Source organism: Topomyia yanbarensis, chromosome 3 (genome assembly GCF_030247195.1).
Source record: "Topomyia yanbarensis strain Yona2022 chromosome 3, ASM3024719v1, whole genome shotgun sequence".
Lineage (NCBI taxonomy): Eukaryota > Metazoa > Arthropoda > Insecta > Diptera > Culicidae > Topomyia > Topomyia yanbarensis.
The window spans coordinates 380,134,456-380,206,544 of record NC_080672.1 but is presented as its reverse complement, the minus strand read 5'-3'; the positions used below and the strand labels follow the sequence as shown (position 1 = coordinate 380,206,544).

General features: G+C 37.9%; 1 protein-coding gene across 1 annotated transcript; it reads right to left on the bottom strand.

Moving 5' to 3' along the window:
* Positions 1 to 26,416: 26,416 nt before the first annotated feature.
* On the bottom strand, positions 26,417 to 50,482 carry LOC131688268 (uncharacterized). Its single transcript, XM_058972456.1, has 3 exons — positions 50,409 to 50,482; positions 36,404 to 37,748; positions 26,417 to 26,572 (listed from the first exon to the last, which is right to left on the bottom strand). Exons 1-3 carry the CDS (start codon positions 50,480 to 50,482, stop codon positions 26,417 to 26,419), a joined length of 1,575 nt encoding a protein of 524 aa, XP_058828439.1.
* Between the last annotated feature and the right edge of the window lie 21,607 nt (positions 50,483 to 72,089).

Genomic DNA, 72,089 nt, shown 5'->3' with positions numbered 1-72,089 from the left:
AGCGGATCTGCGCCGGCTGCCTGCTTTCACTCTGATAGGCCCCATATGATATGCCGAAAGCAGGCGCACCGCATCCCGCACCAGCCCTCGCCCAGCCCCAGGCGGCCCCTGTGCAAGCGGCCCTAGGTGTTTGGTGATGAGGTTCGCGTGGATTGGATTTCTTCAAAAACCACGTGTTTCAGCTTGAGTTATACGCGATTTTCAATCAACAACAATAAGTTTTTCAACAGGCCCATTATATTTCCTATAACTTTCTCTTTGACATCAAGGCAATATTGTAACCCATTTGAAAGCTTCACGAAAACAACCAAAATATGATCGAACTATTTAGTTCAATCATGTTATGGGTCTTGTTGATGGAGAAATGCGAATAACTTCTGAAATGGTCGTAATAAAACAAAAGATTTGCGTTGTTAAAACTAAATTTATAATATCTCAAGAAATACAACATTTTAGAAAATTTTTGTTTTAAGAATTTTGATTTAAAATTGCGTTTGGAATCATATTCAAAAATAAAATTGTATTTTTGAGTGCAAATAGTATGAATTATAGAAATATGTCAAAAGTAGTTGTTAGGAAAACTTTTTCATTGAAAGCTTCTCCATGAAATTTTTTTTTGTTTTTTTTTTTTGCTACATGACTGAAACATTCTCATATTTTGTTGAACACCTATTAAGTGGTACTCAATTTGTCATTTCAACGAAAATCTCGCACGGCTTATGTGAGAGATTATATAAGGCACCTTTGCGCTAGCTTACAGGTGCCATTTTTTCTGTTTGTCATTTTGAATTTCTTAAAGCTAGGAGATCACACATTTATTTTTTTTTATAATGAAGCTTATAAAAATTTACAGCTGTAAGGGTAACCTACTCAAAAAATAAGAATGCTCAATAATTGAAAAGTGGTACACGTAATGATTTTTTTTTCTAAAGAACTTGAATCAATGAACTAATAAAAAATGTCTTTTTACAATAAATATATAAATTTGGAAATGCGGAATTTTTTCCTGTTTCCTGTAAAAAATAAAGATGTGGGTTAGCCCTTCTTGGACGCCAGCCATTTAAATGTTTTAAGCGAAATGTCTAATTTACCTCGTGAAATTAAAGACACATAGTTCATAATTTCAGAGGTAGTGTACACAATTCGTTTCTTTAGTATTTCTTTATTCAATTTTGTTTGCCGAATTCAAAATTTTTGCCGAGATATTTTATACAAATTAGCCAAAGCCGAATTTTGATTATGGTGTGTATCACGAGCAAAGGAAAGCTCTTCGAAAATTTTCAACGCAGACAAAAATGCAGTATTTCAAAGTTAGCTACTTTGAATGGCTTCTTGAAGCACTGCAGCACAAGCATCGTCCTCCAGCAAAGCTTCTTTGTATTCCAGTGGCAGAAGAAAGATTGCTGGTAGATGAACCAGAATTAAAGCCACTCATAACACGTTCATCTTGTATGATGGTTATTGAAATTTCGCTCTATCATAAGAAATTTTCCTAGCTCGCAGCATAGTGAGGAAAAAAGTTTGTTTTGCTTCCTTTCAAGTTCGCCGAGGACCCTCAAGATCCACCGAGATACGATTTGATGATACACATATATAGAGAGGTTATACGCCAGCGTCTGTGACTGGATTATGCCCAAAGCAAAGAAAATCACCATATTCGTAGTAGTTTCGTACATACTATTGTACGACCCTAGCACAAAAAAATCTTCTTTCAGTGCTTTGCCGAAGACATTTGCGGATTGAGTGATGCAACGAAAAGACAGCCAAACTTTTGACGATCTTATGTGATTTAGCAACTCCCGAGAAAGAGGAAATTGCTCCGAACTTGTTTGGGGTGGACGGATTCTATCCTACTGGACGCCGATGGAAAGTTATCACGAAAGCATGAAGCTAAAATCGGACGTCCAATGGAAGTATTTCTGAACGGAGTTTTTTTCCCCGAATCACGACACGAAAGAAAACAAACTTTTTTCGAAGACCGCTCGAATTGATTTGACTGTTTGGATGTGGTTTTCGTGGAGATTTTTTTTCGGGTTCCGTTAGAGGAAAAAGTTGTTTCCAAAGCTTGTTCCAAAACGTCAGTTTTGATGGAGATGCAAGATATTTGCTGAAAGTGGAAGACAGAACTTCGCGCTTTGCCATATTTCATGACTGTTTGAACCATTTACATCAAGTTTTTTTCGAGGATTAAATCCGTAGTGTGTGTGTCTGGAAAGGACCATATAATAAATAACAAATGAACAATCGTGTTGGCAGAATAAATTCTCAATCTCTTACGAAAAAGAACAAGTTGGCAGGGTACAATCACAGCCTGAAAGTTCTACCGAGCGAACCGATTCGTTTCATCCCATTCCAATCGGCTCGATGACTACAGTCGCAACGCCACTACGAGCCAATTACACCGAGAATAAATGGGTGCGAATAAAAAAAGGATGCTAACCGAACACCACTGAACATCATCTGTAACAGTCTGGTGATATGAAGATATCACGCATGACGTTTGAGCCATGAAATAAAACAAACATCCAACGAGATTGTTTCCACTATGTGTATAGAAGTGAAAAACAATACCATAAACTAAAACAAACGGAACGAAGCCAATCGCTCGAAGTGCGGGAGGGTGGTTGTATGAAATGTTGCCTTGCTTTGTTTGGGGAAAGCTGTTTTTTACCCACAACCTTCACTGTGGTATGTATCCACTTCAAGTGCTGCAGCAGTCAATGCCATCCGAGTGGGTGGAGTGCTCCGAACTAAGCTCCCCAGCACGCCCCCTCCTCAGAGACAATCAATGTTGAATGTTGATGGTAAACATCATCAGCCGGGAAGGGTGGGGTAAAACGCATTTTTTTTCTTTGATTCCTGGACAAATTTCAAGGACATGTTTCAACACATCACTCTGCAAATGGGGTTTCGGGTAAGTTAGGGTTTTATATTGCAAACTACTATAATTCCATAGTTCTGTGATTACAAGTATGTTAATGCCTAATACGTTAATTCTCGACAAACATATGATTACGGCCTAAAAGCCAACTGTCAAAATCCACTTTGAATGGAAATTCCAGACAAACCGTTACTAGTCGAACACAGTTCACAACAGTTTATGAAAGAGAAAACTTTTCTCTTTCGTTTACTACCAACATCTGTGACGTGTAACGGTTTGTCCGGAATTTCCATTCAAAGTGGATTGTGACAGTTGGCTTTTAGGCCGTAATCATATGTTTGTCGAGAATTCATTTCTATTAGAAAGCGTGTGCGTTTAAGCCCCTTTCCCCATAGTCGAGTGGAATATACGTATGAAAAAAAGATAAAAGAGAACAATTTTTCAGTGTTACTTTAATGGTAGCAATTGCATTTTCACAGCAGCTCAAAATTTTGCTTTCCTGATTTGAACTTGTTCGTTACATTATTCAAACTTGTCTACAAATAATTCAATACACACGTTATTGGCGCTTGTTACGTTATAATATAACAATCCTGATTTCTTTGGAGCATTTGATTTTTTGATGAGGAAAACTAACAAACGGTGCTTGAGTTTTAACCGTCGCGTCTTACTTCATTCAGTACCTCTCACTAAGTTCACTGCCATTTCTGTAGGTTGTGAGCTAAATTCTAGAGAAAATTTTCAATAGGACGTAAGTAACAATGAGAGATTCTCTTTGGGGTCTTTCTCTTCTGTTCATTACTCGGCCATTTCAACATTTACTACTCTACTCTTTGCATAATATTCTAGTAAAAACCGTCGGCTTTCGATATGTATTGGAAAATTAGTGCGAAATGTTGTAATGACGTCGTAATAAACGAAAGACAAAGTAAACAAAGAGAGGCTCTCAATGTTACTTACGTCCTATTGAAAATTTTCTCTAGAATTATTCTAGCTAGTCTATTGTCAATAATAACAGTTACCAGTCAAGCTAACTATATTCTTCCGTTTATGATTATTCTACCTTATTGCCACGGTATTTTCCATTTCCCCATTGCAATACAAGGCTGAATCCATGTTATAACAGTTTTTTTTCGTTTCACTGCATCGTACGCTACCTCAAAATCAACTGAAAGGCAATGAGTGTGCATGTTGTATTCCAAACAAATCATCATGATAAAACTGCTCCACCAAAAAATACAACTTGAGTGCGCTGTGACCGCACATTATTTTTTTTTGAAAAGAAATAGGAATATGATGAAAAATCTTGTTTGCGTTTGTTTCTACTTCGTCAGGATCGGTTTTTATGACCATTTCAACATTTTTCGAATCACCAATTATACAAATAGCCACTCTGAGAGATAAAAAATTCAGCAAAAATAAAAAAAGCGGAATTATAATTTGTGTAAAAGGTGGTGTTCTAAAGTGAAGTCAGAATATCGAAATAAATGTTTAAAGACAATTTTTCACGGTCAACATCACATAATTTCGAAACCGTCAACTTTTAAAGTTCATTCTTTTTCGAGCGCTCAGTCGAGAAGTGTTGTGCCAGTCCGTGCACTCTGTAGCGACAAAGAATAGTGCTAGTCCGCGTTCAAGGTTATTTTGCGCACTCTCCGCCTAGTCGAGGTTTCAGTATTTTTTCCCTTGTTTTCTGTTTCTGTTTCTGAGTACCGTTAGCCGGTCAGTGACCAGTGAACCAGTGTTCTTCTAGTAAACCGTCTGGATGCCGTTACCTACAAAAGTTAAGTATTAGTCTAAGTTTCCCCTTCTTGGTTCCCTCTCTAACGTGCACTGGGCAATTCGCCCGTGCAAAAATGATTTCCCCTGACGGCGGTTCATCTTAAGATGGACGTCGAAACAAAATCGGCTCCCCGGCTCAAAGTATATCATAGCGCAGCCACCGGGCCCCTTTTGTGATCTTCTTCCGGACCAAAGACAAAAAGCGTTTGAATCTGTTGCCGATTTCTCGTGTTCTGATGGATCTGTATTCGGCCGTGACAGAAATATCGAAAATTCGCCCTGATTAGCTTCGGGTGGTTATTAACAACTTGAATCAGGCAAATGATATTGCTGGCTACGGGCCCTTTGCGAAGGAGTACAGGGTGTATATTCCAACTAAAAGGGTTGAAGTCAGTGGGGTCGTTTCCGATTCGAGTCTGAATTGCGAGCACCTGCTGAAATATGGGACTGGCTGTTTCAAAGACCCCATGCTTAAGCCAGTGAAGATCCTGGAGTGCAAACGTTTGCATTCAGCATCGGTCGCAGCTGACGGGAAGAAAACATACGTCAACTCAAACTCTTATCGGTTGTCCTTCGCCGGTTCTGCTCTTCCCAACTACCTCCACTTTGACAAGGTTCGTCTACCTGTTCGCCTCTTTGTGCGTCGCGGGTCACTACTGTACAAATTGCAAACAATTGGGACACAGAATTGTAGCATTGTAGGCCCGTTGTGGGAAATGCAGTGGGAATCATGCGGATGATTCCTGTGGAAGGGATGTCGAAAAGTATCTCTATTGTGGGGGAAACCCCCATGATCTCCCGGCGTCTCCCGCGTACTAACCACGCGAGGAGAATCTTAAGCGTTCCCTTCACGGACTCTAAGCGATCTTTTGCAGCTACGCCACCTGTCTCTACGAACATCTATACCAACTTGTCTACTGACGAAGGCGACTGTAATTAACCCCAGGAGGGAACATCTTCTGCTGTGCCTAGAAGCAATAGAAAAAGGAGAAACTTTTCCACTCCCAAGCTTTGTCGTAAAGGCCAGAAGGTGTCTCTTCATGGCACCCGTAAAATAACTACTCAAGGAAGTACTGGCGCAAAACCGAAACAAGTCGCTCCCGGTCTCAGTAACCTGAGCTCAGAAAAGGAGTTCCCAGCACTTCCACGGACATTAAAAACCCCAAGTGTTACCATATCTCAGCCCGAGAAAGAAACCAGCGCTGGCAGAATAAATTTCTCCGACATTGCGGGCCGTATTGTTACAGCTCTAAATATTTCTAACCCCCTTAAAAGCAAGCTTTCTGCCCGCAGTAAAAACATTCTTGATGCAGTTCACTGCGAAATGGCTCCTCCTTCGGCAATTGTATCCTTCGATGGCTATTCATCGAACGGGGTCGCGGATTTAATCACTGTTCTACAGCGGAATAGCAGAAGCATAATCCCGAAAATCGATTCGTTTAAAATCTTACTAAATAATTTGAAATGCGATGCATTTGCCCTAGCGAGACATGGCTCACTTCAGAAATAACCCTACACTTCCACGATTTTAATATTATTCGCTTACGGAGGAGTACTTTTGGGGATCAAAAAGTGCTATTCTTTCAATTGAGTCAACCTCCCCTCGACACCAGGCATTGAAGTTGTCGCTTGCCAAACCAGAAAAAAGGCAAAGACCTTTGAATTGCTTCCACCTACATCCCCCCCAGAGCCTCAGTTAGCCACCGACAGCTTTGCGATATTGCGGAACTCCTCTCCGCACCGAGGCTAATTTTAGGTGACTTCAACTCCCACGGTACGGCGTGGGGTTGCCTTCATGACGATAATCGATTTACCTCACTCCATGAGCTTTGCGACAACTTCAATATGACCATTTTGAACACGGGTGAAATGACACGGATTCCGGCCCCTTCAGCGGATTATTCAAACCGTTGGATATTCGATTTTGCCAAGAAGATTTGTCCGTAAGATCTACGGCGCCGAACACCGTTTCGATTGCGGAGTTCTCACTTGATCTCTTGTCATGTAACAATAAAGCCCCAGGGCCAGACGGAATCAAATTTAACTTGTTAAAAAATCGGCCAGACTCTGTCAATAGACGCTTATTGATTTTATTTAATAAGTTTCTTGAGGTTAATATTGTCCCTTATGACTGGAGGCAAGTGAAGATCATCGCTATTCAAAAACCAGGAAAACCAGCCTCCGATCACAACTCGTATCTACCGATTGCGATGCTGTCCTGTATCCGAAAGTTGTTCGAGAAAATGATCTTGTTTCACCTCGACAATTGGGTCGTAGCAAATGGCTTACTGTCAAATACACAATATGGTTTCCGCAAAGGGAAAGGCACGGACGACTTGCGTTGCTCTCAACAGAAATTCAAATGGCTTATGCTAGCAAAGAGCAGATGGCATCAGTTTTCCTAGATATAAAGGGGGCTTTTGATTCAGTTTCTATCAAAATTCTTTCTGAGAAGCTGCACCAGCATGGGCTTTCACCGACTCTAAACAACTTTTTGCTAAACTGCTGTCTGGAAAACATATGCATTTTTCGCATTTTGATTTATCGACATCACGAATTAGCTACATGGGTCTACCCACTCGAAAATTACCGAGGGGGGGAATAACCCACTCGAAAGTTTTGAACAAACCAAAACCTAAGATTAACCACGTATGTGTTTTGCGCACAAAATTCTTGCGTTGGAAATCCTCGATGTAAAACAATTGCATATTTTTATTCAGATTCAAATTTCTTTGCTTTGCAATTTATTTATTTTTTTTTGAGAATGTGGGATAATAATTAGGATTTGTTTGAAATTTGGAATTATTTTTTATATTTATAATCATGGGAATACATTTTGACACATCTACATCTTAAAACAAGGAGTTCAGATCGATAGACAAATAATATTAATGCAGTTTTATTCAGACTATGAGATGCAATTAGAAATATTTTTAAGGACAATATATACAATTTGTAATGTTTTAACACGAACAAGCATTTGATTTAAAATTGGAACAAGGAGAAACAATAACTAGACAATCAGTAGACTTTTTATAAGGAAAGGAAAAGATTGTTCATTCCAACATCAGTAGCAGAGAAAGCGAGGAGAGGGCGGACAAAAAAACAGGGATAAAAAGAAATTAAACTTGTAGCTTTGTAGCAAACGGAAGATCACTATCAGGACATCATGAACCGGATCGATGACTGGCTTCCTTGGATCCGCTGGGAACTCTTGGGATCACATTTGCAGGCAAATGTTTAATAAGTCAACCAAAAGAGAAACTATAAATAAATTTGGAGGATAGCCAGCACAACTCGGACTAGAACCAGGTCGAAGGTATTCGTTTACCGGAGATCTGGCGCTACACACATAGAAAAAAATCGTGTAAATGTACGTCTCCTGACCATGACATATACGAGCATAAAAAAATTCATAGCTTTACGATTGATTTTAATTTTACATGTCGTAGAATTTCGCGAGTCATGAAATTTTACTCCACATACGACGTTTATTTAAAATGTGTAGGAGTGTAATTTTACTGCACTGCGCATGGAGAGTACATCTTTCGTGTAAAATTAAACAAAACACGGTTATATTTTGTCAATTACGGTTTGTTAAATTGTGACAAGTTTGGAATTACCTCAACGGTAAAATTCAGATTTTTTTGATGTGTAGAACACTAGGCGCACGACCCGACAACACGTTTAATGTCGCGATAGCTGTCATCGCAAGCGCAGATAACACTCTCCAACACCCCAACATGCCGGAGTTGCGCATTCAAACGTATAATGACCTTCATCCTTCCTTTTTAACCAAGGTTGGTTGATACCTTTAGGATTCCAAAACTTCCATTATCCCAGGAAATTTGCCAATTTTCGAGCGTTCTCTGACAAGAAATACTAAAACATTCGTTGAAACTGTGCGATTTTTCACAAATATTACGTTCTAATGCCTAAGTGTCCACCTTCTCATTACCATTCTAATCTAAGTGCCACTTTTCTCATTACCCGGAATAGAATAATGCGAAAGAACTCAAACTAATATTTGTATCAGACAATCAGGAACGATTTTAACATAAAGAATCTAGGAACGTCCATGTTTTCTCCAGGAAAATAAGGAGTGCTTTCCATGCTGCATCGATCGAAGCGCCTACTTGGAACTGTAACGATGTGGACGTGGCCGTATAAAACCAAAAGTTTTGTGGAGAGAATGCTTAGCGTGAGTATCTTTGCTGATAGATAAATTTGTGTATTTTGTTACCGTTGACACAGGAACCATGATTCAGACCCACATTTATTACATACATTTTTTCATTGATTTAGAGTAGGTTACGTTAATCATTTCTGTTCTGATTGTTTTAGTTAATTTTTTGCATGTAATTTTCCAAAGGCTCATCATTTTTGTATTTAGTTTTAGGTAATTTTGTAAAATTATACTAACATAATATTATATTATAAATTAAAGAATTTATGAACGTTTTCTAAAATCGTCCACCCCTGATAACAAACAAATCTACTAACATCCCATCGGCGAAGATTGTGTAAACCTAGACGAACGGGCGAAATTATTCGCACCGCAGAGCCACTGTTTCCGAATTCGGCGAAGGAAGAAGAGAGAGAAGGAAGGAGAGGTGAGATGGAGAGGAGAAGTGATTAAAACTGGGAGTCGTTGGAAGCCACTGAAAGAAGACGGACGTCAAAAAATAAGTCCCTCGAATTTGGGCAGAAAAATATAAAAAACGAAAAGGTGTCGCGGTTAGTGAGACCGGGGAAGACGTTCGACGAAAGAACGGGACGAAGGACTGTGGTGACGAGTAGTAGTGTGTAGGCGGTACGTCTCCGTTTCTTCGAATCCAGATAGCAGATGCGAAGGAGGTTATCAGGACGACGTAACACCACCACGAGGACCCGGTTACATTCGTACGTCGCATCTCGGACAGGGAAAAGTCTCCGTTACTTCGAAGCCAGAATCAGCTCCGTAGACAGCGTGGTTCGAAGGAGGTTATCAGGACTATCCTGTCCCACCACGTGGACCCAACTCTTGGACACCAAAAAGGCGCTGATGGCCGGTGAGACTTACGCTATCGCCGCCGTGTCACACGCTTTCGCTAAGTGCGGGAACGACCGTTTTGGACGTTTGGATCTATACCTAGACTGATGCGTTCCCCCGACGTCTGCGAGCACCGTGGATAGAGCAACCGTTACAATTTCCCTGTGCTTCATTCCGGCTTAGGATAGCTCTATGCACATCTACGTCCCACATCCAGTATGCAGCAACAAAATGTTCCAGCTCCTCACCCTCTCTCTATCATCGAAGCAGCAAGGGCCCCAACAGTTCCTGACGACAGTATACGCCATTTAAGAAAAATTAAATATATAAGTTAAAATGTATTGCTCTTGTTTTGTAGAACTTTTCCACTGAGCCTTATGTCTGTCTTAAATGTCGATCTGTTTCTTTCGTCGTTTCGTGCTATCAGGTAAGTCAAGGTTGTGAGTCCTCCCTTGAGCAGTGTGAAAGCCGACCCTGGGTGAAATAAAACCCGATTGAGCTAGTCGTTTGTTACAATTTGAAGAACACATATTACGTTTATTTACATTATTATATTTTGATCGCGAAACATCTATCATTTGAATGTGAATCTACGTGGAATACTATTGTCGCCGATAAAGGATTCTTAGTTCCACGTATTCAGATCCGAATCGAGTACACAGCGTAGGGCCCAGCTGCCAGACGAAATATTGTTTCTGTCGTTAATCCGTTGACGAACTGGTGCCAATAACCACGTTTTTCAATTTTCATGAAATTTTTTATTTGCGTTTCTAACATCGCGAATATTCGAAAAAAATTGGGCGATCCGACGTTCAAAAAGTTCTTATAGGACCTTTTCACATACAATTCTGAGCACTCTCTGACAATAACGGAGTCGGAAACCGTCCACGGTTGTTAGCGTCGGATATTCGTTTCGTCTGACCGCAATCGAAGTGTAGTGAAATCGCAGTAATTGCAGTGTAGTGAAACCAGACAGTCAAAACGTTGGACACTTACACCAGAGGAATATTTTATGTTGATTCGATTGTTTGGGATATAGTGGACGCGTTACTCTTTCGATAAATGAGCACACTAATGAGGTAGAGTACAACGATAAATCTAACGTGCTAGGCTGCGCTGGTAGGCATTCATTTCATTTCCACTGTATTCAAGATGGTCATATTAAAATTGTCGCGAATATTACGCAGTAAGAGAGATCGGTTACCAGAATGAAGACAACCCCATGACATAGCGTGGGAGTTGAAGTCTTCTAGAACCAGCTGACAATATCAATAAATCTTTGTATATGATTCGGATATAACAAGAGACATTTTCCACACCGCATTTTCCACACCGTGCTTTATTTCTACAATGGGCTCGTGGTTTACAACGATGGCAGTCCATGCCCCGCAGTACAAAATGACGAAAAAATAGACGAGCCCCGTTCAAAAGAACAAATTTTGGAAGAACAAATCCGGCGAGAGGCTCGAAATGAGGCTGATGGAAAATAAGTTTTCTTTTACTCCTCGATTTTTTCTGAGCGCAATTGCTTGCATATCAGAATTTTCACTAACTGAAGCACAGGGAGCACTCCCTATTTCGCAATTAAGGCCCTTCTCGGAGGCTACACCTTCAATCTCTACTTCCCGGGCGGGTACGGAGACAAAATACTTTTTCGTACTCGGTCGAGTGTTGTTTAGTTAAATCACGCGATATATCGATAATGTTAAATGGCTTGTCTTTGGTCCGGAAGTAGACCATCCATGGGCCGGTTATATTAGATATAATTAGCATCGAAAATGAGACTTATCGGCAATATTTTGCCATCGGAGAAATATTCAAAACGACCTCCACTACCTTCCGAACGGAATATTAATGCAACGAAATTTAAATGAATGGAGTAATTGGTACTTAGCTGTGGAACATTTGTAGTATCTGTATTCAACAAACACATTTTCGCTGAGCCGTCAGACATACAGCCCTGTTAACAAAGCCATCAGATATTATCAGGGAATTTTAATTTTCACTTACACACGCCATAGCTGAACTTTCGTCAGTACGGGGAGAAATCACTACGAATTTTACTACCCACTCGGGAAAAAAGTGTTCCACCGGCCCTGTTTTGTGTACTATAAGGATTGCTCTATACTTTCATTGTGTACAAAAAAACGAGCGTTCCAAGAGTAGACGTCCAACCTTTTCCAAGTCGAGGAGCGCCGCGGCGAACACTACAACTATCGATATAATTGTTTGATACGGGAAATTTAATAAGTTTTGTAAAGCTTAGACTTGTAGTTAGTCGATGAACCACAAAAAATAGTAAAAAGTTAGTTTGAGTTTCTCGAGAGTTAGTTCGAAAAATCCCATATTTTAATGTAAAATTTACTCATTTTTATTCAAAATAATAGGGAGATTTTTTTTTTGATTCAATTTTCTGTGGTTCATCGACAGGCTACATATGTTGTACATCTTCATAAAAAGTCAAGTCAATTCGTTGATTAGTTTTGGAGTTATCGTCTTCGCCAATTTGAAAAAAAATATTAAAAAGCTGTTTAGAGAAAAACGCTATTAAATTCAAGAGAAAATGACCCATTAGGCATTTTCTCTTGAAATTTTGGGTAGAAGTAGTTTAGAGTGTATTGTTTACACAGTATTTTTTATCGCTGTGAGTTTTTCGAAAATTGTTGCCAATAGGTTGAAATCTGCGTGTGTTATAGCAAATATGCGCGTGGAATGCATTCAGCGTGGTTACCGAGATTTCGGGAGACTTTTCTTAAAGTTTAAATACTAACAATGAAGCGGATAAAAAAGTCGATTACAGCGCAAATTCGTTAGTTGGGTCACGACTGCGCCCCAACTAGCGAATCGTATCCGTTAATTGGGGCAACTGACAGCTGACAAAAATTACCCAAGGGAAACGCTGATTTTTTGTTTTCTTTCATAAAAAATAAACAGAAATATTTTACAATTCACAAAAGTTTAAAGTTGTTTTTTTGTGACAAAGTATGTCATTAGTATTGTTTTTGCCATCAATTATTTTTTGATAAATTCCTTCACATAAAACAGGAAATGGATACACCATCGGGAAAAAGCCGATAAAGCACAAACATACTACGTTGTTACTAGCTAAAAAGATTGGATAATGTGATTGAATACATCAGAAATGACCTTCAAACTAATTGATGTTGAATGGAAGAAGCGAAATATTTAACACATTTATTGCACTAAAGTCATTCCGAAATATGAATTAAAAAAATAAAATTCCATTGAATTGCAAAGTATGATTTTTTCTGGATCGCCACAGAAATCAACCAATCAATGATATTCAAACGTCAATCAGTTTTTGACTTTCAATTTTGACATAAGAGTGTCTTTTAGTTGGGGCATGCCCCAACTAGCGAACACCCAACTAACGAATTTGCGCTGTATTAGTTCCCTCTACACCAGACGGCCCATTAAGCTAACGCAAACGTGCCTTATCAAATAAACGAAATTGAATAAAAGAGAATATTTGACTTATTGCGCACAAAAATTCGAAATTGCCTTTGTTACCAAACGTAATTGATTTGTTCATTGTTTTAGTGAATCAAGGAAATGCAATGTATCTTTTTACCAAAACAGCTTCTGGTCGAATAGAGTGACGGGCATGTGCCCCCTCAGCATCCCTCTCTAGGTACAAACGTCATTTGTTTCAGTCACTCCTATTAGTTGAAATTTCAGTTGAAGAAATTTACAAACGTTTAAAATCCGAGCCTAAATGTCGGTTTTCTGTGGCTAACTGAAAATTGGCAAACATTTTTACATTTCTTATAAAAGAAATGTATAGAATTCGCTCAAACTTTCAAGATTTTTTCCGAGGCCGAGTCTTATATACCAATCGACTCAGCTCGATGATTTGGGACAATGTCTGTGTGTGTGTGTGTCTGTGTGTGTGTGTGTATGTAACGGACAAATTCTCATTCGTGTTTCTCAGCAATGGCTGAACCGATCTTATCCAAACCAATTTTAAATGAAAGAACTAAAAAACAGTATGAACGCTATTAATTTGTTTTTGATTCTGATGTTTAGTTTCCAAGATATGAATGTTTGAATGCGTAAAAATGGCGTTTTTTGCAGTTTTTTTTAAATTATCTGCCGAAATTGACAACATAGATTAACAATTTATATGTTTTTAGACAGCTTTAACGAATACCTTTCGAACAAGCTATAGATTGTTGAAATCGGACTATTATCAAAAGAGATATTTAACATTAAATGCGGACGAAAGATTTTTATCATTTCCCATTGCCAGAAATATGACCAAAAACATGTAATCTATTATTAACGCCAAAACGGCTTATTTTAGGTCAATAGTATCTTCGGAGAATTTAATGGAGACAATATGCCCTTTCTTTTGGTATTATGCTTTTGCTGATTAATCCCCCTATGAGTGAGATATTTTCACAAATTTTCTTGGAAGTGATTATATCGAAAAGATGTCTTCAGCAAATTTGTAGCTCTTACTTTTGCGAATAACTTTACTAAAGACTTTAAATATCTATTTTGAATACTTTAAAAGTTATGGCTCGTTGTTTGTTGATTACTCTTTGTCGCCTATTTATTGTTCAATGTAGTAATAATCCATTGAAAGAAGCTAAACATTATTTCGATAAAACGAATTTTGCATTTCATTTTACTATCTACAACAGCTAGAAATAATCACCGAACACTTCCAAGTTGTCTGGAAGGAAATTGATAACTTATCAGTACAAAAATGTTCATTTGTACGAACCTTCTGACTGCAATTTTTCTAACTTATAACCATCGGATCGATCTGAAACATATCGGAAAATGAAAAGCGAAATAAATAACTCCAAGCAACGGCGTAGTCAAGAGAAGGTTTTGGGGTTTAACACCATACAACCCACCCCCCTCCCTCCCACCACACCCAAAGAAAAAAATTGGATTTAAGTTGAAAATTTATTGATGCAGACTGATTTAATTCAATATTACAATAACAATTATCTGATCCGTAGATTGATAACCTGTTGTTGAGGACTTTTGATAAATTGTCGGGATGGGGTCCTGATATGTAACTGATCTATTGGTCTTGATTTCACAGTTGTCTAATAGCATCAATATCAAATTCCTGCCTGAAAACATTCCAATAGAAAATTCCAGAGTTCTGTAATCAATCATAATCCTCAGATTTATTTTCAAATTGAGCTCGTTTTTGTAGAAATGTACTGTAATAAGGGTCTTTATTTAATAGGAAGCGAAGTTAAAATTGATTTAATGTCTATGAAACATAGAACTGCTCACCAAAAAAATGCATAACTTTCAACATTTGCTAAAAATGTTTTTGCCTTTCTCATTCACTCTAAAATTCGCCAATCAAATCCCGACCCGGAGAGCCGAGTGTCATATGCCAATCGACTGAGTTCCTCGAGATTGGAAAATGTCTGTGTGTGTATGTGGAAAAAAATGTGACCTCTGTTTCTCAGAGATGGCTGAACCGGTTTGCACAAAGTTAGTCTCAAATGAAAGGTACAACCTTTCCATCGGCTGCTATTGAATTTTTTTATTGATTGGACTTCCGGTTCCGGAGTTACGAGTTGAAGAGTGCAATCACACAGCAAATTTCCATATAAACTGAAATGAAAAATATTCAAAATCAAATTTGTATTTTTGATGCCAAATGACTTTAAAATGCATGAAACATTGAGATGTTTGACAAAAATTGACTTCTTTGGACTTTGGTACATTTTTGCCTTTCTCATATAGAAAGGTTATGCAATTACTCCAAAAATCGTCAATCATACCGGCCCGGAGGGAGTATGCAGTGAGGGGTTGCTACTTTAAAATTAAAACTAGTTTAAAATTTCTTAACAAGTTGAAAATTTTCGGCAGGATCTGGACCTCCCGGATATTTCTCCATGATCCGCCGCTGGTTTCAAGCGAAGTTTCAGTATCACATAGTATCTCAAGATCGTGGCTGTCGATCCGTTGTATGTATGTGCAAATCGTACTGAACATGTAATATTCATTTCCACCATTGTATTGAACATAACCAGCCATGGAATCGTAGTCTGGACAAATGAGAAAAGCACAATTGCACCACTAGGTGGATTAAAACAGGTTTTTATTTTGGGAATGCGTCGAGTTGAGACGAAAACGTAATATGATTAATAACGAGGATAACACTTTCCGAATGTAGAGAGAAATTTATGAAAAAATGACGATTTCCATTCGATTCTAGCAGGTTCTGATCAATTAAGATGAGCATTTGATGTTTTTTTTTTATTTTTATTCATTTCGTTTATTTGATAGGCACAAATGCGTTAGCTTGGCGGTGCCAAATGCTTATGTTTTTACATTTTGGATATCTTAAAACTAGGAGGTTACAATGTTGAAATATTTTTTTTACAAAGGAAAAAAAAAGTTTACAGCTATCTTAAGACTAGAAATAAGATTCAATATACAAGAGAGGGCCAAAAGATTTTTTTATAAAAAAAATTAAAACAAGGGATTCACTTTGATATACAAGAGGGGGAGTAATAGTATTTTACGAAATATTTTACGGTTATCTTAAAACTAACAATATAGTTTAGTACACAAAAAGGGGGAACAAATATTTATGAGAAACTTCACAGAAATCTTAAAACTAGGGATTCAATTCTATTTACAAGATGGAGGACAAGAGTTTCAATAAAGAGTAAAAATTATAGCTATCTTAAAACTAGGAATACAGAATACTAATTTGAATTTTTTAACTAAAACTTATGCTTGGTCAAGATATTCAGAGGGTGGCTTATTTCCGCATCAGTGTAGCAGCAGTTGTATCAAGGACAGGGGAGAGACAGGGAAAGAAGAGCAAAACTTGCAACTTTTGCTCGAACGGGGGGGGGGGGGGGGAGAAGGGGAATCAGCGAAACAAATTTGCGCCTCAGCCTAGTAAGTCGTCGAGTACCGGATTGGCGGATGGTATTCTTCGGACCCGCGGGGAATGCTTCAAAAGTCATCGGACCTCGAGTCGCTCTCGCTTCAGTTTCCTTCTATGCAGGCGTAGTGGTAAGGGCGACGGCGGTTACATAGTGGCACTCTGGAGCTGATCGGTTCCACAAGGCAGGAGGAAACTCTAAAAACGAGAAATAAAAGAGAGGGGCTAAATTGTGATATTTATCGTTTTTATGAAGGTATAAATAAGGGACATATAGGGGAAATCACGAGTTGCCAGCATATCTCGGACTGGTACATTGGGTGGTCTACCTCGGGCCCGAAGGGATTCCTTTAACTGAGACCTGGCGTCACAATACCCGGCGCATACCCAGACAACGTGTTCGATGTCGTGATAGCCCTCGTCACAAGCGCACAGACTACTCTCCGCAAGCCCAATACGCCGCAAATGTGCATCCATGGTGTAGTGATTGGACATAAGTCGGGACATTACGCGAATAAAATCCCGACCCACATCCATCCCCCCGAATCAAGGCTTCGTTGATACCTTTGGGATAATCGAATGTAGCCATCGTCCAAGTTCCCCGTTGCTCCACGAGGTTTGCCAACTGTTGAGCGTCCTCTGGCGACAAATACTAAAAAATTCGTTGAAGCAGATTGGTCTTTCGTATATGTCACCATTTAATGCGCCCGCCTTTGCTAATGAGTCGGCCTTTTCATTGCCCGGGATAGAACAATGAGAGGGGACCCAAACAAAGGTAATCTGATAAGATTTTTCAGATAACGTACACAAGGACTCCTGTATCATCCCCAGAAAATACGGGAGTTGCTTTTTAGGCTTCACCGCACGAAGAGCCTCGATAGAGCTGAGGCTGTCCGAAACGATGAAGTAGTGATCTGTGGGCAGAGTGTCGATGATCCCAAGGGTGTACTGAATTGCAGCTAACTCTGCGACGTAAACTGAAGCGGGATCATTGAGCTTGAATGAAGCGGTGATAGTATTGTTGAAGATACCGAAGCCAGTGGACCCATCGAGATTTGATCCGTCAGTGTAGAACATTTTGTCACAGTCGACTTCTCGGAATTTATTATAAAATATATTGGGGATCACTTGAGGGCGTATATGGTCCGGGATTCCACGAATCTCTTCCTTCATGGATGTGTCGAAGAATACAGTAGAATCAAAAGTATCTAGGAAACGAACACGGTTGGGAGTATACGTAGAAGAATTAATGCTCTGTGCCATGTAGTCGAAGTACAAGGACATAAATCGGGTTTGTGAATTAAGCCTCTCGAAGTTTTCAATCACCAACGGGTTCAGAATGTCGCATCGGATGAGCAATCGATATGAGAGTTCCCAAAATCGATTTTTTAGCGGAAGAACGCCCGCCAGCACTTCGAGACTCATCGTATGGGTCGAATGCATGCAACCCAAGGCAATGCGCAAGCAACGATACTGGATTCTCTCCAGTTTGATGAAGTGTATGTTCGCAGCGGAGCGGAAACAGAAACACCCGTACTCCATCACCGACAATATCGTTGTTTGGTACAACCTGATCAGGTCTCCTGGGTGAGCACCCCACCATGTTCCAGTTATTGTTCGGAGAAAATTGATTCTTTGTTGGCATTTCTGTTTCAGATACCTAATGTGACATCCCCAGGTACCTTTAGAGTCGAACCAGACCCCGAGATATTTAAATGTGAAAACCTGGTTGATCGTTGCACCCATTAATAAAAGCTGGAGTTGCGCCGGCTCACGCTTCCTAGAAAAAACAACCAACTCAGTTTTCGCCGTGGAGAACTCAATACCCAGCTGAAGAGCCCAAGCAGACAAATTGTCCAAGGTATTTTGTAATGGTCCTTGCAAGTCGGCAGCTTTGGGCCCTGTAACAGAGACCACCCCGTCGTCTGCAAGTTGCCTTAGCGTGCATGAATTGGCAAGACAATCGTCAATGTCATTCACGTAGAAATTGTAGAGCAGGGGACTTAGACATGAGCCCTGGGGAAGACCCATGTAGCTAAATCGCGATGTTGTTAAATCGCCATGCGAAAAGTGCATGTGCTTTTCAGACAACAGATTTAGCAAAAAGTTATTTAAAATTGGTGAAAGACCATGCTGGTGCAGCTTCTCTGACAGAATGTTGATAGAAACTGAGTCAAAAGCCCCCTTAATATCCAAGAAGACTGATGCCATCTGCTCTTTGTTAGCATAGGCCATTTGGATTTCTGTAGAAAGCAACGCAAGGCAATCGTTCGTCCCTTTGCCTTTGCGGAAGCCAAATTGTGTATCTGACAGTAAGCCATTTGCTTCAACCCAATTGTCGAGGCGAAACAAGATCATTTTCTCGAATAACTTCCGAATACAGGACAGCATTGCAATCGGCCGATACGAGTTGTGGTCGGAGGCTGGTTTTCCTGGTTTTTGGATGGCGATGACCTTCACTTGCCTCCAGTCATGAGGGACAATGTTACCCTCAAGAAACTTGTTAAATAAATTCAACAAGCGCCTTTTTGCAGTGTCAGGCAGATTCTTCAGCAAGTTGAATTTGATTCTGTCTAACCCTGGGGCGTTATTGTTGCACGATAAGAGAGCAAGTGAGAACTCCACCATCGAAAACGGTGTTTCGTTCGCGGTATCGTGAGGAGACGCGGCGCGGCACGTTTTCTGTACCGGGACAGAATCCGGACAGATCTTCTTGGCGAAAGCGAATATCCAACGGTTTGAATATTCCACGTTCTCGTTGGTACTATTACGGTTACGCATACGTCGAGCCGTACCCCAAAGAGTGCTCATCGCTGTTTCTCTCGTTAACCCATCGACGAACCGGCGCCAATAACTGCGTTTTTTGGCTTTCATTAGACTCTTCATTCGCCTTTCTAACGACGCGTACTGTTGATAGCTAGCGGGTAACCCGTCTTCCCGGAAGGCCTTATATGCAGTGGACTTTTCCGCGTACAGCTCTGAGCACTCTTTATCCCACCACAGGGTGGGAGACCGTCCATGGGTATTCGCGCTGGGTACTGGTTTAGTCTGAGCTTGATTCGCACTGTCGAGAATCAAGCCAGCCAAAAACCTGTACTCTTCCTCCGGAGGAAGTTCTTGAGTGGATTCGATTTTAACGGATATCGCGGTCGCGTAACTCTTCCAATCAATGTTCCGTGTGAGGTCATATGAGACATTGATTGTTTCCGATGGTCTTGAACCGTTAGCAATTGAAATCACGATAGGCAAATGATCGCTACCGTGGGGATCAGGGATCACCTTCCACATGCAATCTAACTGTAGCGATGTCGAGCATAGCGACAAATCCAACGCGCTTGCGCGTGCTGGTGGTGTAGGAATCCGCGTCATTTCTCCCGTGTTTAAGATGGTCATGTTGAAATTATCGCAAAGATCTTGGATTAATGTTGATCTATTATCATCATGAAGACAGCCCCATACCGTACCGTGCGAGTTAAAGTCTCCCAGAACTAGCCGCGGTGCCGGTAAGGATTCCGTGATATTACAAAGCGTTCGGTGCCCTACCGAGGCTCTAGGAGGAATGTAGATGGAAGCAATGCAAAGGTCTTTACCTTTGATTAAAACTTGACAAGCGACAATTTCAATGCCTGGTGTCGAAGGGAGGTTAATTCGGTTGAAAGAATAGCACTTTTTGATCCCCAAAAGTACTCCTCCATAGGGGTTTTCTCGATCCAGACGAATTATATTAAAGTCGTGGAAGTTGAGATTTATATAGGAAGTTAACCAAGTTTCACATAATGCGAAAGCATCACATTTTAAACTATTTAGTAAAAATTTAAAGGAATCGATTTTCGGGAGGATACTTCTGCTGTTCCACTGTAGAACAGTGATCGAATCGGTGACCTCGTTCGATGACTTAGCCATCGAAGGATACGATCGCTGCAAGGAGGGGCCATTTAGTAGTCAACTGCTTCAAAAATGTTTGCACTATAGGGAGAAAACGTATCAGAAGGCTTTTAAGAGGATCAGTAACATTGAAAGCTGTGAAAATTAAGTCCACTATGTCAGAAAATTTCATTAGTCCGCTACTGGACTGAGTATCTGTTTGAAAAAAGGGGACACTTGGGGTTTTGGATGTCCCTGGAAGTGGTGGGTACTCCTTGTTAGAATTAATATTTCCAAGTCCTGGAGCAAATTGCTTCGGCTTTAGTGCATCACTTCCGTTGGATTTATTGGTTGTAGATGGCGCACTCTGAGTGGACGACACCTTGGCACCCTTACGAGGCAATGTAGGGGAGGCTGGATTTCTCCTCTTCCTGGATTCCCCTGGGTTAACCAAAGATGTTCCCTCTCGTGGGTCGTCAGATTCTTGCTCAACGTTAGCCAAACCAGCATAGGGATTTTCGGACAGGACAGATGGCGAAGCATTCTTTAGCATTTCTGCATAAGAACGCCTTGAGCGTTCCTTAAGGGAGCGCTTAATTTTATCCCCGCGCTGCTTGTACGCAGGACATGATTTAAGAGCATGTGAAGGGCCCCCGCAACAAATACACTTTGTCGCAAGAGTCATCCTCATGCTCTCCTTCGCATTTGCCGCATCGTTTCTTATTTCCACAATATGTGGCTGTGTGGCCCAACTGCTTGCAATTGCTGCAGTTCATGACCCGCGGTACGAACAGGCGAACTGGTAGGCGAACCTTGTCAAGGAGGATGTAGTTGGGAAGAGAGGACCCGGCGAATGTCACCCGAATCGAGCCTGATAGAGAGTAGGTAGTCTTACCTCCCTCGGTGTTTGCGGTATACAATTGTTTGCATTCTAAGATCTTAATCTGTTCAAGAGAGGGGTCCTTAAAGCAGCCAACCCCGTGCTCCAACAGTTCTTCGCATTTCAGGCCCGGTTCGGACACTACCCCATCGATTTCACAGGCCACACAAGGCACGTACGCTTTAAATTCCCGCGTAAAGCGCTCACAGCAAGCAATCGCGTTTGCCTGGCCGAGATCACTCACTAGAACACGTATCTTGTTTGCCCGAACACGTGTTATCTGAGTTACGGCCGAGTAATTAGCAGTCAGATCTCGAGAAAGTTTTAATATATTAACCGGTTTCTCTCCGGTCCGAAAATATACCACCCATGGCCCAGAGGAACCTTCTGGGTACTGCTTTATACGGGGAGCAATGCGAGTATTAGGGGGATCAGGGACTTCCATGATTACATCAGATGGTATTTCGCCCTCGGCCATTTAAGCACGAGGGCAGAGCGTTATATAAACTGGAATGTGTCTTATTATTTGATTACAAGGTAGAGTAAAAGTAGGGAAAAGGAAAGAAAGCAAACGAGGAAAAAAAATAAAGCAAAACTTATCTGCAAACAACGTCGATTGTTCCGCACCAGCGAAAACAATGTACTGGATTTACTGCCGGCACCAGCAGAATGGTAGCTAACGAACGAACAAAGGATGACCTTCAATCACTGAAATTTACACAACGAACACCACTGTGAAATATAACGATCCGTTTCGTTCAAAGGTTGGGAGACGTATGAGCATTTGATGTTTGTTGTATGACCAATTATATGTATAGGTCAAATGTTTAAAAACAGTAATTTAAGGTCAAGATAGCATCATTTTGAAACCGCCAATTTCGGAGGTTTAGTATCTTCGATGAGTTTTACAAACGTTAAACAGCGCATCATTTGATAAAATAATTTTGACGGTATATCGTCCAAGAAGTATTTATGGTGGATTTTCTCAGGTTAATATTCATGACTACCAAAAGGTCTCAACAAATTCGCTAAAGACACGAACTCTGTTACTATTTTCTGAAAAATTAATTCTGCATAATTTTAAAACTTCAATAATTACGGTTTCGGAATTATGCCGTTTGAACAGTATGATCGATTTTCACCAAACCGAATTTCTGGCCGCTGATTTCAAGTAAGTAGAAACAAAGTCGTTCTACACTCGTTCAAAAGAAACTTCTTCGAATGCTGAATATCTATTATAACACATTGAAACCCCGATTTTATCAGCTAAAAATGAACATATGTTTGATGGGCTCTAGCAGACGAACAAGACTGAATTCGAGAAAATCTTTTCTTGAGCATGTTTTCCTTATCATGAAGATATGCGAAATATGCGAAAATAAAAAGTTCATCATAATCAGAAATAGTTATCAGACTACATCAAGGGACGAGAAGAATATTTTAACAGCTTCAGTTTATTATAAAGAAAAAAAATTGCCCGATTTAGTCAACGTCCCCATTTTGTCAGCCTAAAATACACCATGAGACTGATAAAAATGGGTCTTTATTGTATGTATTATTCGCTGTGTTTCACATTAATAGGTACATTTCATTTTTGGAGATTGTTTTATTGCATCGAACTACAACAATTTTTAGGTAGTTTTCAAGGGGTTATTTTATAGATTTGTTCCAAAATTTGGCGAACCTATTCCAATTCGTATACCAATTAATTGGTATACTTAAGGGTTTATATGTTGCAGATAGAGAAAATACTGAAATTTTCAGCTTTTTTCCTACACAATATTACGAAAGCTTTTAAACAATTTTTCCTAATAAGTTTGTGTAAATTATAAACTATTTGAAATTTTTTAATAGTTTTATTTTTTATTGAACCGTGATTTTTTAATAAATAGTGACCATCGCTTCACAACGTAGTCTATTTTTCATGGCTTGCGGTGAGCACGATCTCTCGAATTGCTGAACTGAAAATTATGGAATAGAAATTATTTTTTAGTATTCTTTACAGATTTAATTCGCCGCGCAGATAGCTCTGAATTAGACCCGCTGGTGCCCTAAGACGATTTCGCTAGATTTTCAGAGCACTGTGCACCCAGTGCATTAACGCAAGTGACGGAAGGTTATCGAAAAGTTTCGTTAAAATGAAAATTCCAGTAATGATGAAGATTTTCCCAAACCGTTCGTTTTCGTGAGGTTTTTATTTGTTGTTTGGCATTAGGATTAGCGATAACAATTCAAATCAAGGATACTACTGGGAAGTCACCTTTAGAAAAAGTCGATGTCGAAGTAAAATTTGGAACTATGCACGCATGCACTTCAGAGATAGCGTGATATCAGGAGCTGCGATTTCATTTCAACGCTTTTTTGTGAAAAGGGCGATACTTACAATTGTAAACATAAGGCTTTTTTCATACATGCGAATGGGGGCTTTGAAACGCAACAAATTAACCTAAAAATTTGGATTCTACGATATTGCTTTCTTAAACTACAGCAAAAAATACAACGGGCGAAACTGTATTTTTGTTTGTTTATTTAAAGTTTAGCCCTCCACACTCCAATCAAATAAACAGGGCGATACTTTTTTTGCTAGCAGTTTAGAGGCGAAACTGTTATTTTCGTATTTTTTTAGGATTATCAAGCTGATACCAGCTGTAAATAGTAACAATGATCGCTATTGAAAAAACACGGACGAAATCGGTGGTGCAGAACGGTAGTTATTGTAAAAAAACGTAAGGGCGATACTTCAATGCTCATAGGTGGGACCGAAAAAGTAAACAATCGCCAAAGGGCCGAAACTATCATTTTGTCAATTTCAATAGCAAAAACAAATTTTAATTTAATAATTTCAAATACTTTATGAAGTTTTGGGTTTCGATCACTGAATCATGCAATCTAGGATGTAAAAAAACACAATAGTTCTTAAATAGGAAATAAAACCAAGTCTGGAAATATTCACTGTTGATTTTCTTTGAATGGTATCACTGCTAGTATCGCCCTTTTCAAGAAAAAGCGTTGATTTCTTAGTTCTCAGTCGCGTTGGGAATGTGAGTAAAGTATAAACTTCAAATCGATTAAAAAAAAATTTCGATTTTTTTGGCTCAGTACAATATATAACCCCTTTAGGAAAATTCAGTTTTCCCACCACAATATAGATATTTTATTAACAGAGCATTAACAATAATTCGTTGGTATGTCTATTTTATGGGCCAATTTTTCGCTTTCCCATTGATTTGGTTTGAGATTTCTAGCACTGATGTTGTCCTATGCTGATTTGAGCAATTCTCTGAGTCCTGCCACTATCCCATGTAGTATGTTATCAAAAACATCGCGAAGCATCAAGTTCTAAATGTTCTCAAACGAGATAATATCCGAAGAGAGTGATAAGAGTTATAAGAAATGTCTCATCACACTGTTAGGTGGATTAAAAACGTTTTTTTTATTTTAAACCGCAGCTATGTAGGATTTAGCCTAATAGAAATTCTACCTTTAAAAGTAAATTCATTGCTGGATCCATTCCATCTTCTTTGCAATGCAAATTATCACCTGCCAAACGAACGGTACGGTGTACCAACCGAAAAAGTGAATAATTTATTAACCTTGTTTATATTACAGAAAATATTTTCCGCTCCCAAACCTTCCATCTCCCATGCAGCTTCTCTCATAGAAAAAAAAACTCACTACAAAGGATCTGCAAAACAACAAAAAAATCCATGGGCAGAAAACACACCACCGACTCAACCGAGCGTTATTGTTGCGAAATGGGTCCCAATGAAAATAATCAATTATTTATTTTACACAGAAGTTTAAAACTCGACCGAGAGCGCCCAGAGCACGAGTGCAAAAACTGTAGACGGGTTGAACAATATCCGACCAACTCAAATTGGCTACCATCGTTTACAGTGGCAACAAATAATCTACCGAGAAATGGTTATGGTGCCTCGTGCACTTACAACAAAAAAATACCCACACACACACACCCACATACAGACGGGCAACGCAAACAAAAGGTCAACGGAGAGTTTATGAAAATTTAATAATTGCCACTGGAGAATTTTCCGAGCCGAACTAAACTATTCCGGCCGGTAAAAACAGGTAAATTAACTAGTAGCTTTTACTGTTGTCGTTGTTACAGTGGGGTGGTGGTGTTGAACTTCGCCGGGGAACTACAAAACCGTTTTAGATGTATGAATTAAACGTTAATTGGAAATTTGCTGCTTGCGGCTGTAAATTGGGAAAACAGATTAAATTTCTCTGAAATGCTATTCAGCGAAAATGTTGAAAACGTCAGTTGAAATGAAGTGTCCAAGAACTAAATGTTGCACACAAATTACAGTGACTAAAACTTTTTTTATATTTTCGACACTAATTTTGTTGAAAACTATGAATGTGCATGTAAAACAAAAGTTAGCTATGATATCCATAAACTTCCGACCTAGGATAATAATTCAAAATTTCACGATTTCTAAGCTTCCAAGCAAACGGCGCCGAACAATGCATCGTTTAATCACGCCACTGAAATATCAATTTATCGTCGGACAATCAGCAAAGTGTGTTGAATCGAATTCCATCCCGGCCGGATTCGTAATTGAAACCTTCCATCCTGTCGCGGCCACAAAGCACTTCCGCGGGGACGGTCCCCCGGCCGACCTCATATCGGTGTGGCCATTTAGTTTGGGAATACTATTTCCGGTCAGCAGCCTATTATATGATCTGTGTGTGTGCGTTTGCGATGCTGTGATGGCTCATTGCCAGCCCGGTGCCGGTCCCGGGATCAGCAATCGAGCAATCGGATACCCGGTCAGTTGTAAAATGTTGCTCGGACAGGAGATGCCACTTCCCGCACTGTCCGGTGCAACGAATGAATTCGCAACTTGGTAGGAGATGAAACGGGAAATAAATTATTGAGTATAAATTTTATCACGTTTCATAACGGACAATGTGGAATGGGGGGGGAGTGGGTTGCATCATGACAATAACCGATCCACATGAGCCGACATAAATAACACATGACCCACGGACGGAGCGGCCGCGCTTTGGCAGTAGCTGAACGGTACACGAAGATTGCACTCCGATTGCACTTTGTTATCCAGCTTTGAAACTTTGCAACGCTACGCAATGATGGATGGGGATTTGTTGTAAACCGGCCAACGTGACTGCCGTAATGGCAAACGGCACACCGAGGAAATGTCCTACGGTCAGTGGTTGTAATTTGATCTCTCGGCGCGGCTGGTGCGGCGTCTGTAGATGGATGGGCCGAGGACGATGTATCATTTTAATGCACAACACGCCGCAATAAACGAGACAGTTACGTGTCCGTCGAGTTCTTAGATGACTGTCGGATGAATGCCAAATGGGTCACGCGTGAATCAAACCGGACGGAGGCGTTTGAATTTATGATGGGTTAGGTTTTGTTTGGCTATTTTTTCATTTGAAGGGGAATTTTTGACGAATTCACATGTTTAATTTTTTCAACGTTTCGGTTCAAATGAATTTCCTCCTCAGGAAAAATTGCTCTGGCGTTGTACTGGTTCAAAACTATAATTTTTTTTTCATATTTTTCAAGTACATATACTTAGTAGCGTTTGCTCAAATCATCAGGAATCAGGATTTATTGGCTCGATTGACACGTCCACTATATTATTCGGAGATGTGTGCCTTTGCGTGTCGTCTTATCACTTTCCCGTAGGGAAAGGGCATAAAAATACAATCACAACACAAAACAATAAACAACCTGAATCCTTCAATTCAGCACGAATAATGAAAGAACCCTATTGATAAAGTATATAGAAATTTATTACACTAGGTTAGAGACAATACGGATACGGTATACGGTATTACTGCAGGGCAGTTACATATCATATGATATGAAGTTTCATAATCGGATTCTCAACGGTCACCCGAATAATACTTAGTACGCTGAATAGTAGCTATGTGATAGAGTGTCGTGGGTCTCATACTTACTATGTTAAGGGGAGCGTCTGGTGTAAAGTGCTCAAAACAAAGGTTATTTTGCTTTACTATTTGAAAGGCAGGGCAACAATAGATCTTTTGTGTAATGTTAGGATTGCTTTATACATTCATTGTGTATGAAAAAAACATATTTTCAGTTACACAGAGCCACACATACTAGCGTTCCAAGAGTACACGTCCAACCATTTCCAAGTCGAGGAGCGCCGCAGCGAACACGATAACTCTCGATAAAACTATCTGATATGGGAAATTCAATAAGTTTTGTAAAGTTTAGACTTGTAGTTAGTCGATGAACCACAAAAAAAGAAAAAAAAGGTTCGAGTTTCGGAAACAGGCTTCATGACCAGACACGCGCGCACGGGGGGGAGAGGTTTGGGGGTTCAACCCCCCCCCCCCATGAGCGTTTTGAATTACTTTTAAAAATTTATTATCCTCCAGTTCAGGAAAAAATATACTGCAAACCGTTTGGACACATAAAATGTCATTTGAGTTCAGTCATTTTAGAAACAACCCAACAAACATTTCGTGGTTTTATAAACGTTTTAACAGTTGCTTTATTCAGCTCTAGCTGAACATTGGAAGTACACGTGTAATCATATATTGTTTATTCCACCCTTAAACATCCGGGATTTGGAGAATTTATTCAGCTTGTCTGATTAAGACACATGAAAGAACAATTCTTCAGCACGTATACAGCCTGAAGAAAACCACAGTTCAGCTTTATCAATAAACCTTTTCGTTACCGCTATTCAGCTGAGAGAATTATCATAGGAAAATTGTTAAAAAAGACATTTATTTCAAGTTACACACGCCATCAATCTCTTTGGAAGCCATATTCTTTTATTAGTGCTACGTTTCAGTTAGAGAAAAACTGTATTACTTTGTTGGATACCATATCACGTACCTGGATCCGAACCAGCAACCTGTTGAATACTAAGCACTTACCTTACTGTCTGCACCAATCTTGTATACATCGAATGCTTAAGATTTTACCGATGTACCGACAAGTCTAGGCTGCTGAATAGAGTCTGTACAAAGGCTACAGTAGCCTTCTATTGATTTGAGTGAACCTAGTTGGCTTGGGTTCGAATCCCAACCTACGATAATTTTTTTATTTCAATTTTTTAATTAATAATTTTTAGAACATTCGGGAATTTTAAATTAGATAATTTATTTATTTCAAAAATGATGACTATAGTCATTTTTGTTTCCAAGGTGAGGATTTATGGTTGTCAAAAAACATTTAGATAAGTAAAAATGGGTGTTATATGAAAGTGGTGGTAACGGAATGATGGATTGAAGTCGTTTAAGGTGGCCATCTCCTCAATTTATTTACCACTCCCTGCCAAATGATTTTCTTTCCATTGTGATTTTTTTTGGTAAGCGGAAGTCGCTGTTCGAATTCAATAGTTTATTTATTTATATCAACTAAGTTCGCCAGCGTGAATAATCATTTCATTGTACCTTAGTTTGCAAGTCGATGGATAGAAAAAAAATCATGGTAACAATGCTGGTGTCAAAAATTTATAGCAACGTTGGAAAAAAAGTTTCCCTTTTGTTCAATATGAGAATATTCATTTTTCACAAGTAAACAGACCGTTTCGAATTAAAAGGTAAATTTACATAAACGAGGGCGCGTGTGATTTGGTAAGCTTGTACATCGAAAAACTGTAAATCTGTAAAGTAGACAGCAGATGTCGGTCAGAGGTGCGGTTAAGGAGGAAAAACACGAAGTTGGACAAAATCGGGATATCGTTGTCTAGAATTTTTTTTACCGCCGATGATTATTCCATTAGAGTGGCAGGGAAATGGATCGCGAAAATGGGCAACGGTATAGGGTGAAATAATGCCGCCAAGAAGTTCTCAGCACCAGCTAGCAGATAAATAGGAACGACTAGCACCAAGAAGGATAAGATACCCGGCGAAGGTGGTTGTAAACAGATGTAAATCCTTATGGTCGACACCCACAGACCGGTTCATGTCTCAACAGGGTGCGATATTTGCAGCAGACCTGAGCAGGTGAGATATATCACGAAGATTTTACGGCAAGTAAGGAAAAGTTGCTATGGATAACAACATGACGATTCACACAAAACAAAATAAGCAAGAATACAATCCTTACTAAAGCAGTACTTAACAGTTGTCCCGGATGGATGAGGATTACGAGATACAAGAGGTTTAGGTGTAGTCGGTTGGCTTAACAACTACTACTGGTCGGAAATGCTAAAAACGTCACTAGAGTCCAAATTATTGAATATATTCATAGGGTATCTTTGGAGGAATTGTTTGTAAGAATATTCCTCACAACCTGATAAAAATTAAATTGGGGCATGGCTTACTATGATTGAAATAGAAAAATTAACTTTTTTACTGACGATGTAGAAAGTTGGTGTCTTCGACAAAGTTTTAGGAATGCTCATAATGAAGAATTTTGTTGAACAACTTGTGCTTGTAGGGCTTAATGTTATCGATTTTTAAAGCGTTTTCTAAGGCAAACCCCTTAAATTTAGCTATTTAATATAGCTTTTTTCGCTGTGATTTTTCGTGCAAACGATGTTCCAGACAAATGTTGAGGTATTAACATCACATAATATTGTTGAAGACTGCATGTAAAAATTAAATTATTGTTGAAGACTGCATGTACAAATATTGTTGAACACTGCATATAAAAATTGTACCTGAAATCGGCGGCGCCGCGCACACCTCTTGTAAAAATACTCATTCGTTTTAGAGTTATTGAAGAATTTTAAATTTTTTTACACCAAGTTTAACTGCGTATAAGAGAGTAAGGTGCAAACAAAAATGGACGAGCAGGCACTATTTTAAATGTCCGGACTACGCATAATAAAGGTAAGAAGGTTTAAGCTCATTTTGTAATGCTTTTACTAGGGTATTTTTACTTACAGTCTTCAACAATATTATGTGGTTTTAATGCCTCCATATTTGTCTAGAGCACGGTTTGCACGAAAAGTCACAGTGGAAAAAGTTATATTAGAAAACTAAATTTGAGGGTGTTGCCACACAAAACGCTTTACAAATCGATAACATTAAATTCTACAAGTTCAACTTGTTCAACAAAATTCTTTATTACGAGCATTTCTAAAACTTTGTCGAAGGCACCAACTTTCTACCTCGTCAGCATAAAAAGTTAATTTTTTTTTAATTTGATCGTAGTAAGCCATGTCTAATTTTAATTTTTATCAGGTTGTGGGGAATATTCTTACGAACAATTCGTCCAAAGATACCCTGTGAATATATTCGATGGTTTGGCCTCTTGTGAATTAAGTTCGCGTTTTTGGGGTGTCCTCGATAACAAACATCTACCCAATTTGTTGAGCAGAGTCGTTTGGTTCACAAGACTAGGTCCAGGCCTCTAAGAAAATCTTCAAAGTTTGAGGGTTTCTGTACGTTTCTTTTAAAATAAACGTTAAAAAATCAAACCCCCCTTGAGAATTTTCATGACAACCGAAAAATGTCATATTTAACTTTAAAATTCGCTCATTTCTATTCAAAATCATAGGAAGAATTTTTTTATCCATTTTTTTTGTGGTTCACCGACAGGCTACACATATTGGGCATCCTCATAAAAAAATCAAGTCTATTCGTTGATTAGTTTTTGAGTTATCGTATTCGCCAATTTGAAAAAAAAAAAAACTGAAAAAGCTGTTTCGAGAAAAATGATATTAAAGGGTGTCCCACATCAAATTGCATCACGGAAAAAACGCTGTAGAAAATGACCCATTGAATATTTGCTCTTGAAAATTTGGGTAGAAGTAGTTTGGAGTGTATTGTTTACTGTCCGTACTGTTTTTTTTATCGCTGTCAGTTTTTCGAAAATTGTTGCCGATAGATTGAAATCTGCGTGTGTTATAGCATATACGCGCGCGGAATGCATGGCTGTTTAAAACAGAAGAAGTTCAGAGTGGACACCGAGATTTCTGGGGACCCTTCTAGAGGTTGTAACGATTAAGCGGACAAAAAAGTCAATTATTATTGCCCTCTATACCAGATGTCCCCCTTAAGCGAATCTCTGACACAATTCAGTGGACGCTTATTGTGTGTGTGTGTGTGTGTGTGTGTGTTAACCATCCTATCTCCCACTAGCTGGTAGTGATTTACAGAAAAAAGATGTTTGCATGTATTTAAACATTCATGCAAATAACTTGGTTCACGGATTTAGAAAGGTGTTAGCTCAATTGACTTTCCGATGACCCATTTCGTGTACAGTGCCAGACATGTTCCGAGGTCATCGTTCCATCAACTAGCCCCGCCTTACTGTAATGTTTGTATCAATTGGATTGTAACATTACAGTAAGACTTTCGATTCCATTTAAGCAGGAAATCGACGCGTATTTAGTATATTGGTTCAATTTGTATATATAACATAAAACATGTGTACTAAAAAACTTACCATTTTTGTAGTTTTCTACCTTCATTTCTATCTCCCATTTATGTCTCCTTTGACTCTCATCCACATGTCTTGAATTCCTGCTTATTTAAGAAAGAAAAGGGGAAATAATAAAAAAGAACCGATAGACTCCGTGTTTTCTTCAGCCTTTTGTTTCTCTTAGTCTGGTGTCACTGCCTGTTGAACTTGTGTAAGTTGTTCCATTGGAGATCTCCAAGGGGCTGTAATTGGAGGAAGATCTGACTTCTATCCAGAAGTATCAGTTTTTCACATTAATAGAATATATATGTGCACTACAAAACAATCCCGTGTATAATGCAACCATTTTTTGAACATTTATATGTACATATACACACATATACACATACACACACACAAACCAAAAAAATAATGAAATTTAAACGACATGTAAATCAATACGAATGTAAACATACATAGATACACACATGTATACATAAAAAATATACACATACATTCATACACACATACATATACAAATACCTACATACATATACGCATTGTAATACATGTATACATACATACACACATATACACAATTACATACATATACTCGAGTTGAAGGAGGACCCCACGATTAACAGCTCAATTATACAAGAGATTTTTACCACATCACTGGGTGAAAAGGCAGTAGTTAAAGCCTTAAGCCCTTAGACAGTGATTATGTGTATAGACCAGGATGATATCAGGACTGTGAACGGGCTGAAAGGTGCACTGAAGCTGCATTTTAACCTGGGCGAGTTGCACATGACGATCCGGTTAACTAAGGAGACACGGTACCGTACCGAAATGGTAGGGTATAAACAATAGAGTTCTATGCAAGTCATTTCACACACACTAATTGGAGGTTTGTTTTCCTCCGGCTGTGATATCTAAAACTGTCAGCCAATTTAAAGCATAAGCATAAGCATAAGAGATCGCCCGTGGTTGCTACTCCGTGATTGACCAGAACCAATTTAGATTGCAAAATGTTCATTGGAACAACATGCTGGGGAATAACATTATGAATCACATTGTGCAATCGATATTAATCCCTGCATGCTAATCAATACCGACACCGGCCACGTCCGTATGCAGATCTTCCGGGGAAGGAAGGAATGTTAGTCCGATACATGTTGCTACCAGAGACCGAGGAATCCTTTGCATCTCCACATGTATCACGGGAAGGGAAGATTTGTTAGTAAGTGTGCTAATAGCGTTATCATGCAATAATTGCTCTGGTCAGCCGGCTGCCGAGAATTTGGGGAATTTATCATTTGTTGTATTAGTACGGTAGGCCGAATAAGCAACTTGAACTCCTGATAGCCGACTATGGATATTTTAATAAATCGGTTTCATCCCCTTTTTTATCACGCGACGAATTTTTGGTGGTTTCTGCTGTATCGGTGCTAACTTTACCCGCCGATCGTTTGAAATAAATTGGAAACCATATGCAACAGGTATTTGTGCGTGAGTTACTTTATTGTAGTATTCTTATAGATAGTTGGAATTGCACATGTATAATGGTTTCGTAGCAAAAGTGACTTTTACTAATATTGAACTTCAAAAACGTAGTATGAAAAACTGTGTTATTTCTAAGACGATAGTTCAATAAAATACCGATTCTAAGTAAATAATACAATGTCGATTCGGAGCAATCAATTCCGCGCGCGATTGATTTAACTACTGTATACTTAATCTCTATTGATCTTTTAGCATTCATAAAGTTTTATTTCGCGCACCTCGGCTTGGCAACAAAGTCAACTAGCACACATGATACCAAACACCACACTGTCCCGAAAACGACAAGTTCACATTCCGGTAATGATCCATTTCGGTTCGTTACACACAGGCTAGCGAAGCGCTAAAAACAGCAGACAAAAATACCGTCAAAGCGCACCAAACTCCCTCCGGCCGCAAGTCCGCAAAGAGCATGTATAGAAGATCATATCCGCAGAAACCATTCCAAAGAAAATACATAAGGCAACACAAGTAGTCATGCGTTCTGTACTCAATTAACGCAGATAATCGATTAATCATTAGAATACTCGAAAATCAATAATCGATTATTAGCCTTGGGAAAATCGAGGAAAACGACTAGCTGACATCCGTTAACTGACACGAAACCCCACACCCCAACCTCGCGAACATCGCGAAACCCAGCGGGCAGACGTCTCCGAAAATACCAAGCGCCTGTCTGGAATTCCCCCCCAAAGCGAACTCCGACAGCACGCCTATCGGCCGTTCACAAAAAACACGCGAGATATTTAGGCACACTCACTCGTTTATTTACACTCGTTCAATCACCATGGCACGTTCGTTGCCGTCACATTTCTACTTTTGTCGCATACACAGTACCTGTAAGAAAATTAAAAACGCACACAGACATGGACCGAGCGTACCCGAGTAGTTCTGCCGTACGCCTCGCTCGCTTTTACATGTCAATCGTTTACAAATCGCCATCGGAACTCACTAACACTGTATTCTCTGTACAACACAACTTTTGTAAGGCTTCGTCAAAAATTAACACAAATGCGACCGAGTTGCTAGCGGAAGAGTAAACAAAGAGTCTGCCAAACGCACCCAGGTCCACCTCAATCAATGTGGCATATACAGGAGTGGCTGAACACACGGCCTGCAAATGTTGGCAACCAAAAATATGTGAACAATCCAGAAGCACAACGGGTCGACGTCACAGTGCTCACACAACTCAATGGGAGCGGAACGAACGGTATGACGAAAGCAAGCCGATCCATTCTGAGATCACTCACACCGCTCATGTACAGTTCATCCCACGAATACCAAAAGACCATCTTGGCCACACCTGAATATATCACATTGCTCCTCAATAAGTTTACCCGACTCAGTCAATAATAAACTCAACCATTCAGTTTTTTTGACGTCTAGGACACCGACACAGTTGCAATGGTTATGGACACGCATGCATGCAAAATAGGAGTGCGCGTTATTTGGCGTTTCTTCACAAATTCCACCCGGTTAAAGCCAAATTCACCCCCACCCCCTCCGACCCGACCCAGCGACGGCCCAGCACGGCGCACGGACACCCATACTCCCCAACACAATTCAAATGCGAGCACTCACACCTGTCCGGCACGATGTCGTACTGGAGAAGTGTGAATGCTCGCATCCAGCCCGCATGAAAGAATACCGGTGCCCGCGCACGGCACCGAAACGCCACTGAAACGGATCGGATAAGTGTAAATATTGCTTTAATCTCAATCTCGCATTAATATTGCATACTTCATTTGTCCTTCACACATTTCTGGAACCAAACATACCTACATTCTCGTGTTTTCTAGTGGAATGAAAAATAAACTCAGCCATGAGAACGCACTCACGCAAGCGAATAGAAAAAATAGTACATATACACATATATGTCGGAACGAACTCACTCTTTTCATGTGTTGAATGTTGCCTTTCTTCCAACTCCTGTTCCAGTTTCATCCATGGAGTGGTATGTGTGCTCTGCGTGTAGCTGGTCGCTAATAAAACCTTCCGATACGATTAATTTTATTCGAATGTTGTATGTAAAAACACACCCGATCATTTCATTTTAATTGGTGCACTCCTGTTGATTACAAGAACCAGAAGTGATACCGATCCACTACGAAACACACTGTACACACGCACGACACTAAAGCAGCAAATTTAGCTTTACACACACTACCAATCCCGACGGTCAAACGTGAACTTTTGCTGCATTGTAATGATGTGACACCAACACAGACAAAAGCGAGAGACGCGGCAGACCGACGTAACTGAATTCACCGGAACCAGCTTCTGAAAAACGGCACTTTCCCCAACTGTGGGACCGAGCAGAAGCCGAACTCCATTCGCCACACGCGTCCCGGACACGGTTTAACCACCTGAAGAGAAAACGGACGCCGGAAACACGTAAAACAAACGGAAAAACGAGAATCAATCGCGGAGTCCAAAATTGCAACTTATCTCGAACAGTGTTACCAGAAAAAAAATTCAGTGGACGCTTATTTCTTCTAAAATCGTATTTGTATTTGAATTTGTCATATATACACCAACAGGCAATTCAAAACCCCAATGATGTCTTAATGCTAAACATTGCTAACAGTAAGGTGTTAAAAACTTTGATAAAAATAATAACAATGCGCTGAAAAAAACAACAAGAAGGAATCAGCCGAAATTAACGGGGACGTTGAAGGTTTTGTAAAATCGTAGACGTAGAGTTGGGCGAGACAAATTAAAGTCGAAATTTATATATTCCTTGTTTGGACGTGAGTCTTTGTTTTTTCCTTTCTTAAGGATTCTTTATGAACGTGTCCACTGAAAAACAGGCAGACAAAGAATGTCCACTGAAAAACAGGCAGACAAAGGAACAGTGAGAATGAAGAAACGGTGAAAACTTTTCATAATCACCAGCTCGAGCAACTTCGAGACAGCACTCAATGATGTAATTCCCCGGTAATTATTGACGTCTCGCTTTTTATGGACTGGGAGGAACATATTCGCGGACTTCCAGCAGGATGAAAAGATGCCACTGGCAATAGATGCTCTAAAGATGCGAAGAAGTGGAGTCGCTAAAACGTACATGTACCTTTTCAAAAGTACAAAAGCCATTGGGTCCCGGATTGAAAGACGATTTTAACCGAGAACAAGCTTCGTTTCATTGACATCGATTGCACTTGAGTTTGGCTCACAACCGGAACTTGACTGACAGCGACTTCAATTTGATTAACTGTTAAGGCCTCATCTGTGAACACATTCGCAAATTTCTCCGGAAAAAGTCTGCACATATCTTGGGATGTGGTAGCTGTGCGGCTGTTGAAAGCCATATACGTCGGCAGTCCGGATTCCTTGCGCTGCTCATTCACATATTTCCAGACACGTTTTGGGTGCGACTTGAGATTACGCTGAATGTTTTGCTGATATCGAAAGAAACAATCCTGACTAGCTCGTTTATAAGAATGGTTGAGACTGACGTAATAGTTTCTAAGTGAAATTGTACGATACTTGGTAAACCTCCGCAGCGCAGCTCTGTTAATGGATTTCAGCCACCGCATCGTGCTCGTTTGCCAAGGAGGGCCGATTTGTTGATGATGAACTATCTTCCGGGCGTGCCTGTCAATAACATAACCCAAAACGTTGGAAAATGTTTGAACTGCCGTATCAACATCTTCGGGGTCAACAATATTTAGCCAATCCAGAGTGGAGAAGAGGTATGCGATACTGCGATGATCAGCTTTGTGGAAGTCGTATGAGACGAGGATCGGAGGAATATTGTAATCGTGCGCCAGGGTGCGATCGATCGTGGCGATCAATGGTGGGTGATGCGCTACTGGTTTCACTAGAGGAGAGGGAGCCATCACTACTGATGTAGCAGGAACCAGATCGGTGACAAAACAAAGATTAAGGTGGCAGTTATTCTCATTGGCAATAGGATTAATTTGTAGTAACGTGGCTGAGCTGTAGCTGTCAAGAAGCCTCACCGCCCCTGAGTGAAGAACGGAGTGATCGGAATCCGGGTAAAGCAATCCATTGCGGGAAGATCTCCACGAAATGCTGGGGAGATTAAAATCTGCTAGTACGATGATCTTATCAACCGATTTAGCGTCTACGAGGATGGTAAAAACTGAGCTGCAGTGTGCGTCAACATATTCGATATCACGAACTCGGTCGGGTGGGACGAACAACGCACATAAGTACAAGTTACGGTCGCCAAGCTCGATTATCGTCCAGACCTGTTCGAGGCAATCCCAGCAAGTCTTCTCAACAACTCGTGCCTTCAAACTGCGATTAACTGATACTAATACACCACCTCCAGTATATTTACGGCTATTTCTAAGGATCCGGTCGCAACGAAAAACTTCATATCCAGTACCGAACACCTGCCTTGAATGCGTGTTATCGTTTAACCACGTTTCGACGAAGACGATGATATCAAAACTGTTATCGGAGACTGCAAGGCGATATTCCTCAACGGTTGAATTGATACCACCAACGTTTTGGTAGTACAGTAGCAGCTTGTCCCGTCGTTGTCCAAGGCTGTAAATCGAAGAGTTTTGAGGCAAAAAAGAGCTCACAGATGTTTCATACTTGCCTGCTGTAGGTATGCGGAAGACCCCTCGTCCCAACTCCACCACTAGACCGGGATGGCTGCTGGTCGCTGGCTGGAGGGGCTCGACTGTGATGGGGGGGGGGGGACTACGGGCTTCCTCAGGACTGGTGGCAAGTGTGCGTCCCGGTGACCGGGAAAACTGGAACCCGAGGGTTGTACTCGATGTAGCTGAACTAGGTACCACTCCTGAACGGCTGCGGGTCGCTGGCATGAAAGGCGGCGCCTGATACCGACAGGAACTTTGCGCAATTGACGGTGAGCTGGAATCCAAAAACATTTCGGTGCTAGAAGGTTTCGAAATAGATGGATACTTGCTGCAGTATGAAGCTTAGAATACCCTTTTTCCACTTTCGCACACAGGACCGGGACGACTGGTGAACGCTGGCTGCAGTAGCTGGACTGTGGCGGGGGGATCGAGGGCTTCCATAGTACAAGCGGCGGTGCATCCCGGAGTCCGATGTAACCTATTGACGAAATCTATCCTGTCTTTGCTGGTCGATGTTAAATTCGCGAAGCAACACTCCAGTTGGACTGTGAGTGTTACGTCCTTCAGTTCACTCGGAAGCTCGACTCGGAAGGAAACAAAATTGAGCTTTGTCAGATCAGCATCCTTCTTGACCAACAAAATTGCTTTGGGAGTATTTCTTATTCCCAGGCATTCTTGGGTCATCCACTGTATGGCTCTGATCAAGCTGGCTGAGGTAAACCCAGAACTGTTCCCGCTCATCAGCAACTGTTCTGATTTCCCGCTGAATTTCTCGAGTACCACAGACAGCGGCTGCAGTGGCGCGAAATTTAGCGTAATTCTCGCGACTTCTTTTTGGAGTAGGTAGATCCTCCAGAAGTCGCTTGATAGACAGCCCTCGTTGAGCTACAGAACCAGAATTAGACGAGAAAATGTGTCTCAATGCGGTTGGAGAGATTAGACACGACTGCGTTCAGGTTATCTACTGCCTCGCACAATTTTTTAGTGTCCACATTGGAAGCAGCGGGATCGGTTTGCTCCATCCACTTGTTGAAAATGCAAGCACAATTGTCGCACAGCCAGTACAAGCTCTTATTAAATCCAGACAACAAGTTCAGAGCAGATCGCTGCATACCAGGAATGCAAGTGCGGTGAAAACCCAATCCACAATTGCCACGACATGTAATTTTCTCGATCCCATTAACAGGAGAGTCACATGTTTTGCAAACAGAATTAATTGCTACTTTCTATCCGACTTTTTGACGTGTGGGAAGCACTTTTCGCTACTCGCCTGCAGATAGTGAACCGAGTGCGTAGTGTGTAAAATTTAGTGGGTGAATCCACAGTGATGTAAACAAAATCACGAGATAAACGAAGAATCACTCGCTTCAAATACACAAACCAACACAAAACTATGCACGGTGAACAAATATTTTCGACTACAACGGTAATTTGATGAGTTATACACACAAATAAAACAAAACGAAAAATCAAAACAGTACAGAACGTCTGTTTACACGATCAATCGGTACGAATCGTGGAATTCAAATGGTGGTCATGTCCCTAATACCCATTTCGGGGTTCGCTATAGGCGATTATAAGCCAAAGTGTTTGGTATCTTCTAGTTACTGTACGCTAAGTGCTGATGATGCGATGTGTAGCGCTTTGAACAAGTATAATTAGAGTAGCACAAATTAACTTTCAGCATAAACGTACAGCAACTATGAATCAATTCCGCCTTGTGTAGGAAGGAAAAGTTTCCACAGCTTTAGTTCAAGAACCGTACTCCCATAAAGGAAACTTCTATGTTGGAAAGCTGCTTAACCCTGTCTTCGTAGCTTTCAACAAAAATGGCTTGACAAATCTACGTAAAATGCCTCGTGCATGTACACGTGTGAATAGTGCTATTGAAGCATGTGTTATAGCTAACCTCACAACTCGCGATATTTGTGCTGTCACGATCAATATAACTGTTGATAACATAAATAGCGAATACGTCTATTGTTCGGCATACTTGCCGCATATTGAACCATCACCTTCTGAGGATGTCAAAAGGTTTGTATCATATTGCGGCAGAAATGGGTTTCCCCTCATAATCGGTGGTTATTCAAATGTCAACCACATAAGTTAGAGCAATTTGAGAGGCACCGTATTGATGGAATACTTAAGTAGTACAAATCTGCACATACTTATTGTAGGAAGACGTCCAACATTTGCACGATCTGGCAGAGAAGAGGTGTCAGATGTAACTCCCTACTCTGACAGTACTAGGCATGAGTTGACAAACTGGCTCATACCCAACGAGCTAGAACCGTTGTTATCTGATCATAAGTACATCGTCTTTGATCATTTAAACGTCTCGCTAGATATCGTCACATATCGTAAGTCGAAATCTACGAACTGGGACCTCTACGAATAGGTTTCATTGGTATCTGCCGACGATTGAATCTCCAGGTGACTTGGATGAGGTCTTGGATAAAACAAACTCATAGTATACCAAGAGGCTTGTCCGCTGCGAGTTATGCGTGCTTCTAGAAGAACAACTTAGGGGAATACTGAACTTATTCGACTCAAAAAGCTATTTAAAAGAGCTAGGAATCGCAGATGCAGAGACGGGTCGGAGGCCTTTAACCTTTCAGTAGTCGCGCTAGTGCACTGAGTGCACACTGCTCTGAAAATCTAGTGAAATTGCCTTAGGATACCAGTGGCTTCTCGTTCAGTGGGCCACAAGCGCGACTTCCGGATGGTTAAGTTGGCTCGCATAGCATACAGAAATGCCCTTCGATCCTCTGAGCGAAGTGGTTGGAAAAACCTCAAATGTCACAAGTCTCAACGACACTAGTAGTTTAAATAAGTTACTTTCGAAGTTAAAAGACTTTTATGTCAGTTCGATTACAACTGCTAATGGTGAATACTCGTCTGACGAAGATGTAGCACTCAACTGTCTTTTTGGTACACATTTTCCAGGCTGTACTGAGCCATCACTGACGATTGCCCCTGAATTCTTTTCAGGTAGTTCTGATTCTGGGGCATTTGCTCGTAAAATTGCGACAACCAAATCGATCAAATGAACGATTGAAAGTGTTGCTCCGTATAAGTCTCCGGGAAAGATGGAATCATTCCCGTTCTACTACAGAGAGAATATGAACACTTTAAGTATATTCGAAAAAGGTTCCTACTTGTAGCTTTACAACAGGATACATTCCATAAGCGTGTCAGGAAATAACCGTAAAATTCTCTCCCAAAGGTGGCTGCGTCACTTATGATGAGTCAAAGTGCTTTGAACCGATAAGTGTGACATCCTTCTTTCTCAAATCAGTGGAATGTTTAAACGACCGCTACAATTGGGATGTTAGCTTGGGTGAGCACCCGATGCATGCAATGCAAAATGCATATCAGTAGGGGAAGTCTACTACCACCCTGTTACACAACGTTTTCTACAACATTGAAAAAGCTTTTTCACAAAAGCAATCAAGTTTGGGAGTTTTTCTCGATATTGAAGATGTTTGTGATAACGTGTCTTTCGAATCCATTTTGGAAGCAGCACGAGGTCATGGAGTACCTTCATATATTACAAACTAGATACACGCAATGCTTAGCAACCGATATCTGTGCTCATCGTTAAGACAAGTCGAGATAAGGAAACTGAGTGTCTGCGGTGGTCCTCAAGGTGGTGTGCTGTCACTAATTCTATATAACCGTGTCGCTGATGGCTTTTTGAGGAAACTTAATGAGCTTGGGTTTCCGACATATGTTTTCGCCAATGATTACCATATAATGATCACCGATTTTTGCATTTACACACTTTTTGATATGATGCAGCAAGCTATATGTGTTGTTGAGCAATGATGTCTTAATGTTGGACTATCAATGAATCCAAATGAAACATCAATGGTGCATTTCACGCAACGGAGCATTATAGACGGAGCTCGTCCGTTGCAGTTCTTTGACTTTGAAATTATTGACGCTGATCAATTGTAGCACGTTGGTGTAATTCTTGATTCAAAACCTTATTGGACAGCTCACATTTCAGAATTGAAAAAAACCTGCCTGGGCTTCGGCCAATGTAGACAGGCTTTCGGCAAATCTTGGGGACTCAAACCCAAGTACATTCAGTGGACCTACACACAAATTGTTAGTCCAATATTCGCATACGGGTGCCATGTTTGCTGGCAGAAGAGAGAAGTTAAGACAATCCTGTCAAAGTTAAACCATCTTTAGAGGATGATCTTGATGGCGATGACTGGTGCGTTCTCGAACTCAACTCGAAGAACTTAGCCTTTCAAATGCTATATACCTTCTATGGGTACCCGGTCATTCCGGTATTACTGGTAATGAATGGGCAGATGAATTGGTTAGAGCTGGCACTAAGACTGACTTCGTTAGTCCAGAACCAGTTCTACCACTATCGATAAGTTGGATAAAGTACAAGATTTGCTCTTGGGCTGCATTGAAACAACCATTGGCGTAGCTTGCAAACTTGCGTTCAAATAAAGACTTTTCTCCTGGATGTGAGTCCAAAAATGTCAGAGAATTTGTTGCATTTTTCCAAGCACAACTGCAGTATTCTAGTCATGGCACTGACTGAACATTGCGACTAAATTATCACATGGCTACTATTCAGCGCGCTCAGTATTATTCATGTGATCTTTGTGAATCCGATTACAGAACATCGTATCATAGCAGTTGCACCCTGTAGTAATGCAATTACGTATCCGGATTTTCGGTTCTCCATACATAGATCAACCTTTGCACAGAGAGCTGAAACTGAAGAATATGCTATTGTTCCTAACCCAGTCTGATACAGAGCTACAGTTTTAGCCGTATTTGAATGACAATATCTCTTCGGGGGTGTTGTCGTTCTGTTATTCCAATATCCCCTCGGGGGTGTTGATATATCCGCTCACTGCTTAAATAATTTTTTTTGCAATTCTGCAGCATCCCTCCGGGGGTGCAGAGTGCCCTGTTTTAATTGTTCTGTGTCGATATTTTCCTTACCCCTAACCTTGCCACTTCCCCAATCCTTCAAATCAGGAAATGATGAAGAGACGATTCTTAGCAAATCTCCGATCAACCTGGGGAACGTGCCATTTGAGCCAGATGCTACGGATTCCCGATTCATCCAAATTTCTAAAAAAATAAAAATCACAAAGAAAGCGTTTTTTACGCTGAAAACCTTTCAGAAGATAGTAAAAAATTTTAGCATCCGTTAGTGTATTCTACTTCACATCGATTATGTCTTTGACATTACCTTCCCTTCTTTTGGTAAATCCAAACAAAACTTTTATGGTTCTATTCACGAAACAGCGAATAATTAGTGGAACTCATGCCTTGCAGCTTTTTTACACTGAGTTATTTTGCCATGTCAAGTCGTTGGGGTCATATAAGATTCCAAACTGAACCAGTTTGGTCATATTGAGTTTAAAGTCAAAAAGCGTGTATGGCCTTCGAGCAATGTGGACGAACTTTCGAAAAAGCTTGGAATCCACAACCCAAATATATCTATTGGATTTTTAAGACAGTTTTACGTCCAATACTTAACTAAGGATGCCTAGTGTGGTGGCAGATGGAAGTTTTGACGAGCCATTCGAAACTTTACAATCTGTAAAGAATGATGATCACAGCATTTACTGGTGCTTTCACAACAACTCCGACTGAGGCTCTTGAAGCGCTTCTAAATAAGAAACGAATACATAGATACTTTTAACAAGAAGCATTATCATGAGCATACAGACTGCAGGATGCCGATCTGTGGAACAGTAGCCAGGTTGATCTTCTTATCAATCATACAAGACTGTGGAAACAAAGAATTATATGGGGAGAGGTAATTCTTGCTCCCAGCGATATTAAACTGACATGTGAAGATTCCCTATCCATAGGAGTTATTGTCCGGCTATATGGAGAGACAAAGCCAAACGCAAGTGGCCTGTTACACTGACGGCTCTCTGCTGGAGGGACGTGCTGATGCTGGTATCTACTGTCGTGAAATGAGACTGGAACAGTCTCACTCGCTAGGTAGATACTGTACTGTATTTTAAACAGAAATCTTCGCGATTATGTGCGGGGTACAATCGGCCCTTCAACAGAGCTTGTCCGGCAAAGTTATAAACTTGTGCTCCGACAGTTAGGCTGCTTTTAGCTTAAACAAATCATGGTCCAAACTAGTGATCGCGTGTCGAACCCAAATCGAAGAATTAAGCATTGTCAACAATATCTACCTTGTCTGGGTGCCCGTATATTTCGATATTACTGAAAATTAACAGGCTGACGAATTGGTCAGAGCAGGTACAGTGACTCTTGAGTCCGTGCTGCCAATTGCAACAAGTTGGATAAGAGAAAAATACGGTCCTGGGCTTCATCCGAGCACTGCAATTATTGCAGAAATCTACAATCGTGTCGTCAAACAAAGGCGTTTCTAGAACAATCGTGCCCAGCGAGTTCGAAAAAATCGCATTTTTCGAAATTCCACAGCGGCATGCTGACCAGGGCTTTAACCGGCCACTGCAAACTTAGTTATCACATTGCAACTATTCAGCGCGCTGAGTCTTTTTCATGTGAGCTTTGTGAAACCGTCTACGGAACCTTTTATCACCAAATATACAACTTCCAGTAATTCCAGTTACACTGAAACCTCCATTTACGAACTCTTTTTTTTACGTAATATTCGTTTTACGTAACTTTTTTACGAACTAAATTCGAAAAAACGAACTCTTTTTTTCGAACCAAGTTCGTAAAAAAAGTTTAATGTTGTACAGCACAGTATGAAGTTTCACGTATTCTTAGTGAACTGTTAATAATAAATGTTGGGTATTTTCGGAATGGGGTTGACGAATACCTGACAGAAATCGATGTCTTGCGCCATTTTGTAATCCAAGATGGCGACTTCCGGTTTCGATAAATTATCTATAACCTCAACAATATGGGTATTTTTCTCAACCGAAAGTCGCCATCTTGCATTTCAAAAAGGTTCTAATTGTCCATTTTCATCATCTACTGGTCAAGCTCGTTCCAAAAATACTAATATTGTTGTGGTTATAGAAAAATTTTCTCAACCGGAAGTCGCCATCTTGGATTTCAAAAGGTTCCGTTTGTCGATTTACATCATCTACTTGTCAAGCCTGTTCCAAAAATACCCATATTGTTAACGTTATGGAGTATTTTTCTCAACCGGAAGTCGCCATCTTGGATTTCAAAAAGGTTCCGTTTGTCGATTTACATCATCTACTTGTCAAGCCTGTTCCAAAAATACCCATATTGTTAATGTTATGGAGTATTTTTCTCAACCGGAAGTCGCCATCTTGGATTTCAAAAAGGTTCCAGTTATCCATTTTCATCATCTAATTGCCAAGCCCGTTCCAAAAATACCCATATTGTCATGGTTATCGAGAATTTTTCTCAATCGGAAGTCGCCATCTTGGATTTCAAAAAGGTTACATTTCCATATCAACATTTGAATAGGGCTAATAAGATTTGTAAACAAACTTTTGTTTTGCTGATTTCTCTTAATTTGATAACATTTCAACACAGAAAACATTTGAAATTGATTCTGCCAAGGGTAAAGATGTTGAATCATGTGTATTTTTCATAAAATTCAACTCGGTGGCGGAATAATGAGCGAAATAAGTTTGTTTACAAAAGTCTCATTAGCCCTTTTGAAGAATTACTATTGATTTGTCCATTTTCATCATCTTTTTGTCAAGCCCGTTCCAAAAATACTCATATTGTTATGGTTATCGAGAATATGGCTCAACCAACAAATTTTAATAAGAATATGGAGCAAACTTTTTTTACGAACTAAATCCCAAATAACGAACACTTTTTATTACATTTCTTATAAAAGAAATGTATAGAATTCGCTCAAACTTTCAAGATTTTTTCCGAGGCCCGGATGGCCGAGTCTTATATACCAATCGACTCAGCTCGACGATTTGGGACAATGTCTGTGTGTGTGTGTCTGTGTGTGTGTGTGTGTATGTAACGGACAAATTCTCATTCGTGTTTCTCAGCAATGGCTGAACCGATCTTATCCAAACCAATTTTAAATGAAAGAACTAAAAAACAGTATGAACGCTATTAATTTGTTTTTGATTCTGATGTTTAGTTTTTAAGATATGAATGTTTGAATGCGTAAAAATGGCGTTTTTTGCAGTTTTTTTTAAATTATCTGCCGGAATTGACAATATAGATCAACAATTTATATGTTTTTAGACAGCTTTAACGAATACCTTTCGAACAAGCTATAGATTGTTGAAATCGGACTATTATTAAAAGAGATATTTAACATTAAATGCGGACGAAAGATTTTTATCATTTCCCATTGCCAGAAATATGACCAAAAACATGTAATCGATTATTAACGCCAAAACGGCTTATTTTAGGTCAATAGTATCTTCGGAGAATTTAATGGAGGTAATATGCTCTTTCTTTTGATATTGTGCTTTTGCTGATTAATCCCCCTATGAGTGAGATATTTTCACAAATTTTCTTGGAAGTGATTATAACGAAATGATGCCTTCAGCAAATTTGTAGCTCTTACTTTTGCGAATAACTTTACTGAAGACTTCAAATATCTATTTTGAATACTTTAAAAGTTATGGCTTGTTGTTTGTGGATTACTCTTCGCCGCCTATTTATTGTTCAATATAGTAATAATCCATTGAAATAAGCCAAACATTATTTCGATAAATCGAATTTTGTATTTCATTTTTCTATCTACAACCGCTAGAAATAATTACCGAACACTTCCAAGTTGTCTGGGAGGAACTTGATAACTTATCAGTGCAAAAATGTTCATTTGTGCGAACCTTCTGACTGCAATTTTTCTAACTTATGACCATCGGATCGATCTGAAACCTTTCGGAAAATGAAAAGCGAAATAAATAACTCCAAGCAACGGCGTAGCCGAAAGAAGGTTTTGGGGTTTAACACCATACAGCCCCCCCCCCCCCCCCACCACACCAAAAAAAAAAAATGGATTGGAGTTGAAAATTTATTGATGCATACTGATTTAATTCAATATTACATTATCTGATCCGTAGATTGATAACCTGTTGTTGTAAACATCATGAGGACTTTTGATAAATTGTCGGAATGGGGTCCTGATATGTAACTGATCTATTGGTCTTGATTTCACAGTTGTCTAATAGCATCAATATCAAATTCCTGCCTGAAAACATCCCAATAGAAAATTCCAGAGTTCTGTAATCAATCATAATCCTCAGATTTATTTTCAAATTTTCAGCTTTTTTCCTACACAATATTACGAAAGCTTATTAAACAATTTTTCCTAATAAGTTTGTGAAAATTATAAACTATTTGAAATTTTTTAATAGTTTTATTTTTTATTTAACCGTGATTTTTTAATAAATAGTGACCATCGCTTCACAACGTAGTCTATTTTTCATGGCTTGCGGTGAGCACGATCTCTCGAATTGCTGAACCGAAAATTATGGAATAGAAATTAATTTTTAGTATTCTTTACAGACCCGCTGGTGCCCTAAGACGATTTCGCTAGATTTTTAGAGCACTGTGCACTAGACTGCCCAGAAAAATGATGAATTTTTGAAAACTTAATCGGCCCACCCCTGACTCGATTCCTAGTCCCACCAGGAATACTTGCTCCAAATTTGAAGCAAATCGGACAAGTCTAGGTACCGGACCAAAGTACCTGAAGTTTGTATGGAATTTTTCTACAATTTACATGGAGAAAACCCACTAACTCGCAATTTCGCCGTTAGGTGGCACTATATGCTTCTTATTATCACTGTATGTGAAAATAAGAAAGATAATTTAATTGCCTAAAACTTTGTTGAAGACTGCTAGTAAATCCGGCTATGTTAAAAGAAGTTATTAAACTTTTAACGAAGTGATGTCTGAGTCAGTTTTGCATGGGGCCTAGCAGTGCATGGTTGTGTATCAGTACTCGAGTCCCGCGAACTATATATTTTTGTGAAATAATGGTTAGATTTAGCCGAATAGTATGTTTACAAGAATTATAGTAAATAATACGAGTTATGTTTTGGTTAGAAAATTTTAGTTCCACCTGTGACCGCATAGAGGGCGCCGCTACTAACTTTTCATAGAAGAGAGATAGAGTATCAAGATGTTCAGAAGAAATACTGAAAAATGCCTGTTCTATAACTTTGTAGAAGACACCAAATTTCTATCTCTCTCCGTTGAAAAGTTAGTGTTGGCGCCCTCTATGTGGTAACAGGTGGAACTAAAATTTTCTAATCACAGCATGACTCCTATTATTTACTATAATTCTTCTGAACATACCATTGAGCTAAACCTAACGATTATTTCACAAAAATGTTTAGTTCGTGTGAATCGAGTACTGATACACAACCATGCACTATTAGGCCCCATGCAAAACTGACTCAGACATCACTTCGTTAAAAGTTTAATAACTTCTTTTAATAAAGTCGGATTTACTTGCAGTCTTCGACTAAGTTGTAGACAATTCAATTATCCTTCTTATTTTCACTTACAGTGATAATACTATGCATACAGTGCCACCTAGCGGCGAAAATGCGTGCTGGTGGGTTTTCTCCATGTAAATTGTTGAAAATTCCCATACAAATTTCAGGCCCGTTGGTCCGGTAATTAGACTTGTCCGATTTGCTTCAAATTTGGTGCAAGTACTCCTGGTGGGACTAGGAATCGACGCAGAGGTGGGCCGATAGGGGTCATTTTTTCATGTCACCCTACTGTGCACCCAGTGCATTAACGCAAGTGACGGAAGGTTATCGAAAAGTTTCGTGAAAATGAAAATTCCAGTAATGATGATGATTTTCCCAAACGGTTCGTTTTCGTGAGGTTTTTATTTGTTCTTTTGCATTAGGATTAGCGATAATAATTCAAATCAAGAATACTACTGGGAAGTCACCTTTAGAAAAAGTCGATGTCGAAGTAAAATTTGGAACTATGCACGCATGCACTTCAGAGATAGCGTGATATCAGGAGCTGCGATTTCATTTCAACGCTTTTTTTTGTGAAAAGGGCGATACTTACAAATGTAAACATAGGGCTTTTTTCTTACATGCGAATGAGGGCTTTGAAACGCAACAAATTAACCTAAAAATTTTGATTCTACGATATTGCTTTCTTAAACTACAGCAAAAAATACAACGGGCGAAACTGTATTTTTGTTTGTTTATTTAAAGTTTCGCCCTCTACGCTCCATGCAAACAAACAGGGCGATACTTTTTTTTGCTAGCAGTTTAGAGGCGAAACTGTTATTTTCGTATTTTTTAGGATTATCAAACTGATACCAGCTGTAAATAGTAACAATGATCTCTATTGAAAAAACCCGGACGAAATCTGTGGTGTAAAACGGTAGTTATTGTAAAAAAACGTAAGGGCGATACTTCAATGCTGATAGATGGGACCGAAAAAGTAAACAATCGCCAAAGGGGCGATACTATCATTTTGTCAATTTCAATAGCAAAAACAAATTTTAATTTAATAATTTCAAATACTTTATGAAGTTTTGGGTTTCGATCACTGAATCATGCAATCTAGGATGTCAAAAAACACAATAGTTCTTAAATATGAAATAAAACCAAGTCTGGAAATATTCACTGTTGATTTTCTTTGAATGGTATCACTGCTAGTATCGCCCTTTTCAAGAAAAAGCGTTGATTTCTTAGTTCTCAGCCGCGTTGGAAATTTGAGTAAAATATAAACTTCAAATCGATTCAAAAAAAAATTCGCTTTTAGGAAAATTCAGTTTTCCCACCACAATATAGATATTTTATTAACATAGCATTAACAATAATTCGTTGGTCTGTCTATTTTATGGGCCATTTTTTCGCTTTCCCATTGATTTGGTTTGAGATTTCTAGCACTGAGGTTGTCCTATGCTGATTTGAGCGATTCTCTGAGTCCTGCCACTATCCCATGTAGTATGTGTTATCAAAAACATCGCGAAGCATCAAGTTCTAAATGTTCTTAAACGATATAATATCCGAAGAGAGTGATAAGAGTTATAAGAAATGTCTCATCACACTGTTAGGTGGATTAAACACGTTTTTTACGAACAAATTCAATTTACGAACCCCCGGTTTGGTTCGTAAATGGAGGTTCCAGTGTATTTAATGTGTATTTAATGCGGTAAAGAGCTTTAGACTTTCTCGCAGGCGATTTTAACTACTTGTAATTTTAACTTATTTGCTATTGTGCTGTTATTTCCCACCTCCCAATTCTACTTCCTCCCTTCTTTTTCTCCTTTCCTTTCGCTCAGGAAAACGATAACAAGACACGGTAAGGCACAAATCTCCGACTACATAGGGGAACGTGCTAATGTATTCTGGTGAAACCATGAATTTTTAACCTAATGAATTTATAAATATTCTCATGCTATTCTGAATCGATTACTGAATAAAGTATTTCAAATTCCAGAACCTGATTCTCTGTTACTAGTGCAACACGGGTTTTGCCAAGCAATCTTATTAAGCGCAATGAAACACTTCTAAAATCAATGTTAATTACTCCAGAAAAAGTAAATAATAAAATTATTCACAATAAGTGGATTGTGCACCACACAGCCTACACAAAAAGCTCTTCGTTGACCTATCAGGATACGATTAACAGGCTGTTCAATTCGCCCCATCACCACTACCAACCACCACCACCCACTGCGAGACCCTTATCAGTCATCCACATCGCCCCATCTAATGCATTCAAATCCGGCATGTTGCCCATTTAGTGGGTATAGTCAAATAACCCACAGCGTCTATTGCGTGTAATGACTATCCGGCTGTCATCGCGGCTGTCCAATATGTTCCGCCGAGCAAACACGTGTCCCATTAGCCCATCAAATCGTTCAGCACCATCCTGCACCTTCCCCTCAAAAACTGCTTGCTCACTTGCTAATTAGGGCAAAGCAGCGGCGCCAACCAGTAGCTTCCTGCACCGTTCATTTGCCAAGCCCGTCACAGAGCGATTGAAATTTACTAATTGATGGTAAATGTCAATTAGCGGAACACATAATGACGGCCCTGTTGGATGGTGGCAATTTATGACACTTGTTGGTTAACGGTCGAGCAAATAACTGTGGATATTACAATCCATATTGATATTAGCTTCGCAATATGTTCTTTTGAAGTTACCTGGCCGATAACTAATGATGATTTTATTCCTGGTTTTAACAAAGAGCACGAATGGAATCGAGCTTGATATTAATTAAAATAAATTTCAAATTTAATTGTTTGAAGATAATTATGTGGAAAATCTCAAAGGTAATAAATTTCCATTTCAAATTAAAGATCACTCAACACAAGTGGTGCATCCTGTCCCGGAATATTGCCGAATTAGCAACATCTCACTTGGATATAATTCCGAAGTTTTCTTCGATCATAGCGCAGGCTGTTAGTGTGGCTCCTCCAACAGCTGAATAGGCACAATTTTCCTCTGAGGAAACGCTGAGATAGGTAGGTTGCTCTAGCTACCTGTCGGTTCAAGTTTTTTCCTTCTCCACCCGAGTGTCTACATTCCTACAACGAAGAAACAACGTCAGCTTGCCGACCTTTTTTCTCAGCTTCAGCTTCACGCTCGGTAGGCAGCATGATAAATGGAGACAGGCTTTCATGCCAGCCTAAACCAGCAAACATTTGAACGCATTAGCATGGAAGATTGCTGATGGCAGTCGGGCAAAGGCCGCAACAACAAGCCGAATGTTCTGGTATGAATTTCATCCTGTCAGTCGTTTGTCTTGGCCGGGGCTGCTGAGTGGGAGGAGGCCTGCACCGGGTGTCTCCACCTGTTTGTTCTTTGTACAGAATTGTATATGAAAACACACCTGAGAGGAATGGGTCTAATTTGCATAAATAGAAGGTCGAAGTGTGATGGTACGATGCGAACGAATATTTTTTATATATTTCATAAAATTATCGTAAAATTCTGCCCATGAAAATGTGCGTCAATATGGCAACCAGCGCTTTACAATAACTTTATCGTTTCAGAAGCTCTTCGCAGGCAAAATTGTATTTTCTGTTTGGGGAGGAAACATGTTTGAAAAACAAGCGACTCAGTGATATAACAAAACAATGTTTTATGATACTTCTCTGAATTTATCAAGTAGGTGTAGGGCGAAATATTGTTAAGTGGCAAACAATCTGCGCTTCAAATTTATCTTGCGCCTAGCATGATTTCCACGAATAAAAATTGCATGTATCATCGCACAAGCGGATAGATAAGGATGCCAAATGAATCGTATGCACTCTCATATCCCATGTCAAATTTGTTATAATTTGTAGTTTCATGGCTTTGAACATTTGTTAATCAAATTTTCAGTTTTTAACATTTAACTTTTGTTTCAGTCTGCTTCAAACTACCGAACCCAACGGTCACAATATTCAACCTCCTCTGTACTTCTTCCCAAGCCAGAAATAAAACAAGAATAGAGTCTAAGAAACATAGTAAATCGTTACTTTTATCACTCCTGTTAGGACAGATGTCTTCCATTTAATTCCAGTGACTGATATTGAACACTGAAGAAGACTATAAGTAATAGTTGAAATACTAGTATCTGATTTATAGTGAAAAGCAACAGTTTTTCATAATTATTTCTATAGTGGAATTAAACGGAAGACATCTGGCTTAACAGGATTAATTGTGACATTTCACTAAGTCGCTCAAAATTTTTTAAATTTTCTGAGAAAGTTACTTTTATTTTTGCCGTGGTGATCTGCGAGATGAGAGGATGCCATAAGCAAAAGTGGAGTTTCGATCCTAAACGATGGTCACTACGTTTACCGCAGATCAAAAACTCATCAACAGTAGTACAATATAAATAACATTAAGCAATATCATAAATGTACCACTAACGGATTCCAAATTTGTGGTTAAAGGCAGTAAAGACAATAATTAATTCTCCAAAAACTGCATTTAGTACCTCCAAATCTCCAACCAACACTATCCACGAGGAAGCTAATACAAAAGACGGGTTGTGGTTTCACAGCGTGACCCGAAAGAATCAGGAAATCATGAAAGAATATGGAATATTTGATCGCGAGAAGCAAGATAATACTATCGACGATGACAATGATAATAAATATGACGGAAATGAACCCATACTGACAATTAATAGGCAAGGAACCAAAGAGTTCTCTGCCGCGAAAGCAGAATTCTACTTGCAAAAGCAATCTTATTTTCGCTTTTGGATTTTGCGATTTTGCAATTTTGCGATCATATGTTTTTCCGATTTTTACGATTTGTACGACTTTTACAATTTTTACAATTTTTGCAATTTTTACAATTTTTACAATTTTTACAATTTTTACAATTTTTACAATTTTTACAATTTTTACAATTTTTACAATTTTTACAATTTTTACAATTTTTACAATTTTTACGATTTTTACGATTTTTACGATTTTTACAATTTTTACGATTTTTACGATTTTTACGATTTTCACGATTTTTACGATTTTTACGATTTTTACAATTTTTACGATTTTTACGATTTTTACGATTTTTACGATTTTTACGATTTTTACGATTTTTACGATTTTTACGATTTTTACGATTTTTACGATTTTTACGATTTTTACGATTTTTACGATTTTTACGATTTTTACGATTTTTACGATTTTTACGATTTTTACGATTTTTACGATTTTTACGATTTTTACGATTTTTACGATTTGTACGATTTTTACGATTTTTACGATTTTTACGATTTTTACGATTTTTACAATTTTTACAATTTTTACAATTTTTACGATTTTCACGATTTTTACATTTTTACGAATTTTTTACAATTTTGACAATTTTTCCGATTTTTCCGATTTCTACGATTTTTACGATTTTTACGATTTTTACGATTTTTACGATTTTTACGATTTTTACGATTTTTACGATTTTTACGATTTTTACGATTTTTACGATTTTTACGATTTTTACGATTTTTACGATTTTTACGATTTTTACGATTTTTACGATTTTTACGATTTTTACGATTTTTACGATTTTTACGATTTTTACGATTTTTACGATTTTTACGATTTTTACGATTTTTACGATTTTTACGATTTTTACGATTTTTACGATTTTTACGATTTTTACGATTTTTACGATTTTCACGATTTTTACGATTTTTACGATTTTTACGATTTTTACGATTTTTACGATTTTTACGATTTTTACGATTTTTACGATTTTTACGATTTTTACGATTTTTGCGATTTTTACGATTTTTACGATTTTTACGATTTTTACGATTTTTACGATTTTTACGATTTTTACGATTTTTACGATTTTTACGATTTTTACGATTTTTACGATTTTTACGATTTTTACGATTTTTACGATTTTTACGATTTTTACGATTTTTACGATTTTTACGATTTTTACGATTTTTACGATTTTTACGATTTTTACGATTTTTACGATTTTTACGATTTTTACGATTTTTACGATTTTTACGATTTTTACGATTTTTACGATTTTTACGATTTTTACGATTTTTACGATTTTTACGATTTTTACGATTTTTACGATTTTTACGATTTTTACGATTTTTACGATTTTTACGATTTTTACGATTTTTACGATTTTTACGATTTTTACGATTTTTACGATTTTTACGATTTTTACGATTTTTACGATTTTTACGATTTTTACGATTTTCACGATTTTCGATATTTTCGATATTTTCGATGTTTTCGATATTTTCGATATTTTCGATATTTTCGATATTTTCGATATTTTCGATATTTTCGATATTTTCGATATTTTCGACATTTTCGATATTTTCGTTTATTTCCAAATTTTTGATATTTTCGATATTTTCGATATTTTCGATATTTTCGATATTTTCGATATTTTCGATATTTTCGATATTTTCGATATTTTCGATATTTTCGATATTTTCGATATTTTCGATATTTTCGATATTTTCGATATTTTCGATATTTTCGATATTTTCGATATTTTCGATATTTTCGATATTTTCGATATTCTTGATATTTTCGATATTTTCGATATTTTCGATATTTTCGATATTTTCGATATTTTCGATATTTTCGATATTCTTGATATTTTCGATATTTTCGATATTTTCGATATTTTCGATATTTTCGATATTTTCGATATTTTCGATATTTTCGATATTTTCGATATTTTCGATATTTTCGATATTTTCGATATTTTCGATATTTTCGATATTCTTGATATTTTCGATATTTTCGATATTTTCGATATTTTCGATATTTTCGATATTTTAGATATTTTAGATTCCTATTTCCTATTTCCTATTTCCTATTTCCTATTTCCTATTTCCTATTTCCTATTTCCTATTTCCTATTTCCTATTTCCTATTTCCTATTTCCTATTTCCTATTTCCTATTTCCTATTTCCTATTTCCTATTTCCTATTTCCTATTTCCTATTTCCTATTTCCTATTTCCTATTTCCTATTTCCTATTTCCTATTTCCTATTTCCTATTTCCTATTTCCTATTTCCTATTTCCCATTTCCTATTTCCTATTTCCTATTTCCTATTTCCTATTTCCTATTTCCTATTTCCCATTTCCCATTTCCTATTTCCTATTTCCTATTTCCTATTTCCTATTTCCTATTTCCTATTTCCTATTTCCTATTTCCTATTTCCTATTTCCTATTTCCTATTTCCTATTTCCTATTTCCTATTTCCTATTTCCTATTTCCTATTTCCTATTTCCTATTTCCTATTTCCTATTTCCTATTTCCTATTTCCTATTTCCTATTTCCTATTTCCTATTTCCTATTTCCTATTTCCTATTTCCTATTTCCTATTTCCTATTTCCTATTTCCTATTTCCTATTTCCTATTTCCTATTTCCTATTTCCTATTTCCTATTTCCTATTTCCTATTTCCTATTTCCTATTTCCTATTTCCTATTTCCTATTTCCTATTTCCTATTTCCTATTTCCTATTTCCTATTTCCTATTTCCTATTTCCTATTTCCTATTTCCTATTTCCTATTTCCTATTTCCTATTTCCTATTTCCTATTTCCTATTTCCTATTTCCTATTTCCTATTTCCTATTTCCTATTTCCTATTTCCTATTTCCTATTTCCTATTTCCTATTTCCGATTTCCTATTTCCTATTTCCTATTTCCTATTTCCTATTTCCTATTTCCTATTTCCTATTTCCTATTTCCTATTTCCTATTTCCTATTTCCTATTTCCTATTTCCTATTTCCTATTTCCTATTTCCTATTTCCTATTTCCTATTTCCTATTTCCTATTTCCTATTTCCTATTTCCTATTTCCTATTTCCTATTTCCTATTTCCTATTTCCTATTTCCTATTTCCTATTTCCTATTTCCTATTTCCTATTTCCTATTTCCTATTTCCTATTTCCTATTTCCTATTTCCTATTTCCTATTTCCTATTTCCTATTTCCTATTTCCTATTTCCTATTTCCTATTTCCTATTTCCTATTTCCTATTTCCTATTTCCTATTTCCTATTTCCTATTTCCTATTTCCTATTTCCTATTTCCTATTTCCTATTTCCTATTTCCTATTTCCTATTTCCTATTTCCTATTTCCTATTTCCTATTTCCTATTTCCTATTTCCTATTTCCTATTTCCTATTTCCTATTTCCTATTTCCTATTTCCTATTTCCTATTTCCTATTTCCTATTTCCTATTTCCTATTTCCTATTTCCTATTTCCTATTTCCTATTTCCTATTTCCTATTTCCTATTTCCTATTTCCTATTTCCTATTTCCTATTTCCTATTTCCTATTTCCTATTTCCTATTTCCTATTTCCTATTTCCTATTTCCTATTTCCTATTTCCTATTTCCTATTTCCTATTTCCTATTTCCTATTTCCTATTTCCTATTTCCTATTTCCTATTTCCTATTTCCTATTTCCTATTTCCTATTTCCTATTTCCTATTTCCTATTTCCTATTTCCTATTTCCTATTTCCTATTTCCTATTTCCTATTTCCTATTTCCTATTTCCTATTTCCTATTTCCTATTTCCTATTTCCTATTTCCTATTTCCTATTTCCTATTTCCTATTTCCTATTTCCTATTTCCTATTTCCTATTTCCTATTTCCTAGTTCCTATTTCCTATTTCCTATTTCCTATTTCCTGTTTCCTATTTCCTATTTCCTGTTTCCTGTTTCCTGTTTCCTATTTCCTATTTTCTATTTTCTTTTTTTTCTTATTTCCTTCTAATATTTCATCTGTTTTTCTGATTTGTGATTTCTGAATTTTTTGTCACTGACTAATTACTTAGAACTCGAAATGGTTTTGTAATTAGCTCAAGTAACATGAATCCTCGTGCTTTCCCCGATTATATTTACGTTCCATTCCCGTAATGCCGAATTCAACATCCCAACCGTTTCAACTAGCAGACAAAATATTATCATGTTCCAAAACTATCCCATATTTGAAACCAATGACCCTTACCTTCTCATTAAAACAAATGCAAGCAAAATCTATTAAAGAGATGAAAAATTGCGCGCCCAGTACGAGTCACGTTCGAGATTTGTTTTCAATAAGTGCTGCCGGCAAACATTCCCGGCGTGAGTAGCAACCTGAAGCCCGGAAGCTAGCGACTGTCGTTCAACTGTAAACGTTCGTGATTAATAGGTAAAATGGTAATTGCAAATCGTAAAGGAAATGGAAAATCCTTTCTTCTACTGACATCCACGCTACTGCCACCGCTTCCTTTCCACACACTTAAATTATCAGGTAGCGAGTCACCACTGGTTTCGTGCTTGGACCAACGATCCGGAGGAATCCAGCTGCTCGCCTGGCTGCACCCGACCGGCTCTTGATTAATGGATAGTGAAAATTGGCTCCCAAGAGCGTTCTGTTTCAACATTCAACTATTGACCGAATGCTTTTCTTGCTCTTTTGTTGGCGAGGAGGAGAAAGAGTGGGGTGAGAAGTGTTTCTTCGAGGGAGCTGTGGGCACTTCGCTGGAATATCCGCTGCTAAAATAATGAAAGAATAAACCTTGGGAACGACAATTGAATTCTGAAAAAAAGCTCGTTCATGCGAAAACTATTTGATTTGCTGTTATTTCTGATTTGCACTTAGCCTCGGCTCATGCAGCGCAGCACCGGATGACGGTGGGAAATTGATTCCCAACAGTGCAGTGAATACAGACAAACAGTACTCGGTGCACAATGAAATCGACGATAATGTTAAGTAATTTAATTAATGTAGGAATAATAGTAGTCTAGTCATGTAATCACCCTGGTTATGAAATAATTGAATTTAAATTTGCTGTGATTAACAAACGGGTCAAGATTAGAAAAATAGTGAAAATTGGGATTTTCAATAAATTAAATAAAGCTTTATAAAAATTCAAAGACCTTGTCAAAAACTTAAAAAAGTTAAAAAAAATTAATTTTTATTGTCCAGGACTGAAAGTTCATTTCACCACACATTTAAACGCATGAACGACGACTTTTTTTCTAACGAAACGACCCGAAACTACAAGCTATGAAATCCAAAAACTTTACTTTACTGCCCCATATAGTTAGTTCTAACCAACTACCATTCACCCGGAAGAATGGCCTAGCCGTCGTGCGGAACCTCCGGTTGTAGCCTTAAATTTTACAACTCTGCTAGTATCAGAAACATTACCACCACAACCGGCAGGAACAACAACGGTTTAGTTTATGGCCCGGGTTGATTCCAGCAGACGTGGTAATGCGAAAACTTTTTCATAGCGGATTTCAGTTTTTCGCAGCAGCATTGCCACCACGTCAGAAAGCGGCGGAGGCAGCCTTTCACGACAGTGGGCACGGGGAAAAGTACCATACGGTGATGGCGAACCCTTTGGTATGTACCGACAAAAAACAGAATAGGAAGTAGCACCCTTGCCAGGGCACCCACACACAAACACCGAAAGACAACGACTATGCGGAAGGCGACGTCCGGACAGGATGCTCATTTGTCAGCATTACGAGGCTCGTTTACACTCCCGATGGATTCGAATTCATAAAGTTTTTGTTTATGGTGCTCTCGTAGCGTGCCCGGAGAGTTTGAGGGTAGTTTGGTTTGAATTAAAGCATGTCGTTAAACGAAATAGTGATCTGCTAAAGACAAAATGTGGTCGTTGATTAATTACCTGTGAATACAATTTGTGGATGGAAAACCAGGGGGTCGGAACCATACCTAAAAACTACTCAGAAACTGGCAGAGAAAATTAACCGGTTAAGAGTTCGAGCTAAAAAGTCGGAGAAGGCAACGTAGAACAATAACTAATTTATGTTCAAACCCTGCTTTCCCCGGAAGATGAAAATATATCCATTTGAAACGTTGAATTATGGGAGACATGCGACCAAATATTGAAAACTACCGCACTTTCAATTTAATACTGCTAGAATTATGGAAATCCTTGGATTTCAGATGCGGTTTTTTAAACTCTTCGTTGACATTTGAATGAAAAGTATGTTCAAATAAGTCATTTGACAACTAATAATAGTTGTTTTTGATGATATTGATGAAAATACATATTGTTGTATTGGGATGAAAAATAACGGATCAAAGTCAAAAATTATCCACGAATTAGATTCGTGAAAAAATCATCGAAGAACCCCTTCTCGAGGGGGGATGCGAGTAGTGCGGTAAAATGTCAATTTCAAACGAAAATATACGTTGAAAGTGAAATTGCGAGTCATTCACTGAATGCTTGCCGGCAGTACATCACTTAACTTCTACCGCCGTCTTCATTTGAGTCATTCAAAGTTCACTAACAATCGAATAACAGCTTATAGTAATTTGACTTTACCTGGTTAGTTTCAATTGAAAACCCACCTTTCATCAGAAGGGGGGGGGGGTCATATAATAGGTGGCAGTCAGTAAATGATCGAAATTGGCGCCATTTCGAAAACCAAGCGGCTTCCGGTTATCACAAAACAGTAAATACTATCATCAGTAGGACTGTTATATGAAAGGTGGTAGTCGGTAGGTGATGAAAATTGATGAGTGACACCATTTCGAAACAGCTGGAATTTCAACGTTTCCAATTGTCCTCATCAGTAACTAGCACTAGATTTTGGACCAATCAGTCGATAAATTTAAGGCGCTAAAATTGGCACTAGTCAGACGCCAAATCCACATCTTGCATGACGTCTACACAAGTGGCTGGTTCTAAGTGATGTCTTGGGTAGTCAAGCACAGAAATTGTGTGTGCCAGGCGTTTGGTCCTTGAATCAAAAGACAAGAACGTATTCCGCTGTTTCATCTACAAATATGAACTTCTGTTCTTGGTTACCCGAGACATCATTCGGAACCATCTAGCTCAGTGGTTTCAACCGGAGATGAATTCATCCCCAGGGGTAAATTAAACTATTGTAGGGGGTGAATTATGCGGGATAAATGTTATCCTAACATAGCCGTCGAAATTTTGTTTATATATTGGTTCAGTGTGTCAAGAATTGAGATGCCTACTGAGAGTGGAACAGGAACAGGTTTCTAATTGGAAAATTATGGTTTTTATTGAATTGAAAATCATTTTTTTCCGGCAGAGTAATAATGGCAAAAAAAAATTCAGAAAGAGGTGTATCATTGGGATCAATATTCGGAAAGGGGTACATGGAACGAAAAAGGTTGAAAACCACTGATCTAGTTGTTTAGAGGTCAAACAAGTCGTATGGTCTTTTGGATTTAGCTTCTAACTAGTGCCAATTTTAGTGCTAATTTAAATTTATTGACCAACTAGTCCAAAGTCTGGTGCTAGTTGCTGATGGGGAGAATCCGAAATGCAAAAAATATAATTCTATGAATGGTATTATGCAATTTTGCAGTAAAATATTTGGTTTAATAAAACAATTGTTCTCTTTGAATTTTTTTTTTTCAAGTCCATTTTGAAAAGCACCAATACAATCACCGAAAACTCTGAAAACCATAATAAATATGGGTGTCATTTGAAAAGAAGTTGTCAGTAGATGACTCCATTTGGAAATCCAAGTTGACTGCTATAAAAAATAAAATTATTAAAAATTACATCAACGTGGGTGTCATTTGAAAAGTGGTCGTCAGTAGATGTTGGAAATTGATGATTAACACCATTTTGAATTCCAGGATTGCGGCTTACCGGTACCACAAATCAGTGAATAGCTTCATCAGTATTCGTGTGATTTGAAATGGAGGGATCAGTATACGGCGGAAATGCGTGATTTTCATCCATTTTGATATCCAAGAGAAAAGTTTCCGGTAACCAGGTAACTCTAAAAATCGTTAGCACGGGTGTCAATTGAAAAGTGTTGGTTAGTAGATAAAGAGAGATAAAGAGAGACTTACGATATCCGCAATCTTGACACCAATCCTCATTAACACGCCTTATTTATTTTTTTTTGTTTAAATGAATTTCCGAGAACTATACGATCAAGGATGATAACCAGTAGTCGTCAACTTCACATGCAAAATGATTTTAAACATCGATTTACGTCATCCTCTATCGTCTCCTTTTCGAAAGAAGGCTAGACCCTTTCAAATGACACCAATACTGATGGTACTTTCCACTGTTTCATGGTAACTAGAAGGCGCAATCTTTAATTTCAAAATTGCCTTAAGCATCAATTTCTGTCATCTGCTGACCAGTATCTTTCAAATGATATCCATATCGATGGTGTTTTTCACTATCTTCTGGTTTCCGGAAGCCGACATCATGGATTTCAAATCAAACTCAATCAACCTATTTTTCAGCACCTAACCAGACCCTTTCAAATAATACCTCTATTGATGGTAGTTATCATTGTTCTGTGGTTACTGGCAGTCGCCATCTTTAATTTCAACATGGCCTCAATCGTCAATTTCCATCATCTACTGCCCACGGGTTTTGTAATATCTATATTGACGTTATCTTGGATTTGAAGATCTTTAATCATCAATTTCCGTTACTCATTTAACACCAGAAACTATTACCTTGAACCTTGAACAATTTCGACTGTTTACGCAAATCTCGTTTGACAGGTTTCTGGGACAATTAAAAGCAGTATCTTTTCATTCCACGACTCATTTAAAAACAACGATGAATGAAGGGGAATGAACTGAACATCAGTTTAACCCTTTATAAGGCAGTGGCAACAATATTGCCACTTTTTCGTTTCGTTTCAAAACGCAAGAACCTGCAGTGAGAAGTGTTCCAATTTTATGAAATCTACTTATTAGGAGTCTGTCAACTCTTCTTATTACTTTTTATTGAGATATAGTGAAAAGTGTCAGATTGGTGAAAAGTTTTTTGAAAAAAATATGGCGATTTCCTTTTGGACGATAAAATTAGCTTGATTTTGAAAAAAATACTCTAGACCCTATAAGTTGATGATGCAAATATGTAAAAACAACTATTTTTAATCCGAAAATTTGATTTATGAGTGCTAAAAATTGCAAAGAAAAAAAAAAGATGAATAAATGTAATCTGTAATCTGTGGTCTCATTTTTATTCTTATCCTCAGAATCCAGGGGTTATTTATTGTTAATCAGGTAAAAACCAGTATTTGCCAAAATGATGCAATGCAATTTTTGCATGGTGGAATAGTTTTGTGTATAATCATTTTTTTCAGTTTATTCGTTTCATCGATTTTATTGATTTTGAATACTTGACTAATTTTACACATGTGATCGTTTCATTTTATTCATTTTGATCATTTAGGTTCATTTTAGCTATTTAGTTTATATCTTCCAGTAAACTTATTTTATCATTGTTTTAATTTTATTCATATTGTCCAATTAATACATTTTATTCAGTTTCTTCCCGATCATAACATAACAGAAAGATATCAAATTTATATCTCATGTTGATATTTATTACTCACTGTGTTATTTTTGTGATATCCCTATCAACAAGGCAAGCAAACTTATATCAGGATTATATCTTCTGGTGATATCATTGAACTGATTTTAATGTGCGCATATAACGATGATGTTATAATATTTTACATATTCTTTCACAATTATCTTTGAACGCTAACTGTAAACTGTAAAACGGGCAAATGACCAGTTGGATAAAGCCCCAATAAACAAATCAATCGATCAACTGTGAATGATTATTATATTACACAAATGATAGTCTATTTGCTAATACGCTGAAGCCTCTTTTTATGCGTATTTATTCAACTTTTTAAAGCATATTTTCGAAGTTTCCTTATATTTGCGTTTTCCACATGGACATTCAAAGTTCCATGTTTTTGACAATAGATAAGTTTTAAATGCAAGAGGTCGGAAAACTTGAAAATAAGGTGTTTAACTTACTTGGTTGCATTTTGATTAAGAGATTACCTATTTTCTGAGACACTAGTCTGACACGCAATTTCGAATATGTGGCTTATCATTTCAATGTTGAAGCCTTTATTCAAAAAGTTTTAGAATCGCAAAGTTATCAACAAGATATTCTTAAGTATATAATTTTCATATAAAACTTATTTTAAAGAAGATGCAGGAAGTATCAAGCACTCCAGATGAAATAAAGAAACGCGGATTCAAGTAAAAAACATTTTTAAACTATTTGTTATGGTTTAGTCAAATGATTCTATAAATAATTTTCTTTTAATTAATTGTGCATTTTGCGAAAACGAATTTTCAGAACTTAAAAAACTGTTTGATATATACTGATTTACACAATACCGTTATGAATTTTGAGGATCTTCGAGGATCTTCAGTCCGATTTTTCCAATTTATGTGGATTTTTCATAAACAACCGAAACTTGTCCAGTTTGTGGGTATCTTATTTTGTGCGTTCTCCGAATTACCAAAGCATTGTAATTTTTTATTTCAACCCCCGCATGAAAATGTTTGAGTTTGAGATTGTTGTATCTTTTCATTCCACCTAAGACAGTTTGACATTTACAATGAACTGACGATTACTTTGAATGCGCATATGGTCGGTGTTAAGTCAGACCGGACCAAGTCGCAAAACATCAAAAAATGAGTTAATGGTAGCACTGGATAAAGAATTTCTTCATATACATTCCACTTTTACCAGATTTGAAATATGAAACAATAAACAAGAATTATGGTAAAAATTATTTTCCAATTATAATGTAAAGGATGCTGCGATTCAAACTTTAAACGCGTTTTTCTCGAAATCAATGCACTGTCACTTAGTCCGGTCTGACCTAACACCGACCATATGTACTAATGTTTCCGTTGTATTCGATGGTGCTTCGTTCGTCTTAAAAAAAACATCGAACTAACAAATTTTCGTAATAATCAAGATACTTGATTCATTTTGTAGAAAGTTAAAAAAAGGAATAATGCGACCTGTTCAAATTGTTGAAAGATTAATATTTGTGAGTATGCTGCATAAAGCTATGAATATTTCAAAATGGCCTAGAAATCTCTGAATAAATACACATCCCAGCTGGTAATATTGTTTGCTGTTACAATTTAAATATGTGTTTTAGATAGTGCTTGAAATAGCCACAAACTCGAATGTGAAAATATTGAATAATTTTCTCCTTAAAACTAAATAAAATTAGAAAAGAAAATGTATTTTAGAAAACATGAAATATTCTAAAATTCGTCACACCGAAGAATCCTCAACAATTTCTCGAATTTTATAATTATCTGTTATAATATTCGCAGTTGAATTGCACTATTGCAAAAAATTGTATTTATGCGAATTTATTAGATGTGAGATAATTGTACTGGTTTGCTTAATCTTCCCCATTTCAACAATGCCAATAACAAAACCCCAAAAGCGACTTTACTTGAAATCTCAAAACTTTGGTATTTGTTTCTTTGAATCTATTAGGAATCATAAGTAACATTTGTCGTATTCTCCGTAAAATAATGTAGGTAAATTATCCGCTAAATGTTACCATATCGCATCGACATTATTCCTAAAAATCGTGTAAATCATGTTAACGTACAAGAGAAGCACCGAAGCGCACTATTCAGAATCTAAAAATAGCCCCACTTTCCTAATCTGAAAAGATATTATAAAGCTATTCAGTCTATCGTAATATAGGCAGCTGTAGTAGTGAGCAAAACTGTATGAAAACAAAGCGTATTATAAAAGGAAAACAAACAGTCCTTTGGCTTTAGCAAAGTTCAATGTGTGCGTTCTGGAAACATCTTCTGCATCTATAATTGTTTTGCACTTAACGAATGCGTAGAATATTATGCTAACATTAAACATCGGTCGAAAGCAACGTCGTTGGTTCATGCAGGAAACATCCCCATAAAACTCAGAATACCCAGGTTCAAATCGCTATATCCACTAATAATCAGCGTGTCATATATTCATAATAACAATCAGCCAGCATGTATGCAATCATTTCATAAAACTATAGAAAGCTTTTGCTATACATGAACATGTTACAAGCTTTTTGCTTCCAAACGAAAAACGCCTTCATGTATGTTATATTTTTCTATTTTAAGAATTGCACGGTAAATTCGTTGATACTATACAATAGGTAATAAAAACTATATTGGCCGTGGGGGAACCTAACAAATTTTGTTATAATTCTGATAGAAGCCCATCACAGGTTGTCATATTTTTGATATATAGTAGAAGAATTTCTGTTATGTTTTCTGTTATTTTACCAACTAACGAGACCAAAGTTATAACACAACTTGTTATCATAACAAAGTGACTCAGTCTGTAATAATTTTGTTATTTCTTTCTTATCGGGTTTACTGTCATAATCTGTCTGTTTTTGTCAGTCATTTAATTTATTCATGCTTTCCGAATTATTAACTTGACGCGATTTAACTTATTTTATAAATTTCATATTTTTTTAACATCATATAATTTTTCTTCTTTCTATTTATTTTATCATTTCATTCCATTTTGTTGCTATAATGAGGTTCCGTAAATTCGTCATACTGCCAAAAAACTGACTCCCTCGGCCGGGTTAGCTGTTCCCTGCCTCGGTACTTCCACCGTGCCCAAACTATGTGCATCAAGTGCGGCTGAAGAAAACAACATGCTACTAGTGTACTATTGAAATACAAGAGGACTAGGAATAAAACTCTACAATGTATATTTTGCTGTGATGGATATAAAAATATGACGTTTATGTTTTAACTGAGACCTGGTTGAATGACAAGATGAACTCTGTTGAACTATTAGGTGATTCATTCACTGTGTACCGAGTTGATGGCAATGCCGCTAACGCATTTCCAGACCCGACAGCTTCGACTACCACTCCTGCAAGTGGAACTAACGTCGGAATCCCAAGGGAGTCGAGCCTTTTCTCCCAAGATTCGGTTTAGCATGCCATGATTGACTACGCTGTTCGAAATGTTCCTTTGTGACGATATCAGCTCGGAAGTGTTCGAAACTGTTCCCAGTTTTCAAGAAAGGTGACAGGCGTAACGTTGAAAATTGGCATGGAATTCCTTTCGCTTGGGGTTGAACCAAAGCTAATTGAGTCATTTTGTATGCGTTAATGCAATATATACAGATTTGAAATCCGCATTTCACAAAGTAAATAACGATATCCTGATCAGAGTTAAAAATATTCAAATTCATTGAATTTAAATTGATCATATTCAGCCGCATTCATTTTTAATATTCAGTGACGCAGCTGAAAACAGTAAACGAACAAACCGCCCATTCATCCATGCAGATGTTCATTCGGCTCCGATTATTACACGAAGCGACCGCGTAGCAACGAATCAAACGCATCAATGTAGGCCCTGGAACAATGTAAGCGATGATGATTGTTGTATCATATGCTTTATCTCTCGGGGGGTCACGGTGTATTTATTAGAACAATTTTATGCAAAAAAATTCAGCATCTCTCAAACTTCGGAATATGAAAGAATGGGCTTTCCCCTTTCATTTGAAACTAAGATCAAAATAATCCGTCGGGGGGTCCAGAGCAACTTTTTTTAAGTTTTTTTTCGTAACAATAGAGGTTTTATCACTGGAGCTAGTACATATTTCTGTCACTAGATGGTTCTTTTTACATTCGAACAACACTAAAAGTGAGAATTTGATAGAAAATTTAATTGTCTTCAAGTTTGTACATCACTAAAAATTGATCTAAAATCATCCGGAAAAGTTATTTAAGATTTTAACAAAGTTATATCTAAGATAGTTTCACACGAGGCCTAGTGGTTTGGAAATATGTTTTCTCGCACTTATTACATTACCAAAAAAAATAATTGGGTTTAGTGGCATGAAAATATTTGACGGGATTGATTACGTTGACAATTCTAATTGACCTTCTGAAAATTAGGATGTTTGACAGAGTCAGAAAACTATTTGTGCTTTTGGTTTGTAATCTTTCCCGATAGGTTCGAAGGAACTACCATTCATCGGAAGGTATTGCTTGGTTACAAGGGTTTGCTTACATTTATGTTTTAGAAAGGACCATACGTCGTATAATTTAGGTTATGATCGCTTAAGTCAGCTATTATATTCCGCCCAAGACGAAATGTTGGGACACACCGTTTCTAATTTAACGCAAACCACAGCAGTAACTGTCCAAATTAGTGGTTAGCGTGAAAGAATTATTCAAATTTTCTCCGCAAAGCATATTGTGGCAGTTGGATTTTACTGCCATTTCCAATTAATTATGCGAGATATCGTTACTAAATTGATCCTAGATTATGCGAAATGTATTACTTTTGAAAACAAAATATGATTTGAGTACAACAAAAACCTTATATTCACAGAAGTCCTCGAATATATCCCAAAAAAAATTATCTTGATTCAAAAACCCAAAGTTTTTTGTTCACTGTTTGTCACATTGAGTTGATTTTGAAAACGGATAATCGGCGTTTAACCAAGCGTTGCAATAAAATCCGCGAAATATTGCAATAGTGCGTTAAAAGTTTCATTGAGTTTGTGCAAATATAAAGGTTGAAGTTCAGGACAAGTAAATTTTATACCAGTGTTGCCACAATTAAATCTGTACCGGGAGTTGAAAAATCTTTCCTATCTGTACTCTGCTATAGAAAAATCTGTACCGGATTCTGTACCGAAACAATAACAAGGTTGTTTAGAAAAAATCATTTTTCTTATACATATTTTTCATTTGAGGAAATCAAACCAGAAATTTTGACTCTTCTCTTTCACAATAAACCCCTTCACTCCTATGTGTTTTGCTCCCATGTGTGCATTCTACTCCATGGCCGCACACCTCAAAGAGTAGAAATAAAGAGGCTCTTTAGTGTGCATCATGGTCCCATGCGCACGGAAGCAGAGAAGACAACCAAAAAACATTTTAAAAACGTTCTTCCGATCAATCTTTATCTGAATCTGAATAGTTTGATTCCCCTTCCTCCCTGTTTGCCAGTGAGGGGAGGCACAAAAAAGTGGCTCTTCAAGGTAACTCAATGTGCGAAATTTTGCATCCCTTGGTGCACAGCTCTTTCTCTTTTTCGTTTTCAAGTTTCTCTTTGGGCGGGTGATCTCCACATCGCACTGTTGTTGTGCCGCTCTTTTTTTGTGTTTCGCTCTTTGTGCACATTATGGGATGCATCGCAAGGTTAAATTATTTTACTCTACTGTCATCTAAAAAAATCTGTACCAATCTGCACTTTTTTACAAAAATCTGTAATCTGTACCGTACAGAATCTGTACCAAAAATGCTTCAAAAATCTGTACCTTTCTAGATAAATCGGTACTTGTGGCATCACTGTTTTATACGAAGATGCTAACAGAGTAGGAGATTCATGTACTATTCTTACATGAAGTCATCCCTGAGAATAATCGAAAAAATGAAAAAGAAGGCATACCTCATTGAAAAAGCTGTTTCTGTGGGAGGAATCACTGACCATCATGAAAAAGAATATTAATATCATACTAGTTTGGTCAACACTTATCTAAGTCTTCTCATCCCAAAAATATTAATAATGCCCTGTATCAAGGAATTATAATTTTCAGCTAAAAATGAGACTTTCCAAGCTCTCAAATTCCGCTGAATTCACTGTAGAACTAAACACAACTCTTTGGCAAATAAAAAAAAGTGCTTTTGAATTGACAAACCACTAGGTCTTCTGTGAAACTAATTTAAACTTAGAATTCGTTAAAATATTAAACAACTTTTCCGGATAATTTCAAATCGGCTTTTAGTTGGTGAAAAAGTTGTAGATAATTAAATAATCTATCAGATTCTTACTTTTAGTGTTGTTCGAATGTCTAAAGCACCATCTAGCGGCAGAAATATGAACTAGTTCCATTGTAAAATCTATGTTTTCACGAAAAAAAAACTTCAAAAAAAAAGTTGCTCTAGACCCCCCCCCCGACGGATTATTTTGATTTTGGTTTCAAATGAAAGGGGAAAGCCCATTCTTTCATATTCTGAAGTTTCAGAGATGCTGATTTTTTTTGCATAAAGTTGTTGAAAAAAGACACCGTGGGGGTGATAGACTGCCATATTTGGAGAAAAAAATTGTTCTACACATACCATCAAATCTCAACCGTTACAGAGTTATTGAACTTTCTGTGTAAAAAACTTGTTTGTCTTAAAATACCTCTAACTTTAAAAGTATACTTTGTATTTTAAATATTTTAGTTCCATTCGAAAGGTGAGAAAATTTTCTATTGAATGGTGTTCTCATATCTTTTAAGTAAATAGCTTTAATTACCTTTTAGCTATAAAGTAGTTAAAAGTTAGTGTTTTTGCTAATTTTCTCGAAATAATGAAGTATGATTAAGTTGGGTTCTAGGACGATTCATAATTTGTTCTTGGACGTCATATTTCTATCTCTTCTCATTTCTTTGTAATTTCATTACTATACTTTTCCTGTAACCGACTTGTAAGCGCTTAACAGACTCTAATCTAAAAAATATGCTTTATATCGTTATTTACAAGATTTCATTGGAAAGCTGAGAAAATGTCCTATCAGTGCATGTACAAATATCTCTTAGTTAAGTGTACTAAATGATTTTTTACTAACGAAATAACTCAAAATTTGTGTTTTTTGGAGAGTTTTTTAATTATTCTAATTATTAATCAACAAAATTTATCGTTACTATTATTCATTTGATGCCCCTTAACGTTCTCTATAACTTTTTATTTGACACTTTGTCTATATCTCTTTTCATTTTGCTGCTATTTAATAGTTAACACAGCATGAGCTCGCCACAAATGTAGTGGGTTCAAAATCGTTATTTTTGCATATGAAACGATGTGATAAAAACGATTTTGCGTCGAAACCAAAAGAGATAATTGAATGGAGTCAAAGAAAGAACTGTAGAACTTGCTGAGATGTATTATTTCCATGATAAGAATGGTGATGTTTATTATTTACTATTTAAAGAAAATGCTAATAATAGCACTAACTTTAAACTAATTTACTTTTAATTTTCAATAACTTACTTTGAAAAGGCTACTTAAACTCATTAGCTAAAACATGGGAGGGCATCACTCAATGCGAAATTTTCTCACCTTCCCAGTGGACCTAAAATATTTGAAATACAAAGTATACTTTTTGAGTTAGAGGTATTTTAAGACAAATAAGTTTTTTACACATAAAGTTCAATAACTCTGTAACGGTTGAGATTTGATGGTATGTGTAGAACAATTTTTTTCTCCAAATATGGCAGTCTACCACCCACCGAGAGATTCTTAACAATGAACCAAACACCCTGTATACTGTACGATATTCAACTGAATGAATAAGATGCATAGTTGAATGAATATTATTTCTATTCACCGCGAGTCGCAATAGGTTCATTTTCAGCCGTCAAATAAGAGATTCGATTATTTTTAACTCTGATCCTGATCGTCAAACTGGAATAATTTGGCTGCACGACTAGGTTTTTTGATCGGTTTCAATCTTATCTCGTTCATCGTCAAGTTGCTATTTGTATTGACACGGCTCAGTCTGATTGCTGTTTGTCCGAGCAAACGTAAAGTCTATAATACCCCCATACTCATGGGGTTAGATATGGGTGTTTGAAATGGGTTCAACCCACGAAAACACCATCGTCATGGTCCGGTAGATCCCATAGAAAAACCATGCGTTGGTATATTTATGAGTTATTGAGTGTATGGTGTTTTAATGGTTGTGAAAGTGGGCACGGACCATGTTCATTGTCTTTTCAAGGGGCTGTGTGGTGTTTGAACCCATGAGTATTTGCTCGGGTGAACAGCTCTGGAGTTCCTCAAGGTGCTATACTCAAACCACTGCTATTTTCTCTGTTTATTAACGAAACTTCCAGTATTTAAAGTCCTGATAGTAAACTATGTTTCGCTGACGATTTTAAAATATATTTCGAAATTCGTAATCAGTCTGACTGCCTGGTACTGCAAACCGTTTCGGATACTCTCAACGGCTGGTGTGCGCCGAATATGATGGTTTTGTGTATTTCCAAATGTAAGGGCCCATTCATAAATTACGTAACGCTTTTAGGGGGGGGGAGGGGTACGACAAGTTGTGACATAGGGGGGAGGGGGTGTTAACTAGATCGTTACGTAACATGTTTTCATCGAAGAAAAATTTCTTGGAATTTGTTACGTAACAGGGGGGAGATTGAAAAATTTGTGACAATTTGTTACATAGGGGGAGGGGGGGTCAATTTTGGGCAATTTTTGCGTTACGTAATTTATGAATGGTCCTTAATGTCGTCAGATTTCGTCGCACTAGGAATACTGTCGATTTTGATTATAATGTATATGGAATTCAAGTTTAATGTGTTGACTACATTAAATACCTTGGAATAATATTGGAAAAAAGGCTAACTTACCATCGTCACTTCTCTGCTACAGTCGACAAGGCCAATCGACAACTTGGATTTATGTTGTAGATATCCAGCGAATTTCGCGATCCCTTGTGTTTTAAGGGGCCCTCCCCATCAATGGTTCATAAAAAGGCGGTATCTAGGATTTTTATTTATCATGAAAACAGCAAGAGAGAGTTTTGTGTATTCTTTTACATCTATTTATTCAACGAAAAAGTTTTTTGATTTATAAACAATTTCGCATAGTATCTCGCCGAGGACAATTCGAACTCCGTGCAAGATTCAGCCCGTAATTTTTACCTAACACGAAAAAACTGAAATACTACCTTATTAGGATGGTTTTAGACTATTATGGAGATAGAAAGTTGAAATTTTAGGTATTTTAGTCTTTTCTTGCCTTTTCAGTAGTAGTTAATAGTGCGCGAATAATATTGTAGAATGAGATTTTGTAATACATTTTTGGATCAGTCTGTGCACTTAGTTTTTTTCCTAATCGTGCACGGTGTTTTAAAAAACATGGTTTTCATAAAATGGTTTTAAAAACTTTAGAAGGAAGAAAATAAAATTGAAGAAAACTTACAGGCATGCAGTGTTAATCAACTACAGACTGAAGCCTGAATATTCTCAGATAACAATTGTAACGATTGAAGGCAAGAAAAAATCGATTTTTGAAACTGCCTGATTAGCAGTACATTTTGT

Excerpts from the sequence above, each read along its gene's own strand:
- LOC131688268 (XM_058972456.1), bottom strand. The coding sequence starts at position 50,482 with ATGCCGGATTTGAATGCATTAGATGGGGCGATGTGGATGACTGATAAG. Across the intron at positions 37,749-50,408 it reads GCAGTGGGTGGTGGTGGTTG|CCTTGGACAACGACGGGACA; the intron begins GTAGTGGTGATG and ends TTCGATTTACAG. Across the intron at positions 26,573-36,403 it reads CTGTCAGTCAAGTTCCGGTT|ACGCCGCACCAGCCGCGCCG; the intron begins GTGAGCCAAACT and ends ATCCATCTACAG.